The 72089-nt window shown below is 42.7% G+C and overlaps 1 protein-coding gene and 1 long non-coding RNA gene across 6 annotated transcripts; one reads left to right on the top strand and one right to left on the bottom strand.

The window, feature by feature from the left end:
* Positions 1–22557: 22557 nt before the first annotated feature.
* Positions 22558–46715, bottom strand: LOC309337375. Of its 3 annotated transcripts, none has more exons than XR_014154225.1 (5): positions 46645–46715; positions 43231–43323; positions 33049–33151; positions 22883–22995; positions 22558–22689 (listed from the first exon to the last, which is right to left on the bottom strand). It is a non-coding gene; the product is annotated as an uncharacterized lncRNA (long non-coding RNA). The 3 variants fall into 3 exon arrangements; XR_014154226.1 differs by lacking the exon at positions 46645–46715 and adding an exon at positions 46144–46299; XR_014154227.1 differs by lacking the exon at positions 46645–46715 and adding an exon at positions 43746–43810.
* On the top strand, positions 46416–65592 carry KBTBD8 (kelch repeat and BTB domain containing 8). Of its 3 annotated transcripts, XM_081852959.1 has the most exons (5): positions 47021–47098; positions 47750–47795; positions 53399–53609; positions 56248–57362; positions 63899–65592. In XM_081852959.1, exons 1-5 carry the CDS (start codon positions 47036–47038, stop codon positions 64360–64362), a joined length of 1899 nt encoding a protein of 632 aa, XP_081709085.1. In that variant the 5' UTR covers positions 47021–47035; the 3' UTR covers positions 64363–65592. The 3 variants fall into 3 exon arrangements, with proteins under 3 accessions (XP_081709086.1, XP_081709087.1, XP_081709085.1); XM_081852960.1 differs by lacking the exons at positions 47021–47098; positions 47750–47795 and adding an exon at positions 46416–46554; XM_081852961.1 differs by lacking the exons at positions 47021–47098; positions 47750–47795 and adding an exon at positions 46765–46818.
* Positions 65593–72089: the final 6497 nt, after the last annotated feature.

Genomic DNA, 72089 nt, shown 5'->3' with positions numbered 1-72089 from the left:
CTCCTTTTGGCCAAAGTCAATGACATTTTACAGGCACAGGAACTCTTTCAGGCACTTACCCAGGATTCATCTTTCCTTTTGGAATGAGGCACAGCGGAGACTGCTGAGTCTTTATAATATATGGTTTATTTACTCATATAGACAGCCTGAGCCTATGATGGAGGGGTTCACAGTTTTAACAACCTAAAGGGGTCTTGCTTCTCCCATATCCGCAGCCTATGGAATCAAAAAGAAATCAAACACCGTGTTCTGACTCTCACTCCAGTTTGCTGCTTTTCCTCTAGGTCACATCACTTCTAACTCTAAACTCTGGCTTTGTCTTTCTAACTATCTGCAAGCTGGGGGAGAGGACCCACACATCTGGCATCTCACACAGAGCTCTTTTCCTTTGTTCCCCTTAATGGCCTATCACTCAGGCTATCACCTCAACACAGGAAGCTAGCCTGAATTATATTTTAACACTTGCTGGATCCAAGAGTTAGAAGGATCTCACATATAGCCTACTTCTCCCCACCTCATAACAGTGCATTACGGTTAGGACCCATTGCCTCAAAATGAGGCATGCTTAGTTATGCAGCAATCAATTCTTCTGCCTGCAAATAATCATGTGAATATTCCTTAGATTATCCACATAAAGGGGGGAAATGTTCCCCTTTATACAGATCTATCTGGAACAGGAGATTGACTGAAATTTGATTGATTGATTGATTGATTGATTGATAGATAAAATAGATGATTAGATAGATAGATAAACTATTGTTATGACACTGTATTCACAGAATATTCTGCTCTTTCCTAGCTTCAGATAAAAGACAGATCTGTCAAACAACACTCTTCCAATTAAGTAAATGAGTCAGGAAAGTGAATGACTCTTGGGTGCTAGCAAGAGGCACAAGGCAATTGGTGCCAGTTTGGTATGTGTATGCCCAGTTCTGTCTCCATTTGGTGTCTATAACTCCACAGCTGTTTGTACTCTCAGGGCAAAATGACAACCCAAGTCCAGAGGTTGCTGTGGCTTCCAGAAAGATGACAGTTTTAAACAATTTGTTCCTAATTGAAAAAGGTCACATGAGGCAAGCTTTACAGAAGTTTACATAACAAAGCACAATTCTGTTCAATAAAATGATTAATTTCTGTCATTACACATCAAACAAAAAGCACTTACAAAACATTATTGTCTCTGCTCACATTGCGTGGCAAGAGGGCTTCCCGAGTTTCATTTTCAGTCACTGCCTCTTTTGACAGAGACTTAATTCTCTGGCATTAATTCAGGCTCAGGAATTTGTGAATGAGAAGCGAGTAGGCTGGCTTCTAAAGCGCGAGATATGTTGCACAAGCATTGTGGCAGGAAAAAGACAACAGCTCTTTAGAAGGCTCGGAGGGCTTTCGGAAGGACCAAGGCTGCAGAGAGAAAAATGCCTGAGGCGGACAAAGAGGCTATTGTCTGCCCTTTCATGAGATAACAGGCCATTGTGAAAATGATGGATTGCGGTTCTCGGGCCCTGTGGCCATATCCAGAATAGTAGGTTGTGAATGTACTTGCAGGATTGCCCAGGCTGTGGTGGGATAAACCATCTCAGCCTAAAATGTGTCTTGTCTCCACCTGAACAGCATGGCTGTGGCTGGCCCAGTGGCATGGACACATCTTGGCTTCTTGTGCTGCAGGCGAAGAAGCACTTAGTATGGACTACGTATCTGGAAAACCAGATAATGATCTGCTGTCATGCATAAATCAGGAAGGCATCCCTGCATGCTAGCAGAGTGTGCTAGCAGAGTTAGATGTGCTGAATGGCACATCCAGACCCGGCCGAGCTTTCTCGTTGCCAAATGTGGAAAAGCTAAGTTCCTAACTCCATTGAATAGCCCCTTCTTTCTAGAAACTCCTGAATTTCCCCCCTTTCCCCATTGCTTTTCCCCTGGCATGCCTTCTCAGGGCAGGGAAGTTTGCACACAAACCAAGCTATAGAAGGGAAGAGTGGCAATAAGTATTTTGAAAAAGTAAATGTGGGATTATAAAAAAAAAAAATTAAATTTGTCCAGTAGCACCTTAGAGACCGATTAAGTTTGTTCTGGGTATAAGCTTTCGTGTGCATGCACACTTCAGATACAGTGAATCAGAAGTCACCAGACCCTTATATATAGTGGGAGGGTGGGGGTGGGGTTTTTCTCAGGAGAGTAGTAGGAGATGGGTGATTGACTCAATGGGTGTGGTAAACCTGTTGACAAATGTTAACGACTGCAATTAGTCCTACAGGAAAAAGCAAAGGATAGTATGCAGATGATTAGCACATGTAATGAGACAGGAATCCAATATATCTATTAAGACCAGGTCTCTCCATAGTTTTCAGTTTAGTGATTAGTTGTAATTCAGCAACTTCTCTTTCAAGTCTCTTTCTGAAATTCTTTTGTATTAAGACAGCTGCTTTGAGATCCTGTATTGAATATCCTGGGAGACTGAAGTGTTCTCCTACTGGCTTCTCTGTCTTGTGATTCCTGATGTCAGATTTATATCCATTTATCCTTTGGCGTAGGGTTTGGCCTGTTTATCCAATATAGAGAGCTGAAGGGCCCTGCTGGTATTTGATGGCATACACAATGTTAGAAGACGAGCAATTAAATAGGCCTGAGATGGTATGTTTGATGTTGTTGGGGCCAGTGATGGGTGTATGTGGCAGCAAAGTTGGCATGTGGGTTTATTGCAGGCTCTGGTACCAGTGTCACTGGACAATTTTTTTATTTTTTTATATATTTCGACTCCTTCAGACCAACACTGCTACCTACCTGAATCTAAATGTGTGATTGTGACTATTTGAACCATACAGTTGGAAGAGAACTCTTCCAACCCTCTGATCAAAGCCACATCCCTGACAGATGGACAACTTGAATACCTCCAGAGAAGGAATGCTGACCACCCCTGAGATAGTCCGATCTGCCTAGTTAGGGAGCTTCTCCTGATGCTAATTGAAAAGCTGCTTCCCTGAAATGTCCACCCATTGTTTCTAGCCCTGCCCTCTGGAGCAACAGAGAACAAGCCTGTTCCATCTTCTGCATGATGGCCCTTCAGCTATCTGAAGGGCAGCTCTCATACCTCCTCTTAATCTTAATGTAACATTTAAAATGTGACTTCCAAGGTGCAGCCTAAAATTCAAGACAGGTCAGGGTCTCCGCCCTGTGATTTCTCAGCTCATAGATTTCACAGAATTGTAGAGTAGGAAGGGACCCATCTAGGGGGCATCTAGTCCAACCCCTGCAACATCATAGCTCATGTTTCAGTGCACTTTTTCTCTGGCTGCTCTCTTCTCCCTTTCCTCTCCCAACTGTCCCCTTGGCACTTTTCCTTTGAGAATTCTACCTGCAGTTCTCTTCCCTGGACTGTGGCACCTTTGGCTTCAGTGATGGCAGAAGGTGCATTTGGATGAAGGTGGCCAATAGTTGATTAGAGAGCAGAAAGCAGATTGAGGAGCAGGCCTATCACGGGCATCTATCGATCTATCATCTACGTTTCCACCCAGCACAGATGGACAGATAGATCATTTGTGTTGCAGTTATGAAACCCTAAAAAAACACCAATGTTCCATTCTGCTCCAGAATCCTCAGGCTGTTTACAGTATCTCTCTTCTTAATGGCTTGGCTGGGAAGCCGTCAAAACAAGTCATTAAACTGTTGGATTTAATGCCATTGCAGTGCTTGTATTTGAAAGCCACATCATGGTTAAAGAGAGTGAGAGAGAGAGATTGTATACAAGTGTATTGTGATAAGAAAAACACTCAACTGTGCCACATTATCAAAATGGGCAACACAATACATTTTGGCTCATTAAAATGAAGTAGGTGTGCATTGCCTTTGAAGTTCCTGAAGAGCAACTATTCTCGATAAGAGAGGCTCATTAAACTTTCGGGAAGCTGTTTGCGAACACAGGGTGCTAATCTACAGAAGATAAGGAGTGTAACCTTTCACTAAGGGCCTTTAAAAAAACCACACACAACCCACCTTGTCTCAAGCTTTCTCCTGTATTTCATCAAAGGCTTGATGAGGTGGGGTGTGTGTGTGCTGTCTAATCTGTTAAAGAGACCAATCTAATCTGTCATTATTAAACACTTTTATGGAGGAAAATGCTTGCAACACTATCCATCTCGCTATCTCAGAACATGGAAGCAGACAGAAAAAAATCTCCCCTGAAATGGCTAACAGTAAGCAATCTGTTTTCCTAACTACACAGTTTAGCTTGTGGTGCAAGAGGACGCAAGTAGAATAAATACAATTAATACCGCTCAGATTTCTTGCTGGAGGTGTGGAAGTTGTCAAGGAAATGTTGACGTGAATATTGTGTGGGGAGAATGGAGCTGAATGATAATGTGGCCAGCTTCCTTTGCTTTTGTAACTTTCAAAGTCAGTCTTTGGAATGTGGCTGTTCCTCACCAGGTGGAGGTGCATGCTGAACGTGTAGTTGACATTGGGTGCCATGGGAATCCTAGACTGAAGAAGCTCCCCTGGCTCCCAGTTGTGAGCAACTGGGCTTTTTTTTTTTAGGGGCCCCAGTGCAGCTCCACCAGCTGGAGCAGCTGGCAAAGCTGTGCTTGTGGAAGACTTCCATCTGTCCCTAGGCATGTTTCTAAGGCCATATCTGCCTAATATCAGTTTTATACTGCTTTGCTGTTATGGATTCTTCCCCCAAAGAATCTTGAGAAACTGCAATTTGAAGAGGCACTGTGAGTTCTGTTAAAGATCATTCCTTTCCCTTACCTGCCCAGACAAGGATCCTTGCTGGGCTCCCAGGGAAAAAGAGAACGACTATTAGATCATTGTAAGCCTGTAGGGTAGACATCCAACAGGGACATTTCTTCAGCATGAGAAAGGGCAAGTGTTCAGGTTTAGGGACAGAGTCATGTAACAGATGTGTGCTTTATACTGGAGGAGTAGCAATTGGCTGGGGTCCTCCTGTTATTTATGAAGCAGCCTATGGTTGTCATTAGTGTATGTGTACTATACAAATTAATACACGGAACATTCAATAAAGCTGTCCATACACTGGAAGCTGGGGACTGCATAAGCATTCTGCTAAACTCAAAAGGGCAAAAAGGTAGGTCATATGGAATTGAGATAGCGCAGTTTCAGATAATGAAGGTGAAAATAAACACCAGAGATTGTGCTGCACATTACAATGGAATAAAGGTGCCGGAATGCTTATTTATTCATTTCGGGTCGGGGGGAGGAACCCTGTTTAATACCGTTCCAAATAACCTTAACCTGAAATGAATTAACATACAGATTGTGGTTAGGTTACATATATATCATGTCCTATCAGCACCCCCAGTGGATGGAAGGACTTTAAGAAAACGAGGCTTAAAGAAAGATTTGTGGGCTCCCCTCTTCCCAAAGCATTCCCACATAAATTCCAAATGAGACCATATTTTCTGAATGCAGTAATTTCACTGCCGTTTCAACCAACCAATTAATTTTAGAAATAGAGGTATTTAGCCTTAGGGAATTCTTATCAGTGCTGCTATATTTATTAACTGTTCAACTGACATCCTGAGGGGATTTGTGGAGCGGGGGAAGCAGCGGTTCTCCTAAGATTATTACAAGGCACTGTTTTTATTTATTTATTTATTAAAAGCGGAGCGAAAATTGCGCAGGATATGAAAGATTTTACTAATCTGCAGTCAGTCGACTAGCTGCTGTTTATATTCTGGGGAAATCACACCCAGGGCCTTTTTATGCTTGCGTTACCGTGTGTTATCTATGGCAAGGACTCTACATCTTGTTTTTGAAACGAGGAAATATTTGAATTGTATTATCACGCAGAAGAGTCCTTGGGAGGCTGTTACCATGAAAAGTGCAGCAAAGGAACGTAAACCAAAGCAGGAATCATTAGTATTATCACTATTACATCTAAGCCACCCATCATCAGAGCCAGGGCAGGATACAACAATATAGAAACAGAATATATCTATCTATCATCTATCGATTGATCGATCTCGGTTGGTTAGAACATGATAACACCAAGGTTGCAGGTTCGATCCCTGTATGAGACAGTTGCTGGGGGTTGGACTAGATTAGGCACCCCAAACTCAGCCCTCCAGATGATTTGGGACTACAGTTCCCATCATCCCTGACCACGGGTCCTGTTAGCTAGGGATGATGGGAGTTGGAGTCCCAAAACATCTGGAGGACCAAGTTTGGGGGTGCCTGGACTAGATGATCCTCAGGATCCCTTCCAATTCTATGATTCTATTATTTCTAGGATACACACATACACACACCTATACCTAAGGTCAAACACCAGGGTAAGGAGGTGCACCTTCAACACACAACAGAAACTGAAAACGCCAGACACACCTCTGTGGGTAGGGAACTCCACAACTCAGGGGGCTACCACAGAAAATGACCTCTGCAGGGCCACAGTGACCCACAGACCCCAAACCCCAGACTTTGCCTTCTATTCCCTTTGTGCTTTCCAGGGCAGGGCTCTGAATTACGTGCAAGACAGGCAAGATCCACACATGGAAATCAGGGAGAGACATTGTCAGGGAACTGCCATCGGAGCCAGAGGGAGAGAGCGGGCTCCAGAGGGATTCCGGAGAGCATCCCGGGATGGGGAGAAGCAGCCCATCTTCTGGGGAAGGAAATCAGCGTAGCACCAGTGGAGAAGGGGGGCAGATGGGGGAATCGGCGAGGCGGTCCCATGACTCCTCGCCGGGGACCAGCAGGGAGAGCACGGGTCCTCCGCTGCCCACACCCTCCTTGCGCAGAAGGCTTCCGCGCAGGGAGAGTAGGCGGAGACTAGGCGTCAAAGAGCTTCTTTGCTGGAAGAAGTTCAAGAAACGCCCACTGATGGATTCTGCCAGCGATTGAGACAGCCACGGGCGAGTGGCTGTCTGGACAGAAAAGGTTCACTCAGGCAACCCAGCCAGGTGTGGCACCAGTTTACGCACGAGCAACCCCTAGAACCATCACAGACATCATTATTATTGCTCCTTTGCTCCATATCTATTGAGACTACCTGGTGAGAACACCAGCTGGAAAAGATTTAGAGCAGAGGTGGCGAACCATCAGCATGCAATGCATAACTTGGGGAATAGAATATCACTCACATAGTGATATATCTATTCACTGTGTAAGTGACATATCTATTCCCCAAGGAAATAGATATTTCCCACCCACAAACCTGTCCCCACTGTGGAAGGACGTGTGGATCCAGAATTGCCCTCCACTTACGGATACACCTTTAAGACCGTGTTCATGGGAAACAATCTTACATGGCCACGAGTGATCACCAAAGAAGAAGAAATATCACTTATGCAGAGGTGTTCTCTCTATTAGCTAAGGACAGAACTTCCACCTTCTGTTCCAATGCATTATGAATTTCTTCCCTAGAGGCATATAATACACCTGCGGATATCCTGGAAGACATGACTTTGGTGCCACTGGAGACAAAGTGCTGGACCAGACAGACCTTTGGTCTAATCCGGTACGTTGGCAATTCTTATGCTTCACTCAAACTTGAATGCAGGAACATAGGGAGATGTCAGACCAATGATCCCTCTATTGTCTACACTGACTGGCAGTAGCTGTTTTGCATTTCAAGCAGGGGCCATTCCCAGCCCTACCTGAAGATGCTGTGGATTGAACCCAGGAGTCTGTGCGTGCAAAGCAAGTGCTGTATCACTAAACCCTTCCCTTCCTGAGCTCCCTTCACCTGCACTTCTCCAAGCACAGCACTCTATTAACTATATAAAGCACAATCATACTGTCTGTTTAGAACAGGGGTGGGGGACCATTTTTCAGCCTGAGAGCAAGACAGAGGAGTGGCCCAGCCTCCATGGACTAGTTTTGGCAAGCGGGCATCGGATGTGGGGTTAGTGAGCATGGGTTTGGGGGAAATGGCCTTGTTGCTAGCCCTAATCATGCCTGTAGCTAGAAGTTCTCCACCTCTGGTTTAGATCATACTTACATATGCACATGTGTGTGTACATGTGGCATTTACTGATACAGCAACAAGAGCGTAACTCGACATTTATAAATATTCCTTTCGTAATGTGAGAGCATTGCCCTCTAGTGTTTAGTTGGAGCTGTAACAGGCCTGTTGAGTTTAAACTCTCCAGAAAAGGTGACTAGGATAATAATTGTCTTTTCCCCTAGTTCCTTTCTAAACTGCCAGCATCACACACAAAGATACACCTTACCAGCTTCCCATGCATTCATATGAACTTAGAGCAATCCCAGCTGCCCTTTCAGGTTCTTCTGTGAAATTGCCATCGCTTTATCCCATCTAGGCTACCACTGCACACAAGCACTTGTGTGTGTTGATGAAACAAAACAAAAAACAATATCAAGGCAATGTTGTGCATTGGTATTCTGGAGATAGAGGAAAAAAGAGGGAGAAGAGAGAGGAGAGAGGAGAGAGAGAAAAATATGTGACTAGAAGAAAGGTACTGAAAGCTGCAAAACACACACCAATTCCAGAATTAATTTCAGAAACTTCCCACACTGGAGTTGTCCTGATCCATGCTGATATCCACCACCAAGGAAAGCAAGGTAGGCCCAGGGTTCTGCAGCAGATACAAAGGCCAGGCCCTTGTACAAGAACCAAGGTGCTGATTCAGGACCACAGTCAGCAACCAAGTAGGTGAGACAGAAAAGCAAGTTGTCATCTCAAGCGGATCTTGGGAGTAACTTGGAATAAGTTTTATCCGCCAGGCTAGGTGGTCAAAGCAAAAGACCGACCTGCTGAGTACTGTGCCTGGCTATTTAAAGGGCTGGTGCCCGCCCTGCCCCAGCTGTTGGCTTCTTCTAAGCAGCATAGTTTTAAGTTTCATGGGCTTGTTTGGCAAAAACTCCTCCAGTCTTTTTCTGATCCTCCAAGGTGGGTGTGTGATCTACTTGTTGGAGTCTGGTTGCAGGAACTCTTAGGGGTGCCAGCTGATTCACATGGGATGCATCAAGGAGTAGAGCCATCTCTTCCTTCTCAAACCTGCTGTTGTAGAAGGATCCTTTCCAGGTTGGGGCCATGGCAGAAGCTGATCTGCCCACTGGGTGACCTTGGGTCAGCCACTTTCTGTATCTGCTAGCTTAAAATGCTGAGAAGAACTATGGACACTTCTCCAAATTCCTTAGAGGAAGGGCAATATTTATATTTGTGTATGTAATGAAGGGGTGTATGGGCTGTTAGAACCTCTCGTGGGGGACACGTTTTTCTTCTTCTGGGGTAGCTTGCCTGCTTTTGGTCATTACTCTGCCCTCACCTGTAGCTGCTAGAAGCTGTCAGCATGAGACAGCGGCCACACCCCAGCAAAAAGCCTTTGATTGGCTAAACCAGGTGAGGGTATCCGATAGGTCTCAGTCCCTCAGGACTTCCCCTGCATGCGAAGACAGACTCTGGAGGATTAAGCAGACGAGACCAATAGTGGGTCCAATGGTCAAGAAGGCAGTTTTTGCATGTGCTGTAGAGGGAAGTGAGGGGCAGGTGGGGCTCCTCAACTTGGGAAGGTAGCTTATCTAGAAGAAGAAAAATTCTGACCCTAAACCTTCTCTGCCTTGCAGGATATCTTTGGGAGAAGAAAAGCCTCCCAAATCCAAAGTGGAGTGCCCAAGACAGCTGGATGGCATTTGGTATGTCTCCTTCCGGCAACTCCTGCAGCCAAGCTGGTGCCAAATGTATCGCTTGGTTTTCTTTTGGACCACAACTGTGAAGCCGAGAGGGGCTGTCGGCTGAACGGCCCAGAACCTCCATACACACTGCCCAGGCTTGCATTCCAGAGAGGTCGCTTCAGTGCTGCTAATGCATCAAAACAACAGTTGTTGTTGTTTAGTCGTTTAGTCGTGTCCGACTCTTCATGACCCCATGGACCAGAGCATGCCAGGCACTCCTGTCTTCCACTGCCTCCCCCAGTTTGGTCAAACTCATGCTGGTAGCTTCGAGAACACTATCCAACCATCTTGTCCTCTGTCGTCCCCTTCTTCTTGTGCCCTCCATCTTTCCCAGCATCAGGGTCTTTTCCAAGGTGTCTTCTCTTCTCATGAGGTGGCCAAAGTATTGGAGCCTCAGCTTCATGATCTGTCCTTCCAGTGAGCGCTCAGGGCTGATTTCCTTAAGAATGGATACGTTTGATCTTCTTGCAGTCCATGGGACTCTCAAGAGTCTTCTCCAGCACCATAATTCAAAAGCATCAATTCTTCGGTGATCAGCCTTCTTTATGGTCCAGCTCTCACTTCCATACATCACTACTGGGAAAACCATGGCTTTAACTATACGGACCTTTGTTGGCAAGGTGATGTCTCTGCTTTTTAAGATGCTGTCTAGGTTTGTCATTGCTTTTCTCTCAAGAAGCAGGCGTCTTTTAATTTTGCGACTCTCCAGAGGTTTTGCTTCTCCCTTGGTGGTGCCCTTCACTGTCTCTTGAGACAGGCGGATGCCAACAATATGTAATGAGATAATGGTATGGCATAGTGCCAATGGGGGAGGGAAACTGTTCTTGTGGGAACGAAATAACAAATGAATGATTCGTTCTGCAAGGAAACCTGGAATCATATTGTTCCAAGGGAACAACATTTTTCCAGCAGTGTCTTACTTAGTCGTCTTAATGGATGCTGGCATTGTGAGCACCGGAGGCAGGGCCTTGCCGCTGCTATTATCTTAACATCTGGACTCTTGATTTGCTCTGCAGTCTAGATTTACAAAGGGCTGCATCCAAATTGGCATCAGGCCCTGATCTGTTTTGTGACTTTCAATTGCCATTGTTCAGGTTGGTTGGGATCTGTGGCCGAAATAAAATGGAATCAAATATCTGCAGCAGCTAATCACATTCAATTCAGTTGTATGACGGCAGCTTAGAAAAGGAATGTGTGCCCGAAGCAATAAGATATTGAAACAGATGAACAAACCTATTGTAGGCAAACCATAAATGGCCTGCAAAATAGTAGCCTGCAATGTTTACCTATTTTCCTCTATTTGATCTTGGCAATTGTGTCTCCTGATTTGCCTGCTTTTCAGGGGCAGGCAGCGTGACTGAACTGAATAAATTTATTGCAAGTGTCAGAATAAAGTTGGGGTTCTGTAAAATAAAGCTTCAACTGCAAAACGGCAATTGCCTCTTAACTGAAGGGTTGGTGTTTCTGGGAAATGGATAACAATGAGATACAAGGCTGCCAACAAACAACAACCTCAGAACCATCTGCTCCAAGTTTTTGGCCTGTTCAGGTATTCGCTAGTCACTTACAATATTTAGGCCACAAAGTGCCACAAGGGAAACTATGTGTGTGTGTGTAGGACCATAGCTCAGTGGCAGAGCACCTGCCTTGCACCCAAAAAGTCCCAGGTTCAATCCCTAGTGTCTCCAGGTAGGGCTGGCAAATGCTCCTGCCTAAATTCCTGGAAAACCATGGCTGGGCAGCCTGTAGACAATAATAAGCAGGATGGACCAATCATTTGACTCTGTAGTTGTGTGCAAGTGTGTGTGCATGTCTGCCTGCATGTGTGCATGCCCAAAATTCTATATTTTGGCAGTGGTTACTGATGTTCAAGAGGAAGAGTATTAACTCTATCTTGGACCCAGTTCCCAGAACTATCCTATTTTGTATTTCATCACACTGTACTCCCCAGTATCATCAACATTTTACCAACACAAGTTGGCATTTGGTTGTTTGTTTGTTAAACGTGTGCCGCTCCCTCTAGTTGAAAAAACCAAACAAATCTTGGGTGAAAGTACAAACTGGATGTACAACTGTATCTTTTTATATTTGAATTCACACAAACCACAGTCCAGGCTGACCTTCTGTATCAAGAGGCTTCTGTAGCCTGGAGCTAGGAGTGAATGTCTGACAGCCAAGGCTGAGCACTGGGTAGATGGAGAATGAGATCAGGCAAATAGCAGCTCTGAACCAAGGTTTGCCTGTTCTATGACTGGAAGCTCAAACCATGGTGTAGGATGCTTTATTTGGTTAGCACAAACCATGGTTTTGCATTATACCTAAACTGAGCCATTGCTTGACTCTCTGCCTTGGGGGGAAAACCACCCTCTTGTTCTGAAGCACTGGATGTGCTTTGCTTAGACCTGCTCCCTCCCTCCCTCCCTCCCTGAACGATTATCAATTTCTCGCCTCAGTGTAAAGAAGGTCAGGTGTGAGCGAATAATAGTCTTTGAATTCAGCCTTGCTACAGGCACCATGCAGAAATGATTTATTGTCTCCTACGCCCCTTAAAAAGGATGTCTGACAATTGATAATGTAATGGAACAGTAATTAAGCATAAAGGAGGCTACTAAACAATTGATTGCCACTGTCAGGAAAGCATGATTAAATTAGATGCTTGGAGAGCTAAATCTGCCCACCTACAAATTAATGATTAGTAATTAAAGTTACAGGCCATGGCCGGTCTCCTGCTGGTTCTTCAGTTAGGAAACAAACACAGGGAGTTGCTTAGGCTGATTGTTTTCAATAGCATGTCTGTGCCCAATTTTTGCTGAGCAGTACTGGGGTGACCAAGTGCTTTGAGGATTTGGCTCTGCAAAAACTGTCTGTGCTCCCAGCTCAGCAATTTTTCATAAAACCACCATATAAGCAACTCTGAGCAACCTAGGGGAAGGATGCATAGCAGTACAATAAAGTACATTGAGATAATCTTCTGGGGCCCTTCTCCGTGTGCCTCCTCCTCGAGAGGTCTGGAGCATCGCAACACGAGAACAGACCTTCTCTGCAGTGGCTCCCCATCTGTGGAATGCTCTCCCCAGGGAAGATGGCCTGGCATCTTCATTATACACCTTTAGGCCCCAGGCAAAAATGTTCCCTTTTAACCAGGCCTTTGGTTGATTTGATTGACATCCTATCAGGGCCGTCTTTAGCATATGCACCACCAGGATGCAAATTTAGTTTAGCCACCCTGGGAGGGGGAAGCCAAACTTTCTTTAGGGAGAGCGAACTCAAAGGTTTTTTTGGGGGGTGGGAATCGCTCACCTGTAATGACAACACAGCAGAAAAAACTGCTTTTGTTTCCTGACTCGTTGGGAATATTTGATGCTACGGAGTTGTTGTTTTCATTTTGATTATGTATTTTGTGGTTTTATATTCTGGCTTTATTCTGTGAACCACCCTGAGACCTGAGGGGAATAGGGTGGTATATAAATAATAACAGTTCTTTCCCCCCCTAAATAAATGTTATGGGGTACTCTCATTTGACTCAAGAAAAATCACCATTTTATAGTTCAAATTGGGGAAAATAAATACAGTAAATGGACAAATGGACAAAGATTCACAAAATGTTTAGGGGTATGTGTCCCCCTGCATCCCCCAGAAAAAGGCACTGAATAATAATAAAATAATAATAGTAAATAGTCATGAATTTGCCATCTTTAAAGAAAGTACGAAGTTGTGAAGGAAGTTGCATATAGACTGTACCAACCCAGGATGACTCTGTGATTTGATTGTGGTTTTTCCTCCACCTGGTTGCATAAGGATGCTGTCAGCAGTGGCCAGTGTTCATTGGCACTGGTAGGGCAGAAGGCCAGGGAGACGGCCAGCAAGCGATGACATTGCCTGTCAGATTCTTCCTCCTTAGAGCCAGTGTTGCCCTTCTAGCACTCAGCAGGGAGGAGGATGGGGACAAAACTTGAATTAGTTGGCTCCATTTATCATTGGCTCCACCTGTTGTTGGGTCTCCCTGCCTTCCTCCCTGGCACTCCCAATGGGCATCAGCCATCACAGTGTATTGAGCATTCATTCTGATTTGTTTGTTGGGAAGTTAGGCAATGTTTTATTAAGCACAATTTACAGTGCATTTTCCTTGCCCTTTGCTTATCACAGAAAGTCTCCTTGTGTGTGTTTATTTTTATTGTGTATTTTGTGTTTTCATTTTTTACTTTTATGTTGTGAACCGCCTTGTGATCTTCAGATGAAGGGTGGTATACAAATTTAATAAATTAATAAAATATAATAAATTAATTGATTCCGAATAGTTTGAAGGAGTGTGTTCTTTTTTCCCCTGTCCTGGACCTGTGTGTCCTAGAGGAGTTAAATCATTCAAAGATGACAGAGAGAATCTGTGATTTAAATTCGACCTAAGAAATGTCAGGATTCTAATCATTAATGAGCAAAGGAATGCAATTAAGGGATGAATTATGTACCCAAGTGATATATTAAGTTTGATGACAATCAATTGGGGAGGGTCATATATTGGAATGGCTGAGAATTATGTTAATATTAGATTAAAGATCTAATGAGGAAATTAAAACAAGAATGGCTGTTGAAGAGCAACTGTGGAAGCCATCTTATCAGAATGTCCTTTCCACACAACGTAAGAATTGGGCCTTTTGTATTGCGGCACCTGCCCTTTGGAATTTCTTTCCCTTTAATATTTAGACAGGTGCCACCTTCATTGTTTTTGGCAAGTACCAAAAACCTTCCTTTTTCAACAAGACTTTAAAGTTACCATCTTTCCCAATCTGCATCAGTACTGGAATTGTTGTTCAGATGTCATTTAGATGTTTTAAAGATGTTTTTATTGCTTCATCAGTTTTTTGGCTGCTCTGCCCTCCTTTAGAAGGGCAAGGTATCAAATAAAGAAAGCAAGCAGGTAAGTAAGTTAATCTCCTTTCTCCAGTGGCACCTTAGAGACAATCTTCCCTTTACATTTCGTCCATTTCCAATGGGCCATGAATGTGTCGTGAAGAACCGACAGAGAGAACAAGCAGTGATTACTACTCAATTCCCCACTTTTGTGCATTTCTCTAATGGAAACCCGTGAACACAAGGGCACCATTCTCAACTGATGCCAGGAACATTATTTTGTACTCACAGCATACGATGTCCTGTCAGAAACAACGAATCAAAGAGGCAATGCCTTAATCAGCAGATGGATTTTGAATACACAACAAGAGATGTTTCTAAAGGTTGATATGCACACACCCAATAAGAAAGTGGGTGTGGGTGGGAATGTATTTTATGATGATGCTCCAAGAAATATGAATCGCATCAAAAATGAGAAGCCACAATAGTTGTCTTTTGAGTAGATCCAAAACATGCCGTAGTGATTAAATGGCAGTGTGACTTTTCGGGCCAAATTTATTTAAACCCAGTCAGTGTGGGAAGTCAGCAACAAAACGTAATAGCCATGGATTAATAAAGATGCTAGATCAATTTAAATCCTCAAAGGCGAGCTGTCTGACAGAATTATTTGCTGTTTTCATTGTAGCAAATGTTTCCCAAATAATCTGGCTGGCAGGGGTTCATGTGAAGATCACCCACTTCAAGCACCCCAACCCGTTTTGCACAGTGAAACTAGTACAGACAGCTCTTCGCTAGCAAACATACAAAGAACGCCTTTCTGAACATGTGGTTGACTCTTAATTTCCCCCAGTCCTCTGGCAGATCAACATGTTCATTGGAAACACTGACACAGCCCTGAGCATTTAAATGTTTAAAGCTGCCGCAGGATCCTTGGTTGCTTTTTCCTGCGATAGACCAACATGGCTACCCCTTCAGCATTCGCAAGATGGTAAGTGCCGGCGTTGTCGTTTGTCAGGATGTCACAGGAGCCCTCCCCGGCATACGTTCAGAGCAGACAGTGCCGTAATTACCCCCATACTTTCTCTAAACTAGCATCTGGCACAGGCCACTTTCGCTGACAAAATACAGGATTGGACAGGATCACGGAGACATTGGTCTGACCCCTCCAGATCTGGTCAATGTGAGCAGCTGGAACAGAACAGCCCAACAGCTTTAAGAGAGACCCATGCCAGAGAGAAGCCTACTCAATGTGCTATAAATACATTTGCCATCTCCCAGGAGCTTGACGTGAGCCATTTGTCAGCGGAAAAGTCACATGGGCTTCCTGTTGTCGCACTTCATCCTCCCCCCTTTTGTCAAAGCGATAATTCCTTCTTGTTTGAGACTGCAGCTCGGCATTCGCCAGGTGTAGGGTCTTTCTGCAATAAACATTGGTACTGACAGCTGCTGCGCCAGGTTTCTAATTTCCAGCCAAGCTGGCTTGGGGTATAAGATGCCAGATGAAATTAAGCATCTTTTTCTGATGATGAGGCTCTGCATCACCATTGCAATGCCCGCTCCGCAATGACCTATCTCAGGAAGGGTAATATTGGAGGCTGCTTTCGCTCCAAGGAATTAGCACGAGAAAAGAGCAAGCCAACACATCTATTGACTGGCGAGGACGGGTTGGCTTGATTGGTAGAAGTGCGATGCAACATCGCTGTCAAAAAGCAGCATAGCCTGTGATTAAAGAGTGGCCGCAAGAGGATTAACCATATGTGATTTATTTAATAGAGAAGCCACTGTTGTTTTCTAGGGGACACAGTTAGATCTGTCCCTGACTACTTCTGACATAATTTCAATTTACTACACCCATCCACTTTCCATCCCTGTTGAAAGGAACAGCAACAATAATAATTACATACAAAATTTGTATTTCATCATTCCTGTGAAGATCTCGGGATGGCGTACATAGGATTGCTCCATTCCATTTTCATGACTATCCTGCCTTGTAGCTTAAAGTTGAGAGGTGGGGCCTGGCTCAAGGTCTAGTGACCTGGCTAGTGAGCTTCATGCAGAGCAGGGATTTGATCCCTCTTTGATTCACTGTTCACTATACCAGACTGGCTTTCCAGAAGCATCTGTTGGACATTGTGGGATTAAGTCTGGTAAATCACATGATCTAGGTATCTGCTAGCCACATTTTTTTTTTTTTACTTAACTTATACGGCTGTCCTTACAATAGTTTACTCATACAGTGGTACCTCGGGTTACATACGCTTCAGGTTACATACGCTTCAGGTTACAGACTCCGCTAACCCAGAAATAGTACTTCAGTTTAAGAACTTTGCTTCAGGATGAGAACGGAAATCGTACTCCGGTGGCGCAGCAGCAGCAGGAGACCCCATTAGCTAAAGTGGTGCTTCAGGTTAAGAACAGTTTCAGGTTAAGAACAGACCTGCAGAACGAATTAAGTACTTAACCCGAGGTACCACTGTACATCCACACAGAAATGCTATGGAGTGCAGTCTAAATCTAAATCTTTTCCTCATATGGGAGTTGCTCCAGCGCCTTGATCATTTTATTTGCCTTTCTCTTCATAGTTTCTAGTTCTACAATATCCTTTTTGAGAGACATCCACCAGAAATATACACAGTACTCCAAGTATGGCTGCACTATAGATCTGCATGAGGGCACTGCAGTATTATCGGGACATAAAGATGTCTCTCTTGGCTGGATCCTGCAATCACTGTTCACCTTAGAGCTTTTCCTCCGAGTATGAGACGACCCAACCCCATTTCCTGCATCGCTCTTCTCTGGAATAGACACCCCCCCCAATCAGCTTTTCTGCCATATTTGGAGCACAAGAGGGCACCCTCTCACCTTCACTATCTTTCTGTCATTGAAAACCCAAACACGAGCATTGTTTAAGGAATATTGCTTCCCGTTTTGAACCAAATATCACTGACGTGGATTTTGCATTAGATCATGCTTGAATTTCCAGTGCCTTGGGCTTAAGCTACTGCACATGTGGCTGAGTTATGTGAACATCTGGATATTTATGAGATTGGCAGGCAGTCTATTCTACTATTAACACCTGCATAATATATTCGGTTCTGGAGCTTTGGTAAAATGTTTATGCTTGACACAATTGCCACTAACCCCTAATGCTTCTGACATTGAAGGCTACAGATGGTGTCCTCTAACGCACGCCAGGCTGAAACCTGCTCCCTAGAACTCCATTTATCTGCGGAGACAAAATGCTTGCTGTTTGCCCTACATTTTGCTTGATGTCACGTTCCGAATCACTTTGTTTTGTTAGCCTGCATGTCATTGTTTGAAAGGAACCTGGAATAAATCCAAGCAGTTTTTATGTCACCCAATTTCCTGCTCCTGGTATTTTAGCTTTTTTTATTATTTTAAAAAAGGACCAAATTCTTATGGTCACAGGACTTAGCAAACAATAGTGAATGACTGGTTTGTGTACGGCCTCTAGTACACCACAAGCCTTAAAACCTGAGTTGCTAGGCTTCTGGGGATTAAGATACTTGTGTGTGAAGCATTCATTGGTCAGGGACTGTAGCAACGCAATGTGTTTCAGCTTTGTCCTCGAGTACGTCTGATTGAGTTGGCTTGTACGCTGCAAAGGCACAATTTCAGTTACATAGCTTAACAGCAAACTTTTCCTCTTACCAAGATTGTCCCCTCGAGCTATTGGTTGAGCCGCTCTGACATCATGGAATGTGTGTATGTGCCCTTCTTGGGTTTGACAAGGCTCCATTTCATAACTTTCTTGCATTTTGGCAAGGAAACCAGCAACCTAAACAGGTTTGCCCCCTTCACAACTGGCTTTAGGGGCATGGATTTTGTACTCGTCTATTTGTGCCCGAGTATCAACAGTATCTCAATATGTTTTGAAAAGGGCCCTGTGGTGGTTTTCTGCAGATTGCAGACCAGATAATTTGGTGCACTGGCAACCAATTCCAATTCCAACCCCCCTCCTCCCCCCTCCCCAAATCTCTTCTATGGAAGCTTTGGCTTGGAGATAGTTGGGCAAAACAGGTGACTGAAAAACAGTTCCAGGGCATGAGAAAAGCCCTTCCCCAAAGAAATCTCAACAGCTTGAAAATGAGCCTCAGGAACATGGCTTTCATCTGCCAGGCTATTTAAAAAAAGCCAACCTCATCCTTCCTTTAACTTTCCTTGTCATTGTCCGGCATAAACTGCAAATCTCTGGATGCAAATCTCCCTGTCAAAGGTACAGGCAGACACCTGATCAAAGGTCATCCTCTCTTTTGTGTTTCTATTTGATACTGACATTTCTTATTTCATTTTTAAAGTGCCATGGTCAGTTAGAGGAACTGCATTTTGATGGAGAATTACTGATGTGCTTCATGTCTTCTCCAGGAAGAGGTGTGTGTGTGTGTGTGTGTGTGTGTGTGTGTGTGTGTTTTTCTACTCATCTTCTCCCATCTCCCTGCCTCTTTTCATATCTTATGGGTGTTTTAAATTGAATGTGTTTTCATTTTTAATGGAGTAGTTAAATTAGCTTTGAAAGTGCAGCAGCTCAGTGCTTCTGAAGATTGCCTGCTTATTAACTGAAGCTCGGTTTACTACGAGACGATACCCTGGGAACTGATAAAATAATTATCATTATTTTATTTGTGGCTTCATTTCATTCTTAACTCTCAGGCAGCTTGCGGGATGTGAAAGGGCCAGAGAGACAGGATATTCAGTAAAACGGGATGGGGGCGTGCAGGGGGAAGGTTGGAATACAATGCGCTGCTAAGTGAACGTTCTGTCAATGCCAGGGTTTTTTTCTTGCACAATGGAAACTTCCTCTTGCACAAAGAGGAGAGATGAAACATTAAAGCAGGGATGGAGGGCCTTTGGCCCCTGCTGGGGACGATGGGAGTTGCACCTCTGGGTATAGGACGGTATATAAATTCAATTAAAAATAACCACCACCACCTCTGGAGAGCCCAAGACCTCCCACTCTAACATTAAATCGTGGGGTGTTATGTTTGACAACCTGAGAGGACACTTTTCATTGTGAGTGATACATATTAGCCCTATTCAGGTTATTGCCAGAGGGAAGAAGCAACACAAGTACAATGGGGTCCTGTGTATATAAAGTCACAGGATATTTGTTTTGAAAATGAAGGGAAGCCTCAATGGCCTGTGATCAGCTTCATGGATGATTTCAACAAAACTGACCTTCCAATGTGACAGAAAAGCACGTCTGGGAAGAAAAGGCTAGAAGAATATTTGTTCCTGCAGCAGCAAAGAGCCTGCATGCTTTGTGATTTTGCTCATCTATCGATCAGCTGGGATTAAATTCACATGTAGGCAGGTGGGATTGTAGCATTTGTTAAGATTTACATTTAAAAAAAGATGGGAAGGAAATAACAGCTTGCAGTAGCCAACACATGGCAGTTCTAAAGCTACCCTGTGGGGAAAACACATCAGGAACATGCTTTCATCTGGTCAGGAAAAAACAGTAAGTGATGCATGCCGGTTTTCATTCATTTTGTGCCTGAGAATGCCTCTGTTTTGAAGCTGGAGGAGAAGATGGAGAAACACTTTCTCATCCAACTGCCAACACTTTGGGCTCTTTTGAACACAAGCTCCCAGAAGATGGCAGCAGAGCACTTTTCATTCAAACTCACCTTGATGCGTATGGAATAGGATATTACAAATGCTGGAATGTTTTCCTTCTAAAACCATCAAGGTTTCCCCAAACAACTTCCAACACATCTCTGATTTCTCACTTTAAAAATATAATTATGCAAAGTCATTGTGGCATCTAAAAAAAAGCGCTGATACTTTTTCTTTTGCAAACTGCCCAGAGAAATAAAATACAAATACAACAAAAGAAACAAACAAATGTGAAAGAAACAAACCTTAAATCTCGAATTATGCCTATTACTGAGATTTAAACAAAATAAACAAACTTTCATCATTTTTAATTGATTTGCCTAATTTATTTCAAGTCCAGAAACTTGAGCTTCTTGGCTGAGGAGTCAAGATCTCTCACTGTAGAACTGACCTAGAGATGAGGGAAGATAGCCAATTCAGTTTGCATTTAAAGGAACACCTTCCTAATTTGCCCTTTTCAAAAAAACGAGAGAGCTGAAATGCAGCCATCCTTTGACATTCACACATCTCTGAAATTTGCAAAGCAGTTGTCCTGGGCATCAGGGGTGGGGATCCATTAGAACTCCAGGTGTTGCTGAACAACAACTCCCATCAGCCCCAACAAGCATGGCCAATGGCAAGGGATGAAGGGAGTTGCAGTTCAGCAACATCTGGAAGGCCAAAGGATCCTCACGCGATGTGGTTAATAGTGTAGATAACACTGAACTAGATGGACCAATGGTCTATCTCAGTATAAGGCAACTTCCTATGTTTCTATGGAAGAGACAGTGTGTTTTACAATTGCCTTCTATGGCTCTCTATCTTCTTTCAAGCATGGGTGTCGTTCTGAGGGAGGAAGGGGCACCCCCTCCCCTGCATTTCAGACCACAGTTATTTCATCAGGAGCACATCTATCACTAGTTAGATCATTGGTTCTACAGGCAGAGGTCCACTTTTCATATAACTTTTTTTTTTAGGTGTACACCTGAAACATTTTATGCACGCAGCTAGAAATCTTAACATGTAAATGTGAAAAACTCGTGAGAACATACAGATTCTACAGGGATGCTGAGCTTGTCAGGCATCCCAAACTGGCCAAGCTCTATGTTCAGGTTTGCTGCTGTGTAACGTGCGAAATGGGCCTGAACAGCTATGGACATTGACAGGTAAATTGGCCCAGGTGAACGCACATTCCTTTGCTTTCCTGTGCTTGTCTTCCTGTGCTGATAACGTTGCTGTAGTTACAGTAAGGTGTAAGAAGAAGAAAAATGATCACAATAAACATATGCTCTTAAAATATGCTTTCCCACAACACATATTTAAATATATAGTCAAGTAGCAAGGCTTTGGACCTTGCAAAATGTTACATTCTACCCTCCCAAGGTTTGGACGATATTTTCTGTGTCAGTCACCCCAATCCTATTTTAAGGCTGGTCACCTCTAAGACTAGAGGTGATCTTGCCAATGTTTGTCATACTCAGAAGAGATCCACTGATGTTAATGAACTTCAGTGACTTACCCATTCATTTCAATAGGTCTCCTCTGAATATGACTTAAGTTGGCTATCACCTTATATGTCTCTGGCCTGTCTGACACCTTACATACTGTTAGTAGCAAACAATGCTATGGGGGGGGGAGGGGAAACAATAATGGCGGTGGTAAAATCTATTGTCTTACTGTTCCAGCAAGGATGGTCTCAAGGGGGAGCAATTTAAAGATAAAATCCAATCCAGGGAATTCCCATAAAGGATATTTAATTTGGCTGGCAATGTTATGAAAGATTGGCAGGCCGGTATGTTATGTGCTGGTGGATAAAATATTGCTCCATTGTATTCCTTTCAAACCAAATCAGCAGGAGAAACTTACCTTCAGTCTCTTGTCAGCAATTCATTGACTTGCTTCTATTACCATTTTGATTCTGCTTTTCATTGCGTTTATGACACTCCCTAAATATTTATTAGCTTTCACACTGATTATAGGAGTCAGTCAATTTTACCTGTTACTTACTGGGCCAGTTCAAAAACCATTAGCATTGGAGGCATGAGCAAAATGCAATAAAGATTCTCATGGTAGATTGCAAAGACAGCCTAACCCTAACACTTAAAAATGCAATTGATTACAAAGAGCACCAAATGGGTAATTCTGCACTTTAAATAAATAGGGGTGTGTGTGTGTTTAAGTGTAGGCCCCTGCAGGAGCTGGAAGCCTGTGTGATGGGGACCGCACCTTGCGTGGAAGCAAAGATGGGTTATTGGTTTGTTTTCGTTCTTGTATTCTGTGTACTCATTTTGGGGTTTTTTGGGTGAACCACCCTTTGAACTCTGGATGAAGGGTGGTATACAAATTTACAGAAGGAGGAGGAGGAGGAGGAGGAGGAGGAGGAGGAGGAGGAGGAGGAGGAGGAGAAGAAGAAGAAGAAGAAGAAGAAGAAGAAGAAGAAGAAGAAGAAGAAGAAATGCTTACACGCTCCGTGCAGAGGCATTGGAAGGCAGGACAATGAAGCTGGGAGCAGACCCAGCAGGTCCTTTCTATACATAGCAGGGTTCATAATAGAAAGGCCCCTGATTTCACAACCTATGGAAAATGAAGAATGGCATGATATAATCTGCGTGTGTGCTTGATGGGAACCATCAACCATTACTTTCGCTGCTGGCCACATATCCAGGGCACAGGTTCTGATGACCTGTCTCTATTGTATGTACCAGCAGAGGCACTATTGTGTTGCACAGGTAGTCTGCATGACTTGGAAAGAGCTGAGTGGACATACCCATTCTGGTGCACATCTAGGGCTAGTCCACATGCCACACATTTCCTATGGGGGTCATTCCACGCCAAATCATCTGGTTTAATACTCAACCATGCTCTCATGTCTCAGATTTTCTTTAAAAAAAAAAAAAAAGTGTAGATACTTATGAGATAACCTCAAATTAAATTTTAAAGATTTTTTTTTTGGTCCAAAATTGGGTGCAGGAGAATTTTTTTAAAATTTCAATTTTTGCACAATTTAGGCTAATGCAATTTCTGCGTCTGTTTAGAGAAAACCTCCTGTTCTGCTTATTCTTCAACCAATTGGGCTTATTTTGGTATCAAAATAAAGCTAATTTTGGTCTCTTTCAAAATAAGGTATAAAAATGGTATGAAGTGCCACAGAAAAGGGTCACTGACTATTCAAAGTGAATTTTAGTCATGTTCTACCTTGGTATGTTCAATAGGCCATAGCGCGCAAACCACAACTAACACATGTATCATACTTTTTTTGCAGAATGGGCAAACCATGTACTTGTTATGTTTTAAAAACAAGAAGGGTGTTTTTTGTAGTTATAAAATATTTTTTAAAATTAAGTTTTGTTAATTATTTAATAAAAACAAAAGAAAGACAAAAGAAATTTTGCAAATTTGCAGTGCAAATTTCTTGCTATATGGCCTCTGTGAGCAGAGAAAAAAAAAATTAGAAAGCACAAATAAAATACTGGAGTTTCAAGCCATTTGAACATAAAAATGAGTGCTCTTCCCATATGTGAAACTGTACACACCATCTCCTACATGGAAGCAATATCCATATAGGAAATTCACTTGAGGACATTAGCTACCATCTCTCTCTATTTGATCTCACTGGCCAGCAAAACTGCCCTGTCGCTTATGCACTAACACAGGTCTGCTTCTCACATGACAATTCTGTTGATGATACCAATCCTTACATATGAGTTTGCTGGATATTCTCTGGGCGTGTGAGAATCATTTGTTCCAGAAACAAAGAAGTTTCAAGAAGCAGCAGAAGGCTGAGATTGTTTTGTCTACGCAAGGACATTTTCTGTGGGAACTCATCTTTGGACATGTGCAGTATGACAGGAAGTGCTGATAACAATAGTTCTGTGTAACTTGTTGTGAGTCTCTTGCTTGAGCCATGCAGTGAGAGAAGTAGAGAGAGAGTCTTGGACTCTTGTTGACTCTAAGCATGCTTTGACCATGGCAGTGGTGAATGTCTGTACATATTTGCTACCCATATGCTTTTATGCCTGTCAAGTAAACCTCTACACTTGACTGAATCTTTACAGCATCCATGAGTGTTTCTTGCCTTACACACGGGGTTGTGTGTACCTTCAACCCCGAAGAAGCTTCCAAGGAAGGAGCTGCGCTGAGATGTAACTCTGCTGAGTATGGATACTAGGACACACATGCAGCAAATGTGATCCAGGACCCAATCCTTTTAAATCACCCATTAGACGTTGATGGATTGATCCAACAGAGTTTAACATGTTATCAGTAATGTACAGATGGACACATGCTACAAGTGCCTGGAAGCCAATCCCAACTGCTGAGAGAAATGATACAAGCCTAGACACACGTGTTGCAAAGCACATGTGCCTCTGTGCATGACTCACAAAATTGTGGCATTTGCCACAGTTCCCAGTGGTGGCGGTGGGATGGCATTTTGCCACCGAGTCACATGGAGCAAACAGCCCAGCAAAGCCACTCAAAAAACCAATGAGACTGATTAAACACGTCCTAGCCGACTGGGTTATCTATAAAATTTTCATTAAAATCTCAAGTGTTAAATTTATTTCCTTGCTTTGTCACAGTTTTCTTTAGTCGGTAGCGATAATTACGACATTAGAGATTAAATGAACCTCATATGCTACATCTTTGGGGCCTCCTAGGAGACTCGGAAAAGTGATTTAGGGAAAGTGCAGTTGCTGTTGCTCCTAATCGAGTTACAGTAATTGTCACCTATAATTTTGGCTTGACTGTTGTGTGTTTAATCAGAAGCTTTACCAAGGGATCCTTTGCCACAGAGCTCCCCCTTATCACCACACACACGCACATTCCCTTTTTCAAGAACGAGCCCCGTTCAAAAGAAGCAAATCCTCACTTGCTGTCCTGCTGATAAGCTGGCTTTCCCTCCAATTTAAAGACAGGGAAGTAAGATGTGGACAGTCCAAAGGCTAAACTCACTTAGTGGTTTCCAGCAGATCATAATCTAGAGTGACAGTGGAGGGTTTTCAGTGCCCAAATATCATCTCAGAATTGACAGGCAAAATGCGGAAGGGCAGCACAGATTGTTTAAAGAGCCATACAATGAGCATAACTTTGTGCCTTGCTGGGGTGCTTGTCACAAGACAATCATATTCTGATAACCGCTTTTCTGTGTATGAGAACAACCTGCTTTAATTGCAGAAATGGAGATTTTGGCCTGCTCAGACCAAGAAGCTGATTTAGCTGTGAGGGCTTTTATAAGGCTTGGTGTGTCCCGTGAGGTCAACTGACTGCATTCATGCCAGAAGAACAGTAGCCTAGAGGGTATACTTGTTCCAGAGATCCTGAACTGCCTGGCTTGTGGGGATCCAAGCGCTGGTGGTGCCAGCAGTATGGTTAATGTGCTGCTGTTCATATGTTGCTGAAGCTCCCATCATCCTTGACCAGAGGCCATGCTGGCTGGCACTGATGCGAGTTGGAGTCCCACAACAACTGGAAGGCCACAGGTTAGGCACCTCTGTGCTAAGGACCAGGCTGGGAGGCTCTGCTCCTTGGTGCCTTATGCAACCCTATAACTGAGCGTGGTGGGGATAGTGAGTCTTGAAGTTGGCATTCGGTTCTATCCCCCATTATCAACTTTTACCGCTCCTTGCTTTCTTCATCTGAAACACAAAGAGCATCTTCAGTGCTGAACTTGTGCTACAACTGTATGAATCAAAGCAAGTGCCAATTAGAGCAGGATTGGAGCTGCTTGTAGGAGGCCAAGCGATCCTAGGTTTTCAGGAGTAAAGAGAATTGAAAATCCATGTGGGGGGACCCTTGCATGTCTCTCTTCCCACTTCAGCTCTAACTGGAATCTGTGTATTTGCACCAGGTTTGAAGCTTCAATCATATGCAAAATAACCGAAAAGAAACAATAACCTGCCCTTGAATAATTCATGCTATTTGTGAGACACTTTAAAAGCTTCCCTCTTAAATCGCAGATTAGCATTTTTGTTGCTTTCCTAATCAAAGGGTGTTTTTTAAAACAATTCCCAGTGCTTCTAAGATGTATTTCCACTATTTTGACTCTGGGTTCGGTTTTTGTCTCTTTTTTCTCCCCCTTTGTGGTTTGATTTGGCCTTTGGAAAAAGCCTCATCGCTTGTTCTGAAGCCCACAAAGTTCAAGAGCTTTCTGCTAAATGGTGAGTGCTTAAAAACACACACACAAAAAAAAACACCCACCAAGGAAGATATTCCCCAATTTGTAGAGAGTCCTTTTAAACTATGTGATTGAGTTTCCGTTATAGGATTTAGGCAGCAATCCAAGGCACACTTATTTCGGTGTATGTTTCAGTGAACTCAGCAGGGCCTACTTCTGAGTAGAACATAAGAAGTGGTTACTGGATCAGGCCAGTGGCCCATCTAGGACAGCATCCGCTCCTCTCTGATGCCTATGGGAATTGCACAAACAGGATCTGAGCAGAAGAGAGCCTCCCTGCCTCCTGTGTGTTCCAGCAACTGCTATGCAGAAGCATTGCTGCCTCCAATGGTGGCAGCAGAGAACAGCCATCATGGCTAGTAGCCATAGATAGCCATGAATAAGTGAATAAGTCTGATCCTCTTTCAAACCCATCCAAAGGCAGATCTACACTCATGGTTTATAACGTTAGAAATGTAGTTAAAATGTGACATTAGAGGGCACTGCAGAGCAGCGAGCCACTGGCAAAGGGAAACTGCAGTAAACATTATAGAACATTATATCTAAGTAAAAGGTAAAGGACCCCCAGTCAAAGGCAACTATGGATTTGTGGCGCTCATCTTGCTTTCAGGCCGAGAGAGCCGGCATTTGTCCACAGACAGCTTCCCGGGTCATGTGGCCAGCATGACTAAACCGCTTCTGGCACAACAGAACACCATGATGGAAACCAGACAGAAACACGGTTTACCTTCCCACCACAGTGCTACCTATTTATCTACTTGCCCTGGCATGCTTTCAAACTGCTAGGTTGGCAGGAGCTGGGGCAGAGCAACGGGAGCTCACCCCGTCACAAGGATTCGAACCGCCGACCTTCTGATCGGCAAGCCCAAGAGGCTCAGTGGTTTAGACCACAGTGCCACCTGCTAATAATGTTATCTAAGAACTAATAACGTTTAAAAATCAATGTGGATCCAGCCAAAGTTGGTGGGCATCAATGTCCCTTCTGGGAGCGAATGCCATAGTTCAACTATGCACTGTTTGAAGAAGTACTTTGTCCTGAATCTTCATTGTTCAGCTTCATTGGACGGCCCTAAGTTTTAGTGTTATTAGATGCAGATGGAGGGCACTTTTCTTAATCCATTATCTTCATACCATGTGTGGGTATATACATCTAGCCAATTGCTTCCAGGAAAAAAAATCTGTTTGTGACCTTGCTAACCCAGAAAATCGTAAGAGTAAAGTGACCAAATTTGGGGTGGTATACCAGCACACAGTTATTTCCGGCCATTTTCATGGTAGAATCATGGGGGAATAGAAGCACCATTGTCCAATGATGTTCGTTGTTGACATTTGCTATTGTGTCACACCATGCCTGCCACTGTGAATGAAATTTAGCCTGATGTGCTGGTATCATCAGTCAAAAAGCCACATGATGCAATAGGTACTGCAGCGTGAAAGGAAATGAATGCAATATTCCCCATGTCTGAATGCACCCTCAGGCACTGAAAAAGTGTACTTTCAGTGACTATATTGCTGCTCATCATATCTCATAGCTAAGACTATACAAAATGTCAGAATAATGTTTTTCCCCCAGTCCAACAGTTTCTTTAGGCCAAAACATCAGACACAGCCAAAGAGCTTTCTAGCTCAGGGCATGATCCGAACAGAGGTTTCGTCTTCTGGGGCATGTGGTGGACAGTGAGCTGAATCTGCAGGTGTTTGGTCAACCAAGTCTGAGCCACTGCTGCACTAAGGCCATGATGACAACTGAGCCGGGAGATTACAGACAGAATAATTTTTTTACATTACAACCCTATGCTAGAAACTTTGAAGCAAGTCCCACTGTTTTCAACCGGGGTTTACTTTGTGAGAAGCATGCTTCTCAGCCTTAAAATCTTAATAGCTGAAAAATTACAAGGTGAAAGATCCTTAACGAAAACCACAATTTTTTAAAAAGTTGTTCAAGATTTTGGTTCTCCTTTCTAAAAAAGGAAAACACAGAAAACACAGCCTGTTGGCTGTCAACATTTAGTGGGAGGGATTCAAAACAAAATAAAAAAATTCCTTCCAGTAGCACCTTAAAGACCAACTGAGTTAGTTCTAGGTATGAGCTTTCGTGTGCATGTGCATGCACACGAAAGCTCATACCTAGAACTAACTCAGTTGGTCTTTAAGGTGCTACTGGAAGGAATTTTTTTATTTTGTTTTGACCATGGCAGACCAACACGGCTACCTATCTGTAACTGGGAGGGATTCAGTTGCATATGATTAAAATGAATTAATATACTCTGTTGCTCTGGCACAACAAATCCTCCCCCCCCCTCCAATTACAGTTGTTTTAGGATTACTGGGAGCATCCTTTCTACATAATGCCAATGATTCATTCTACAACTATATGCCTTTATGACGACACTGAAAAATACATTTAACGTGCTTTAATCCTCCCTTCTTGCTTTTCTACATTCTGTTTCGGGAGTTTTCTGTTCTTCTTTTAAATTCTCTGTTGACTCATTTGAAAAGCAGTAAAAATTATTTGAAAAGAAATTACATTTTGCCAGGCCTCGCAATCAAACTCAAGCCGTTTCTTCCAGGGCTACAGAGCCTGGAGCTCTCCACATGTTGCTGGAGAACTTCCATTATTCCTGATCACTGGCCGTCTGGGTTGGGAATGATGGATGGGCTACAGGTTTCTCACCCCTGATATCTACTCTCAGTGGCTAGCATGATTGCCTTAACACTGCCCTGAAACACTATTTACCACAAAAGATCACGACCTGCACAGAGGGCCCTTTTCAGTAATTTCAAGAATGGCGAAAAGGCCAGATGTAATGGACCTGCTTTGTTCTCTTCCCACAGAATGAGGATTTGATTGAAAATGAAAGTACGGCATGCCTGTCAGTATAATCCTATATAGCAAGCAAGGGTTGTTGACGATAAGAGGGTACCAACACCAGTGCCATGAACAACATGACAGCATCACATTAAGGATGGGGGAATCTGTCATTAGGGAGGGGGAAGGGCCAGGGCCATAGCTCAGCGGTAGAGCATCTGTCTTGCAAGCAGGAGGTCCCAGGTTCCCAGGTTCAATCCCCAGCATCTCCAGTAGGGTTGGGAGAAACTCCTGCCTGAAATCCTGCAGAGCTGCTGCCAATCAGAGTAGACAATACTGAGCTAGATGGACTGGAGGTCTGACTCAATATAAAGTAGCTTCCTACGTTGCTATGGGATGCAGGTGGCACTGTGGGTTAAACCACAGAGGCTAGGACTAGGGGTGAGCTCCCGTTGCTCGGTCCCTGCTCCTGCCAACCTAGCAGTTCGAAAGCACGTCAACGTGCAAGTAGATAAATAGGTACCACTCCGGTGGGAAGGGAAACGGCATTTCTGTGTGCTGCTCTGGTTTGCCAGAAGCGGCTTAGACATGCTGGCCACATGACCCAGAAGCTGTACGCTGGCTCCCTCGGCCAATAAAGCGAGATGAGCGCCGCAACCCCAGAGTCAGCCATGACAGGACCGAATGGTCAGGGGTCCCTTTACCTTTATGTTGCTATATTGATTTCAGTTTCTCTCAGTTTTGTGTTTTCATAGTTTCAAGTTCAGTTTTCCACATCCCATTTTATGCTTTATTTATTTTTAAAGTCCCCATGAAGGTTCATCAGCATTTTTGCATGAATTTCTCCCAATACACACATTTTTGCAAAGCAATTTCCCGTAAGACAATGCATTTTTAAACATGATTCTCATGAATATATGCGCACACTGCCCTAGCATATGCATTTTTGTACACATTACTTGACTGGAGAGCTGCATTGCAACATTCAGAGAATTGCCCAGAATGCACTGTTTCAGAAATTGCAAATTAGGTAGGTTTGTCTTTAGATGCAAACTGAGCTGAATTTGCCCCCCACCTCTGTGTCACATACAACTCAGCTATTATCTCTTTAGGCTATAAAATAAAGATCAGACGGAAAGGGTTGTGTGCCGAGCAGACTGTGTAGTCCTCTGTCTTGCTCCATCTCTCTGCTAAGGCTGTGGTAAAACCTTCCCCTTTGGCTCTTCCTCCAAAAGATGAAAACCCAGCTGTGAGTAGTTGTCCTTGCTGAGACAAGCATTCTTATCAAGGATGACTAGCCTGTGATCTTCCATTAACTCAACGAGGGCAAATTCTGCTGACCTCATTAGGAAGAAGAAGAAGAAGAAGAGTTTGGATTTGATATCCCACCTTTCACTCCCTTTAAGGAGTCTCAAAGCGGCTAACATTCTCCTTTCCCTTCCTCCCCCACAACAAACACTCTGTGAGGTGAGTGGGGCTGAGAGACTTCAAAGAAGTGTGACTGGCCCAAGGTCACCCAGCAGCTGCATGTGGAGGAGTGGAGACTCGAACCCGGTTCCCCAGATTACGAGACTACCGCTCTTAACCACTACACCACACTGGCTCTGGACCCAACCCAACCTTGTTGCATTAGGGATTTCTCCTGCATGAGAAGACCGGCCCTGGCAGACTGAGCAGACGAGACCAACAGTGGGTCCAATGGTCAAGAAGGTGGTTTCTGCATGTGCTGTAGAGCAGTGTTTCCCAACCTTGTGCCTCCAGCTGTTTTTGAACTACAACTCCCATAATCCCTGACTAGCAAGACCAGTGGCAAGGGATGATGGGAATTGTAGTCCAAAAACAGCTGGAGGCACAAGGTTGGGAAACACTGCTGTAGAGGGAAGTGAGGGGCAGATGGGGCTTGTCAGCCTGGGAAGGTAGCCCATCTAGGAGAAGGAAAACTCTGGTCCAAAACTCTGCTGCCTTGCATGATATCTTGGGGAGAAGAAAAGGCTAAAGAGTAAACCTCACACAAATCCAGAGTGGAGTCTCAAAGAGAGTTGGATGGTGCCTTGTATGCCTCCCTCTGGCAACCCCTGCAACCAAGCTGATGCCAAACATATGGTTCTGCTGTCCTTTGGAACACATCACCTAGGCTGTCTGGGAAGCCCAGGACCTCCACACACACTGCCCAGGCTTGCACTTTGGTGCTGCTAAGGCAGCAATTTGACTTCACTGCCAGAGGCTGACTTCATTGTCTCTTGAGACAGACAGATGCCAACAACATTGGAAGGACCGTAGTTCAGTGCAGGAGCACACAGAAGATGCCTGGTTCAACTCCATAGGTAGTGCTGGGAAAGACTCTTGCTTGAAATGCTGGACAGCTGCTTTCAGTCAGGGCAGACTAGATGGGCCAGTGGAGGCTGGTTCTTGGGGGCGCAGTGGGTGCTGCCCCACCACCCTCTGTCTGCCCTTAGCCAGCCCCCATCCGCCTGCCTTCCTACAACCCGTCAGCAAGAAGCTCTGCCTACCTTTGACTCTCCACCTACTGCTGGCCTCCCTGCCTTCTGCCCTACCAGTCTCAATAGGCACCAGCCCCCACTGAGCATAAGGCAGCTTACCCAGCAGGGTGGGGGAATTACTGACTGGCAATTCCAGCCAGCGACAGCATTGTTCAAAACTCTTCTGTTAGAACTGCAGCTCATTCTTCCTTCGCAGCTCGCCCAATGACAATCTGCTGCTCACACACTGACAGGCTGCTGAAATGACAGCTCAGGATTTCACACGCGGGTGCACCGTAGTCACAGGGGAGTTCCTTTTTTTATTCCCGTTCCACTATTAGGTTTCAAACTTCCCCACTGAGTGGATATCCTCAAGCCATGCTAGGTATGCTTAGTTATGCATTGAACTTACAGAGTGGAACTAATCCAGCAATTCGGCTTTAAATACAGAACAAAGGGAAATAAGCCCAGTATCAGGTGAATGTTCCAGGCTTTGCAAAGCAAAGGCGAAACAGAGTTCTAACCACACACACTTTGCCTATCTGCAAGCAGCTCAGCTAACAGGGTAGGTGATGGTGATCAGGACTGTGCCACAACGGTCCTATGTTCAGTTTGGTGCCCTTTCTAAATGTTAGGAACCTTTCCCTCTGTAGCTACTATATATTTTGGAAATAGGTTTGTCTGTCTGTCAGTCTGTTCTCCATTGGCTTCTCCACCTCTTGAGATATTGTCATCTAGCTTGGCAAAACACCTCCCAAGGTTGCAGCAGCAGATGTTGACTTTTGGATGCCGGGCGCCATTTTGAATCAATATGGTGGACCAAAACATGACTTTGATTTGACATTGCCTGGCTTTTGGCACAATAGGTCCAAACTGGTACATCACACTATATATATATATTTAAAATCACAATATTTTATGGTTTCTGCAAATGCCCAGGCAGAGCTGCGGACTCCCTGCTGATTTAATAATACAACAGAATTGCCTAAAAGATGAGGAGATGGAAACCTTCTCCAGGCATTATCAATACAGGGAAAGAAACACATGTGGGGGACAGCAGCAAGGGTGACTGTGGTAACTCTACCTCATGCCTTTTTATTATTATTTACTGAAATTATTTATATGCCGCCTAACTACAATAGCCTCTGAGCAGTCTATTAAGATATGATACAAAAAATAAAGATAAGTTAAAACTTTAAAATCAAACTCCCTGGAATAATAATTTTATGTCTTTTGTAGGCACCAGAAGTGCAACCAGAAGGGGGCCTGTCTGAGCTCAGCTAGAAGGGAGATCCCTTAAATTGAGCCCCCAAATCTAAACACATGGCTCCTGGTGGATCCAAACCATCAATCCCAACCATGACTGCCTTGAAGACTTCAGTGATTGGGCAGGGATATTTCTGTTTGCTAGGGGCTCCCCGTGTGGTTTGGAACCCTGCTAAGAAAGACTGCCTGCTTCACCCACTCACCTGCCCTAAGTTGGAAGGCAATGGAAGCACCTCCCTCTCACTCCAGCTCACATGTTGCCTTCCTCACACCTTGAAGAGAGTATGCTTGTTGTGGAGGATGAATCTGCACATGTATATAAAAGTGTTAAGGTCAGTTTATTTATATGCCACTTTTGCACAGCGAACTCTGCCCAAAGCAGGTCACATCAGGAGAACAGGAAGATGCCTTACAGCAATGTCCAGGGGTCCCTCCCATCTATTCCCAATCCATATCTCTTTCATCTGCCTTACCCGTAAATCCTTTTTTCCCTGTTTCCCCATTAATCTGCATGAAAATTGCACACAATAGTCCATATTTAATACAATTTTAAAACACGCTTTTCTAAGTGTTTTCACTCTCTCATTATTATTATTATTATTATTTTACACATTGTATTTTTTTTGTGGGAGGCTGAAAAATCCACTTGAACATCTGGGAAGTGTGACAGTCATGGAAAATTAGACATTAATCTGGGAGGTGCGGATCAGATCAGCTGGAATTCGCCAAGATAAAGTTCTTCTAACATCAAGGTGCTGGTGTCTTTGGAGGACACCTGAAAGCTGTGCTACTTTTTGCCTGTCCAGGAGTACCCCGTGGAAAGTTCCATAATACAAGCATAAATCCTTGCACTGATATTATTTTGATAATGCCCTGAGTTTCTATTCCCCATAGCTTCAGTGGGAGAAAAAAAAAATATACTTTAAACCTTAAAATATATGCAGCTTTTAGAGAACCTGCGCTTGTAGCATCCCTGCCCGTTCCCCCTAATTAAAGATAAATATACAATTGTTTTCTCATTGTACAATCTGCAGTGCCTTTGAAGCAGCAGAACCAGTCTGACTGCACGCACAAGTCAAGGAGGCTTTCTACAGAAGAAAGCACACCCATATTTAGTCTCCTTTCAAATCAAGTCTGAAATCCATTTTGAAGATAATCCTTTCCAGATTGTACAAAACCTGGGTTTTATTCTTAGCGCTAAAATAGCACGGTTTCAGAGGTCACATTTGCTCATTTGGGTGGCTCCTTCTTTAAACTAGTGGTGGAAATGCATAAAACCAATGAAAGTCGACTGTGCACATAAAGGAAATGTAGACCCTATAAAATAAACAATGCCTCTTCTACTTCATCACCACAGCATCATTAGAAGGATATGGGCACCGTGTTAAAAAATTGCGTGCTGAATGCAATCCCTATGACATAATCAATAATCACATAAAATGTCTTGGCAAAAACTATTTCAATAACTTCATCAGCTGGCTTTTTGATGCCCTACTGATCCAAATTCAACCCCTGTGGGAAACCCTAGGAGTTGAGCCAGACATGGATTTGGCTAGAGGCACTGGAATAAAATGGAATGTGGAAATAAAGTAATTTAATTGCTTTGGCTTTCCAGCTCAGGAGATCTGTATTTAAGCCACAACTAAGGCACTCATTTATTCCCTTGTGGATTCCCCACTGCAAATGCAGAGCAAATATCTTGTCGGTCTGTACTGCAGTCTATGGTGCTGCTATTTTTAGAAAATGTTGCCTGGCTTGACTTATGGCTAGTAGTGACTGGTGTGTAAAATTGGCTCTTTCAGATCAGCTTGCCCCAGCATGTCACTGGATCCTAGGGCTTGTCCAAATGACCTGTTTATTGAGCAGTCATCCTGACTTGCTTGCACAAAGCTTATGCGGATGTTAGATGATAGATATCCAGTTTTTTATTGAGCGTTCATTCTGATTTGTTTGTGGGAGTTATATAGCCATGAGCATTGATCTTGATATGTTTGCAGGGTGTTTATGCATCTTCCCATAAAATATTCATTCATCCCACACTCTTCAGTGCCTTTCCTAACTGCAAAAAGTCCTTTTAAAAAGTGGATTTGTTCTAGGATGACAGAGCACTTTAATCCACTTTAATTGTGCAATGCTAAATTTCCAGCATGCCCTTGAATATCCTCCTGAAAATAGTGACAGCCTGGAAACACACCTAATTTTCTAGAATTGGAAAGTCATTTTTTCACAGGTTCATTGTGGACCACAGATCTGCGTCAGAGAATATCCACCTCTGATGCAATTCAATAAAACCTAGAAACATCTCTCTGTAAAGCTAGCTTATTTCCAGATGCTTCAATTTTCCCTAGGATATGTTGGCATGGGTTGGTTTTCGTCATTTTCACAGGTCTGCAAAAAAACACACCAAAAAAAAAACAACCAAAAACAAATGTGTGTGAGAAAATGATGGCAAAAACAATTTTGCTGAATTCTAACAACTCCTGCAGATAAATCAGTGAGAATTACAATGCAATCCTGGGCACATTCACTTGGAAGTAAGGCCCACTGTTGTTCAGTGTTAAGTATGCACTGTTCATTTCCTTCCTTTCCTCTGTCTTCTGAATGGTCTTCCAATTATGTGTCTCAAAAGCTTCTGCTTTGGAATCAGTGACTTCATTTTGCATTTAAGTCTCAAGTGGCAGATTTGTGAAGGCGCTCAGTTGTGTGAAGCATCAGAAAGAGGTGGTGATACAATGAAAGCTGCTTATCTTCTCCTTTGATCCAAGGGAAAGGGGGGGAAACGGCAGAGATGGGAGCAGGCCAGGCCACTCAGCTAAAGGCTACAATTACTATAGCAACCTATGATGGGTGATGAGGGGTTGTGGTAGTGGAATGTAGGATCGTCTTGTTAGAGGCGTGTGGTGGGAAGGATATCTGCCAAATAAGAAATGAATTTTTGATTCCAGCACAACGCAACTACTGAGAATTTCTAACCATGCTTGATCAGCCACCACCCACTCTGACAGCAAAGTGCATCAGCAAATGGAAATGAAATTCCTTGATTCAGCATCTGACCTCTTAGCACCAACGTGCCACTTTAAAAATTCATCAATGCACTCCTTGGAGATCCTTCTTGAAAGGAAGATTGCCAAACATGAGATTTGCACTTCTTCACACTTGTCAGATCCACCTTGCTGGGTCATTGGCTGTGAGCTTATATGTCAGACTTGTCCATTTGCCCTCTTTTTTAAAAATTAATATCAGTGGAAAAGGTCTGATCTCTTGGGCAGACCTTGTCATGTGAAGCTAGCAAGGCAGGAGTGCTGTTGTGCCCTTCACTTTCTTATCAGTCATACCTAGCTAGGATGTGTCCGTAATGCAGCATTAATGCGCATGTGGGTCCCACAGATTCCATTTTTTCTGTGTGCGCTTTTGTCCATGTGAAAGCACTTTTCATTCTACACCTCCAAAATCTATTTCACTGCTTCCCATCCACTAGTGGGCAGTGCTTGATGGGATGGATGGATCGGCGCTGCACAGTCTTGCCCCCTTCCCTCTGTGATTCCTTCCCTGCCTTTCAATCAATGTCAACCAGACAATGATGATCACCGGAAACCAAAATAGTTAAGAGTGATCAATTAAACAAGGCAGGGTTGGTGGTAGGTAGCACAAGCATCCTGGCATTGGCAAGATGACACATGTAAGAGAATACGATTAAAAGTGAAAATTTTATTTAAGCCACAATTGTCCGATAAATTGAAATTCAAGGAGAAACTCCAGCAGGAAGTGAACAAATTACCATTTATGGGGCAATTCAGTAATGTTACCTGCAGGTTGAATCGAGATTACAGTTTTAACAAAATAAAAATAAAAAATAGCACATGTTAATTAGTGTATCAGTGCCAGGATTTGTCATCACCAATGCTGTGGCCCTTGCTAACTGATCACTGTAATTATTTAGTATCGCTGCCTGGTTGTTTTGCACTTCATTTCCTTCTGAACTTGCTCCTCTGTGTTGCCACCCACCAGAACACCATATGTGTGTCTTCTTGCACATTCAGGATTACTTCATGGATGAAATGGACTGTGGTTCATGAAAGCTTATGCCATAATAAATCTGCTTGTCTTGAGGGTGCCACATGAATATTTGTTTTTGCTGCAACAGACTAACATGGCTAACCTTTTGGAAACTGTTCTTTTTAAACAAGCGTTTGATGTTTAATTGATTCTCTGTGTGGGCTGGTTGATGGTTCTTAGATGTAGCCAGCTTATTACGAATGTTACATCACTTTTAAAAAGTCCATCTATTTGATGTACTTACGGCTTTTATTAAGTTACTTTTTATGACTGCAAGCAGCTTTGAAGACAGGGGGACAGAAAAGTTGTCATATACACAGCCAAATCCAAATATATTTCCAAGTCAGGCTGCTTCTATGGGAAATGAGGAGAGATGTAAAAAAAGCAAACCACGGCCACGTCCATGTCAGCAGTATTATACCACTTTAAACAGCCATGGCTTCCTCCAAAGGAATCTGGGAGCTGTAGTGTGTTAAGGATGCTGAGATTTGTTAGGTGATCCCTATTCCCAGCACAGAACTACACAGGGCTAGCCCACCCATGAGGTTTAACAATCACACTCTCTTCCTAAGGAACTCTGGGAACTGTAGCTCCGTGAGAAGAATAGGGGACTCTAAACAACTCTCAGCACCCCTAAGAAACTATACTTCCCAGGATCCTTTGGGACTGTCTACTGCCTTAAATGTATGGTGTGGGTATGGCCCATCACTTATAATAATAATAATAATAATAATAATAATAATAATAATAATAATAATTTTTTATTTATACCCCGCCCTCCCCAGAGCGGCTTACAAGCAATAATAAAAACAAGATGAATGATTACAACTTAAAAACAAAAATAAAATACAACATTAAAATAATGGAACATTAAAATATTAAAATGTAGCCTCATCGCAGGAGGAGAAGGAAAAGAAAAAAGAAAGAGAGGGAGGGAGGGAATCAAATTGGCTCCAAGCCAAAGGCCAGGCGGAACAACTCTGTCTTACAGGCCCTGCGGAAAGAAATCAGATCCTGCAGGGCCCTGGTCTCATGAGGCAGAGCATTCCACCAGGCCGGAGCCAGAGTTGAAAAGGCCCTGGCTCTGGTTGAAGCAAATCTAACTTCCTTAGGGTGTTGCTATTTATGGACCTTGAGGCTCTCCGTGGGGCATACCAGGAGAGGCGGTCCCGTAGGTACGAGGGTCCTAGGCCGTGAAGGGCTTTAAAGTTCAAAAGCAGCACCTTTAAATCTGACCTTGTACTCCACCGGGAGCCAGTGCAGCTTGAAAAGCACTGGGTGAATATGCTCCCATGGCAGAGACCCCGTGAGGAGCCTCGCTGCAGCACCCGCTGGAGTTTCTGGGACAGCTTCAAGGGCAGCCCCGCGTAGAGCGAATTACAGTAGTCAAGCCTGGAGATGACCATCACATGGATCACTGTGGCCAGGTCGGGGCGGGAAAGGTAAGGGACCAACTGCTTGATGCGGCGAAGGTGGAAAAATGTCGCCTTGGCTGTTGCTGTAACTTGCGCCTCCATGGAAAGGGAAGCGTCAAGGATTACACCCAAACTCTTAACGGAAGGCAATGGCACTAATTGGGCCCCCGCAAGAGAAGGGAGTTGGTCCCTCATCCCCATGCCATCCCGACCTAGCCAGAGGACCTCTGTCTTTGAAGGATTTAGTTTCAATCGGCTCCCACGAAACCAGCCAGCCACAGCTTCCAAGCATCTGGTCAGTGTGTTCGGGGCCGAGTCAGTGTGGCCATCCATCAGCAGATAGAGCTGAGTGTCATCAGCATATTGGTGACAGCCCAGCCCAAAGCTCCAGATAATCTGGGCAAGGGGGCGCATAAAGATGTTAAAAAGCATTGGGGAGAGAGAATTGCGCCCTGCGGCACTCCACACACCAAGGAGTGGCGCGACAACATTTCCCTCCCTAGTGTATCAGTGCCAGGATTTGTCATCACCAATGCTGTGGCCTTTGCTAACTGATCACTGTAATTATTTAGCATTGCTGCCTGTTTTTTTTGCACTTCATTTCCTTCTGAACTTGCTCCTCTGTGTTCCCACCCACCAGAACACCATATGTGTGTCTTCTTGTCCCCGACCAGAGATAAAAGAGCACAACCAGTTACGGGCTATGCCCTGTATCCCCACGTCTGCAAGGCGGGGTCCAGAAGATCATGATCGACCATGTCAAAGGCTGCTGACAAATCTAAAAGGATCAGCAGTCCTGACCCGCCTCGATCCAGTTGTCTACAGAGATCATCTGTTAGGGCAACCAGAGCCGTCTCCGTCCCAAAACCAGGACGGAAACTGGACTGAAATGGATCTAATGCCGATGTTTCCTCCAGAAACCTACCAAGCTGTTCAGCAACCGCTCTCTCAGTTACCTTACCCAGGTATGGAAGATTTGAAACTGGGCGGTAATTGGATAGGTCTAAGGGATCTTAAGAGTGGATACACCACTGCTTCCTTCAGTTCCCCTGGAAATGTCCCCGTGTCAAGGGACAAATTGATAATTTCAACCAGGGGGGTCCGCGCAACATCTGGACACTCCCTAATCAGCCAAGACGGGCACGGATCAAGGAGGCAGGTGGTGGGCCTACCAACTTGGAGGAATCTATCCACAACAGTAGGGAGTATCCGATCGAAATGGTCCAACACTGGACCTGAAGTCAGTCGAGGGGCCTCCAGTTCAGTCACTGTATCTAAATTGGCAGGGAGGTCACGGCAGAGCAACAGGACTTTTCTCCTGCCTTATGGGGCAGGGATGCAGCCAAATCAATTCTGTTGCATTGAACATTACATTACACATTGAAATACATTACATTAGACAAAAGAGTATGTCTCACCTAATTCAATACAAGGATCCAACCATGAGTCTGGAATCAGATTATAAAAACATAAGAGGATTCCTGCTGTATCAGACCAAAGGCTCCAAGGATTTCTGCACCCTGTTCTTATGGATGCTCGTGGGAAGTCTGAAAGGAGGATATAACGGAATGCCAAATGGCATATTTTAACCTGTTTGGAATTCAGTGAGAATGTGAACTTGCTGAAGCAGGAGATTCCAGCAACAAAGATTAAGGCCACCAAGGTTTATTATCATTAAAAAGCTTGTCCTTCTATTTGATGGTATTTTCTGAATGTTTTTCCCCTGCATCTGTGCTGAAAACAGGAGTATGTATATAAAATTTGGATCATGTCTTTCTTTTCTTTTCTTTTCTTTTCTTTTCTTTTCTTTTCTTTTCTTTTCAAAAAGCACGACACTGGCCTCTTAATATTTAAAAAGGACATGCAAAATATGATCCAGATGTCACTGGCTTATGGCCATTTTATCCTGCCATTTTAGATTTGGAAAACTTTATTTGACTAGGAACAAAAGCTAAATCCCACTGCTCATTTCCATAAAACGCCTGAGCTTAGAGGATATGAAAGGATTCCACCCAAAAGGATTTGAAAGAATTCTGCCCAAAGAGGAGTTCAAGAGCCTTGGTATAAAGAACTACTCACAGGGTTTAAGGTAAAGGGATGTGCCAGGATTTTGATAAGAGGGGACTCATACGAAGTGGGTTGATTTTTCAAATTGCTAATTATCATCTATGCAGAGGACTGCGGCCCTGGATAAAGGCATAGTATTTGAAACATGATGTGTCTAGCTTCACAACATGCTGCTTTTTATTTTTATTTTGGTGGGGGTGGAATGGCACTGAAGGGTTGGAAAACAACCCTGCTCTGCAGGAATATTTTCAAATAATCACCAAATTATTCTTTCACAGTAGAATCATAGAATTGTAGAGTTGGGAGGGACCCCGAGGGTCATCTAGTCCAACCCCCTGCAATGAAGGAATCAAAAGCATCCATGACAGATGGCCATGGAAACTCTGATAAAACCTCCAATGGAGAGTCTACTACCTCCCAAGGGAGTCCATTCCACTGTTGAACAGCTCTTTACTGTCTGAAAGTTCTTCCTGATGTTTAGTCAGAACCTCCTTTCTTGTGACTGAACCCATTGGTTTGAATCCTACCCTCCGGAGCAGGAGGAAACAAGCTTGTTCCATCTTCCATGTGACAGCCCTTTGGATATTTGAAAATGGCTATCATATCTCCCCTCAGTTTCCTCTTTTCCAGGCTAAACATACCCAGCTCTCTTGACTGCAAATGGTATTAGTTATGCAGATGTGGTGGTGTGGTCTTAAGAGAACAAAATTTACACATCTTGAGGTCACGCGCATGTGTGCGAGTGTGAGTTGGAACGTGTGGTTGGGGGTGGGCTGTCTTCCCAAAACAACAAATGGTTCCAATAAAAAATGCCCCTCCTGTTAAGGACGGGGCTTCTTTTCCTTGACATTAGCAGCACTGTTGCCCATCAGGGGTTCTTGTTTCCAACAGCTTGCCTCAGCGAGATCAAATCCAGTGGGCAGCATGTGGTAATCAGAAATGGCAACTTGGCTATCTGCCCCATTAATTACCCCCTGCCATTCTTTGGTCGATTCTGATGTGACATGCTTTGCGCTCAGTGTGAAAAGATTAATTTGCTTTCAAGGGCAACTGCCCCCCAGTGATCTCTCTTCTTTGCTTTTCCCTGATCAAGTTAACAGCCAATAATGAACAGCATCAACTCAAGGATTCTTCAAGAAACACACACACACACACACACACACAAAACACCCTCACCAAAGTGTTGTACAGAGCGAGTCCTTAAATATGAAGCTGGCTAATTAAATCTATGTATCAGTGTATTTAATTACCATAGTGCTACTTAATGGACACGTCTCCTAAAGATAGCATTGCTGCAGTAAATGACACACTTCATCTGCTTTTGAAAGATTGAACAATGGCAAATTATTCAAGGCTTCTTTCTGCTGTTCTTCTTCTCGACAGCGTAAAGGGTGAGGCATATCAGGCTTTGGGGCTGGCTGAGATCTGTCAAATATTGCTATTGAGGTTGCAGTTCAGCCACATTCACTCTTAGAATGAGCAGTGATGTGGTGTCCTATACTGGCTGGGAGGGTGGTGTTCTGCGTGGAGGTGATGTTGTGAGGACTCCCATGTCACAGAACACCTCCTGGTGAAAGCAGCTGTCACTGTGATGATTAGACCCTGCAGAGCTGGTGAGCCAGTTACGACAGTCTGCCTTAAAGATCCACAAATAAATGTGGATCTTGCAAATAAATAATATTTGATGTACACTTCTGTTAAGGCCACCATTCTGTGCGCTAGAGCAGGATTGGAGCCGTTCTCTGTCAAATGTAAACTGTCACTAACAATGTATTTTATTTATGCTTATGTTTTTAAATATGCTGCAAGTCACTTGGAGACCTGTATGGAACAAGCAACTAACAAGCCTAAATAACAACAGGAATAATAATAATGAAATAAACTTCTTGAAACCAAGTTCTTCCACCTGTTGATATCTGAGAGGCTCAATGAATGCAGGAGTGAATTATGTGCTTTGTGCTGACTTCCCTTGACTGGCCTCAGGGCATGATCTTGGAAAGATTCCAATTCAATTTTAGCTTGTCCTGGATCCTTACAGTGCCAGAAAGGTAAGGTGCTAGTAAATATTAGCATCTAGCACATCATGGCTATGTTTCCTGAGGCAGCAGCTGAGGACCCCTGAAAGAACCTCCTTGGCAGAAATAGTTCTCTGCTTCTGCCAGCAGTAAAGATATCCCAAGCTTAGCAAACCAACAAACAAAGCATTTGACCATATCATCATGATTGTTGGCTTATGACCGTAATAGTAAGTCTTGGGTATCAAAGCAGTGCCAAGGTTAGTTTTGTTTGACCATCTAAAAAAGATCCCACCTCCTCCTAGGCTAGAGATGAAATAAGGAGACACTTGTCTAAGGTAAGATTACCAGTTTTTTTTTTCAAAGAATCTATGGACACTTTTTTTTAAGAGAGACAAAAAAAGTTATTTAAAAAGTTATTTTTTTTTAAAAAAATAAGAAATTTGCATTAGGACAGCAGCCTCAACAAGCACACAGGTCATCTGGCCAGTCTTCCCCACTATGATAAGCTGCATTTTATTTATGTTTATAGTATTTATTTCTTAATTTGCATCCTTCCTCTAAATTAGCACATGCATTTTCAATGCAAGTCTCTGCCCTTCTTTGTCCACTTTTATTTTGCAGCCATGTAAAGAGGCTACGCTAGCCATTGATGATAGATGGCCCTACAGAGTGAGGTGGAGACAAAAATCTAGTTGGTGGTTATAATTCCCCGCCCCATCCCCTTGCATCCAAGTCAGAAGCGTTACAAAGGAAATCTACCGTGAGAAGAAAAGTTTCCTTTCTGAAAGACAAGATTAAATTATCCATATCTGTATTAGACAACACTCACCATTTCATTGCTTCATTTTGCACACTAATCCAGCCAGCCTCTGCAGCAGGAGATAGGAAACAGTGAGGGCTTCAGGGAAGCAGGACCCGCCGGCTGAGAAGGACAAATATCCAAAAATGTCATTTGCTACAAGGTAGGAGTTGTAGGTATTCTTCCTCCACTTTCATTTTTATACAGCGCTGGTCAATTTCACAGCCCATAGCAATGCTGAATGGGGAAATTGGAAACCAGCAGAATCGATTTGCAGAAGTGAGGTTCTATTTTCTTTTACAGCTCTCTCATCAGAGTTGCTATCATTCCCGTGTTATGTGGTATTATTATCGAAAAGAAGCCTGGGCATTGCTGATAATTGCTAAGAGAGGCTGAAGCCGTCCTCTTAAAGTAAAAATGGGACCACATTGCCACACTCCCCAAAGGTGCTGGTTCTGAATGTTTCTTTAGGTTGTCAATAATACATTGGAAGGGTCAGTGTTTAAGGTTCTCACATCAGGAGCCTGTCTGATACTGGCACGCACCTGGAAGCCTCTCCTGCTAAAAATGGAGGTGTGCTAATAATGGAGTTACCCAAGAACTAGGGCAACATCTTTGGCGTTCTTTCATGTGCTAGATTTAAGCATTTATTTTTAAAATGTGTTAGTGATATTTCTGTTGGACATGAACTGAAGGCAATGTACAATTAACAGCAAGTTTTAAAAAAATAGTTTTGAATAAATAAAACAAAAGAGAAACAAAAATATAGCTAAATGAGCATAGAAAGGCACAGCATGCTGCTTTCTCACCAAATGCTTCTTGGAAGCCCATCATCAAGAGCATGAATGCGCCAGACATCTCTCCCACCCCCATGTTGCCGGCTAGCAACCAATCCTCTTTGCGGGGTCAGCAAATCTCCCCCCACCTGCCCCAGTCAAAGTACAGAATACCAGATGAGTTATTCTATTGTTTTTACATGAGTAGAATGTGTGCTTTTATTTAAAACGCATCTCTGGGTTATTTGTGGGGCATAGGAATTTGTTCATTTTTTTCTTCAAAATATAGTCTGGCCTCCCACAAGGTTTAAGGGACAGTGGACAGGCCCCCTGCTGAAAAAGTCTGCTGATCCCTATCCTAAGATGTCGACCCAATGTTAACACAGTAGGGTGTTGGCTCAAAAAGAGGCATTTTCTACTGTTGTTTCTGTACCTGCCATATGTGAAGTAGCAAACACCAATCACTTCAGATATCTTGTGAAGATATACCTTTTTGCCCAGACTTTCCCTAACCCATAAGGCTGTACCCTGCTTTATGTGTTTAAATCTTCTGATTCTGTGTTTTATTTGTATTTATTTGCTTTTATGTGTTATTACGCGGGAGACGCTGTGGGTTAAACCACAGAGCCTAGGGCTTGCCGATCAGAAGGTCGGCAGTTCAAATCCCCACGACGGCGTGAGCTCCCGTTGCTCGGTCCCTGCTCCTGTCCACCTAGCAGTTCAAAAGCACGTCAAAATGCAAGTAAATAGGTACCACTCCAGCGGGAAGGTAAACGGCGTTTCTGTGCGCTGCTCTGGTTCGCCAGGAGCGGCTTAATCATGCTGGCCACATGACCCGGAAGCTGTACGCCGGCTCCCTCGGCCAATAAAGCAAGATGAGCGCCGCAACCCCAGAGTCGTCCGTGACTGGACCTAATGGTCAGGGGTCCCTTTACCTTTTTATATGGCTATTTTAATGGGTTTTGGTTGTGTTTTTGTTCTTTTAATACTGTGATGATATATTGTTTGTTTTTTAGACTGTACACTTAGAGATTTTGGAAACGTTAAGCAGTTTATAAATGCTTTAAAATAACTAAACTTATTTACAGCTGCTATACACAACAAAAGCAGGATGAAAAGAAAAAAAGAAGACCTCGAACATTTGTGGTATGAAAAGCTATAGGATTTCAGCAGGAAGTTACAGGACATGCACCAATTGGAAATGAAATGATTCCGAAGCTTTTGCACACCCAAACAGTATTAAAAGCAGGATCACAAATAACTACCTTCATACCCTCATGAGCACAAATCATCATGGAAGCACAGTAAAAACGATGCCTGAAGGGGCCCTGAGACACACTGTTTATTATTGAAATAAAATTATATTTTATTTACCGGTATATCTGAAACTTTCAAAGCACAGTCAATCCTCACAGCATCCCTGATCTTGTGAAACTGAAATACAGTGGTTATCTCAAGGCCACATGCAGCTGAAACCTATGCATGTTTATCTGGAAGAAAATTCTACTGTGTTGTGTTGAATAGGGCTTATTCTCAGGTAAGCATGCAGGTCAGTCCTGATAATTTTCATACGTGAGCAGAGATCTAGAAAAGGGAGCCTTTTGGACCCAGCTTTATTTTTATGTATTTATTTTACAAAATGTATATTTAACTTGACTGGTTTGTTGTTGTTTTTTAAGAAAGCCTCAAAGCCGTTTACAAAAAGAACAGAACATCTTTTTTTAAAAAAAAAAAAACAGTTAAAAACGGATATTTAAACACACACAAAATTAATTAAAATCAACGGATACGCTAAAAACCAGTTTAAAACACAGGTCAACATCACATATGTCTGGATTGGCTTGCCTAAACCAAAGTGTTTTTAGGATCACAGAATTGTAGAGTTGGAAGGTACCCTGAGGATCATCCAGTCCAACCTGCTGCAATGCAGGAATGTGCCACTGTCCCATGGGGGATTGAACCTGCAACCTTGGCATTACCAGAACTACGCTCTAACTGACTGAGGTGATGGAAAGCATGCAGCGAAGGTGGCTGCCTGATGTCAAACAGAACCAAATCCTCAGGACGAGTAGGATGCAGCATCTGCAGCAGTTATGTAAAACGTTGTGACAAATTAAACCAATAAAATAAAATTAATACGAACGGCGGCAATAATAAACCACCGCACTCTTTGACCTAAAGCACCAGCCCTGGCCAAAGCACATATACCGGTCCACGCTCATCCACCACGACCTCTGCGGATGATCTCCTCAGAGCAGCGAGCCACCCGCTGGGCGAAGAGACGCGCGTTCACTCCAGAACTACGATTCCCGAGGTGCACTGCGCGGGAGTCCCGCGGCTGCGACTGGGAAACACACCCAACCCGGCAGACACCCCGCGCGCGCACACATATTAAGACTACAACTCCCAGCGGCGACCGAGCACTCGCCGGCCACCAATCCGCGCTCGCGAGCGCGCGGCGTGCCTGTGAAGTAGGGCGGGCGGGGGAGCCCGTCATTTGGCGGAGCCGACTGGAGGCCGCGCTGGCGGCGGCGTGACCCGCTCTCGACGGGAGGGTAGCCGAGGAAGGCAATAAAGGGTGTGTGTGTGTGAGAGAGAGAAGCTTCGGAGCCCCCCCTTCTTCTTTCTCCTCCTCCCCCCCAGCCTCGTGGTGGGCCCACCCACTCACCCTTCCCCTCGCCCGCCCCGCAGTATGGCTGCCGTGGGAGGTGGGCGCAGCTGGGCCGGGGCCTGAAGGCGGTTGGCGTGGGGCGGGGCGCGCGGGGGGGGGGGTAGGTGGGCGCGCGAGGGGCTTTCGAGGCCTGGCTGCTGGGAGGGGCCGGGCAGCAGTTCCATTGCAAGGGTATTGTGGGGGGTGGGGGTGGATGCACCAAAGGGGGGCGCGCGTTGGTGTTGTTGGGTATTATTATTATTATTATTATTACTACTACTATTTGCGAAGTCCAAATGTGCTGGGAAGGGTTGTCAACTTAATCAAGACGCACTTCCTTGTGCTGTGTGTGTGGGTGTGTTATTAGCTGGGTATAGACAAGTGTGGGAGGTGTCAGCCAAGAAGCCTTATGCACGCCCCCCCCCCCCACTCAGAAATAGGCCCCACTGTGCTCACTAGGGCTTGCTGGCAGGTAAGTGTTTGTGTGTGTGTGTGTGTAGGTTAGCAGCCCCAGTTAGTTAGGCAGGTTTTTAATTCATTTAAGCATTTGTGTGGGTAGGACAGCGGCAGTTTTGAATCAGATAAGTGGCCCTTGGGTTTTGGGGTGGGCATGGGTGGGGTCTGACTCGCCACAGGTGCCATCTTGGAAGAGGCATCGCTTCCCGTTGTGTAGGAAGGAGGGCTGGGGGTGCTGGGGTGAGGTAAATTGATAATAATTAGAAGGAGCCTCTCCAAACATCTCTTATCTCTGGCGCGCACATGCCAATGTCTGTGAGCAACAGGGTCTGGATTTGGAGGTTGTGTAGCTGAAATGCATAAGACTTTGTCAATATGCAGCATTTCTGTGTCATGAATGTACAGTGGTACCTCGGGTTACATACGCTTCAGGTTACAGACTCTGCTAACCCAGAAATAGTGCTTCAGGTTAAGAACTTTGCTTCAGGATGAGAACAGAAATTGTGCTATGGCGGCAACGGGAGGCCCCATTAGCTAAAGTGGTACCTCAGGTTAAAAACAGTTTCAGGTTAAGAACGGACCTCCAGAATGAATTAAGTACTTAACCCGAGGTACCACTATACATGTAAATTGAGTTAAGTGGCTTGAAGATATCTTTCCTCTGTAGGGTCCTGGGGCATGTGGAAACAGGGAGGACCTGGATGAGGCAATTGGTGAGTGCACTAGATATCATTAAATGACTAGACACTTCTCTGAGACAGTAGATGAATTCACTGTCAAATGCAGAATTGTTCAGTTATTGTCCAGAATCTACAAAATGCAATTGCCATAGTAGCTTGGCAAGCATTATCAACCCCAACCCCCAACTATATCATGAAGATTGGCTGTGATTTCAAGCTGCACTTTCTGGGCACGTAGAACACCTTCCAAACTGTCTCCATTGTAGGATTGCTTTCCAAGAACAGGCAATTGTGGACTCATGTTAAAGTTCTGTCCCACTTTTTGAAGAAAAAGGCTCCCAAAAGGTCAACTACAACAACAACAACATTATTACTTGTACCCCACCCATCTGGCTGAATTTCCTCAGCCACGTGGTATTCAAGCAATACAATATAGCATATAAATTGATACCAGCCATCTCCTTAAAATATTGAATGAAAAATCTGCAAGGCAGAGAGATCTTCCCAAAAACCAGCCCTGACCCACAAATGCTGGAAGAGATCAGGAATAAACTCTTCAGAGGCGCCTTGTAGGGGTCGATAGGGCAGAACTTCAAAGACTGAAAGTTTGTAGGAGTGGTTGTCTCAGCAGACATAAAACTTGGGCAGGATAAGTCAGTTACTGTGCAAGAGATAGGTGAAGTATCATGTAAGAATTCTCAGACTTGATAGTGGAAGCAGAAGTATCCAGATTAAGAGTGTTTTGATAGTAGAATGGGATTTGTAATATGTTTAAATACCCAATCTTCCCCTCTGGGAATTCTGCTTGCTTTGTTGCTTTAACAAAGGGTTGCTTAATTGTTACTTTTCTTGGCACTCCTTGCAAGATTTTTATGCTTGGTTGTCTTTTTTCGTTATGTACTAATGGTTGTGGCATAGATTTTAAAGATAATTAGATTAAATGCAATTTATGTCAGTTTTTTTAGATCTTATCACAGAGGTAAAATGCATAATAGGTCTTCCAGGGCTTTTATTTTATTTTTGTCAGTTGGTTACAAACATTAGCCTATTTCCAATCCATATGAAGTTTTGCTCTAGCCAGCATTGAGTGGTGAAGAATCATAAGCAGGTTTACTTCCCCAATACAGAATTGTTTCTCATAGTACAGAAGTGGCATATGATTAAAGCTTTAATTATGAACCAAAACTGCAAATCACTTACTACAGCGGTACCTCAGGTTACAAACTTAATTCGTTCCTGGGGTCCGTTCTTAACCCGAAACCATTCTTAAACTGAGGTGTTTTTTCGCTAATGGGGCCTCCCGCTGCTGCCGCCACGTGATTTCCGTTCTCATCCTGGGGCAAAGTTTATAACCCAAGGTACTACTTCTGGGTTAGCAGAGTTTGTAACCCAAGGTGTTTGTAACCTGAGGTACCACTGTACAGGTTACAGACTCCGCTAACCCAGAAATATTACCTTGGGTTAAGAGCTTTGCTTCAGGATGAGAACAGAAATCGTGCTCCGGCGGCAGCAGAAGGCCCCATTAGCTAAAGTGGTGCTTCAGGTTAAGAACAGTTAAAGGTTAAGAACGGACCTCTGGAACTAATTAAGTACCTAACCCGAGGTACCGCTGTACTCTTAATGGGTTGGATACTTGTATCTAAGCATTTGGAACCTCTACCAATACACAGAGAGCTCTGACTTGGAGCTAAAGATGACAGAGGAGTAAGGTAAGAAAACCCAACTCTTGCTTCCAACCTTATAATCAGGCTATCTGTTTTCAATAAATATGAGGAAGACAAGCAAACATAATGCCTGGGGAGGTCTTATTATGGCCTGTTGGGGTTTATAAAATTTATTACTTCTGCTGCACTTAATACAAATTCCTGATTTTGGGGATTACAAACTGATACCATTACATCAATTCCCTTGCCCTAGTATTAGTTGCCTCAGTACTAACATCTTATCCCTGTCCTCAACCCCCCCCCCTTTAAAAAAAAAATAGCAGTGTAGGAGCTAGGAACATGGTGTGTTTGGCTTTGACAGAAATGCTTAGTTTGCCATGATGAAGGAATTAGTAGTTCTTTTATGTTTAAGAAAAGTCAAGGCCAAGGTTCTTGTTTCAGCATTCTACTTTTAATAGTGGTTGTTCAGATACTACTGGGAAGTCCAGGGACAGAGCATGAGTACAACAGAGTGCAAGGTTTATGGAGATTAAGCAACTGGCCGCATCCCCCATGAAAATTGATTATTTTCGAGAACAGGCCCCTAAGCATCAGTTGATTTCCAGCTGCTGCCAATCAGTAGACAATACTAAGCTAGGTGGACCATTGTTTTGACTTTGTATAAGGCATCTTCCTGTTTTTATCAGTCAGGTGTTTAATTCTGCTGATCTACTTTGTTAGTTACAATTTCTAATTCTGCTGATCTAATTCTAAGTTCTTCTGCTTATGAAGAAAAAGTTTTTTTTTATGAAAATAGAAAAACATATTCATGACTTGGGCATTGTAAACAGCAAATGAATGAATGGTAGGGCACAGATAAATAATGCAGTCATAGTGAAGTGAATACATCCAGTAGATCTACATTGTTGTGGAGTCTCATAATGTTCTCATTCCCAAGTATATATTGTACAAGCTTCATTTTAGCTGAAGGCATGAGAGGGGTTGAGATTCTTGTTTGACTGCTTTGTGTAAAGTGATTAATAATTATGGAGTGATTTTAAAAAATTGTTTAGAGCTGTAGTTCTCAACCTTTTCAGACCTGAGACCCACCTTTAGCCCAGACATGCATTTGGGGACCTTTTCTATATTAAATTTGTACTGTGGTAGCTCTAATTTTGCACCCACCTTAGGTCAGATGAATGTTACTGGATCCTGTTTCACCAGTAGGGCTGGTTGATATCTTGTTTTCAACATCGCAATATATCACCAGCTAAATTTCATGATATCTCCTGCCAACCTAACAGCTCGGAAGCACGCCAGTGCAAGTAGATATATAGGAACCACTGTGGCGGGAAGGTAAACAGCATTTCCGTGTGCTCTGGTTTCCATCACGGTGTCCCCTTGCACCAGAAGCGGCTTAGTCTAACCACATGACCCGGAAAGCTGTTTGTGGACAAACGCCAGCTCCCTCGGCCTGAAAGCGAGATGAGCGCTGCACCCCATAGTCGCCTTAGTTAAGTCGACTGGACTTAACTATCCAGGGGTCCTTTACCTTTTCACCTATATCATGATATATGCAGTGGTGGAGGGTCTTGTCACGCCTCCCTGAGGTGGCAGAGGGTCTAGCCATACCTCCCTGCATTGGCGGAGGGTGTGTCCTGCTTACCCGCAGCCATAGCGGGCTTTGCTGTGCCTTCCCGTGGCAGCAGAGGGTCCCGCTGTACCTCCTCGCAGAGGGTGCGCCGCACTTCCCTGCAGCAGCTGAGGGCCTTCACGAGGCTCCCTGGATGGTGGAGGGCCTTAAAATGTAAGGAAGTAGTAGATTTAATAAAAAATATTAAATAAACTTCTATATATTATATTTTCAACTAATTTATGAGTAGTTTAAGTGATTTACTAGTCAAGTTGCATCTGTTTCCTCACTCAGAGGTCTAAGTGGAATCTGCATGCATGTCTGAGTTCAACTAAACTTTCCTGGGAGTAAGCCCCATTGAATTCAGTAGGACTTGCTTGTGAGTAGACACACATTTGCTTTCACTGGTTACTGGAAAATACACTCCTCATCATTCTCACACAGTACCCAACCTCCCATTTCATCATAAGGCAGCCAGCTAAATCTTCTTCCCTCCGTTCCCCCCCCCCCGAAGGCACCCCCAAAAGCTCCCATCCCACCAATTCTCCCTTTTTATCAAAGGGAGGGAGAGAGGGAGGGCAAGCAAGCAAGCAAACAAAAAGATAGTCTCCTTTACATTCTAAAAAGCACCCCTCCTCCTTAAGAGGAAACCAACAACATAAACACCTCCAGAAAATAAAAATAAAAACTCTTCCTCTTTTTTTCACTGGTGAGGAAAGAAAGAAGTGCTTTCCAGTTCTTTGGTTACTTTGCCTCTTTGATTGTCTAGCTGTGGAATTGTTTGCAGGCTCTGCATGATTAGCTGAGCTGTAAGTGGAAAGATACTGGTGAAGCTGAAAGAGTTTGCTGGTTTGTGTGAGGGCTTATTGTCATTTTTTATTGGTTAGGAGGGTGAGGGAGAGAACAAAAAATGCTGGGGACAGTGCCTGCAAATTATCTGCAAAGTATGGTTCAGTTGAGCAACCCATGGGAAGCCTTAACTCTTCAGCTTTTGTTCAATGGTATATTGCCTTGTTGAAACACTTACAATGATGTTATTTCAATACAATTCAACATATTGTGATTTATTGCATAGCCCTGTTCACCAGCTGAAGATTACTGGTTCATAGTATCTGAATATATGGGAAGAATGGACCCTGGTTTCATTCAATCTAAATCTGAACCCTAAGAACTCTGGTGTTCTGTGGGGACAGGATGAAGAAAATGTTTGAAGCGTTCCTCTCTGAAATTTTTGTGGATGGTTAAAATTGTAGCTTTCAAAACAAAAATGAGATTTCATTATTATAGAGCACCTTTAATTTTAAAATTTTTTTGCATGGTGTAGTATGTTCTTAACGCCTGTAATGTCGTTCTGTAATAATGGAAGCTTAGCCCTCTTAATTAATCCTATTGTGATGATGCAGATCCTTTGCAGATCCTATGCTGATGTGAGACAACTCTGGCATGTCTTTAAAAAGTTGTAGAAAATTCATCCAGCCCACTCTTCTCGGTTGAGAAGGTGTCACTATGTCCAATATATAAAACAGCTTTCAATTCCAGTTGGTGTGGTTACTGGAAGTCTGTGAGTGCTTCAGTTTTAGATACACTGGGATAAGTACAAAACCAATTGAACCCTCTTAAGTTCATCAGGACCAACTGTTGGGTTGCTGCTGGACCTGAGGTGGGTTGCAAAAGTCGCACTGCTACCATGCAAATATGATTTTAAAAAATTAAAGGATTGCCCAAATTTAAGAAGACATGAAAGTCCACAATGGTTTCAGTTCTTTCAGTACAGGAATTTAATTTTAGAAAATTCACAGAATAGTACTTTGAAGAAACCCTTTGCCAACCTTTGAGTTGCTGCTAAATCAGTGAAGTGCTGATGGGTTAAGAAGCTGGCGTGTTATTAAATTTACCAGAGTTTGCTTTAAAACAAGATCTGTGGTTCGAATGTGGCACTAAGCTGGGATCACTGAAAAGTGAAACTCTTCCAAAAGTTGCAGTTCTTGTTGTATCAGGGATGTGAGTGGGTGGGAGTGTGCAAGGCTGATGCTTTGCTTGGGCTTGTTCATGCTCATCCATGTGATGTTAAACCATGGTTTAATGTGTACTGAATCTCTTGCCTAAGAGATGTATAGAATTCTACCACAAGGTGACAGATGAAAAAAGAAATCTGTAAGGCCTAGTATGTGTTGTAGCTTGTGTGAAGTCTTGGGAAGGCATCTTAATAATCTGCTCCTGTCTCCTTCAAGGTGTAAGAACTGGTGTTCACAACGTATAAAATATGACTTGTTTCTTGATCCATGAAAACAATGCAAGAAGATTGTGAGTCTTCTCTTTTTACTCTGTGCTAAGTTTTATTTGTTTCAATGTTTTACCAGAACCGAGCAAGTTTTCACAAATATTGAATGGAACTCCTGTTTCAAGCACAGCCAGCGTTGGGATGGATCCCTCCCATGCTTGTAGCATTCTCCAGCAGCTCAAAGCAATGTATGATGAAAGACAGCTGACAGATATTGTGGTGGAAGTAGATCATGGGAAAACTTTTTCTTGTCATCGGAATGTTCTTGCTGCAATCAGTCCTTACTTCAGGTACATTTTGAGAGCAATGCATTGTGTTAATGTTCCATGCATTACATTTTAGCTGTTGCATTCAATATTAATGTGCAGACATTCATTTAAGGTTTAGGAATAATGGCAGTAGAAGTTTGTGCATTACAAACTTCTGGATTGATTAATCATGTTTCCGTATCAATATGAAATGTGATTTATTCATTTTCACCAAACTTATTCTCCAGGCAAATGTTCTACTAACCAGTTGAATAAATGAGGTAGACTGTGGTATTATAAATATATGAAGTATTGCTAATTTGCAAGAGTGCTTTACAGCCTTGGACATTCAGCCTTGTATTATGCTCAGAGTGAGGCCGCTATTATTATTATTATTATTATTATTATTATTATTATTATTATTATTAATTGAATTTATATGCTGCCCTATATCTGGAGGTCTAGTTTTGCCACTAGGGAAATGTATAGTGATCACAACTTAAATGTTCAATCTGACAGGTATGGAATTGGCAAAAAAGAGGTGGTATTCAGTACTTGTGTTGGGTTATTTAGTGTTGACTATGTAATGAATACACTGAAAAGAAAAAGAAATAATTGACAGTTTTTGCTTAGAAGTAATGAGTTTCTCAGGCAATTATAATTGGTTGCTGGTGTAATGTGATTTCAGATAGGTTGCAACAGTGAATATAGCCTTATTATTTATTTATTTTGATTTTATATCTTGCCCTTCTTCCCAAAGGCGAAGAAATACACTATTTTAAAAAATACTGCACATGGTTGGAAGAATGGAACTATATTTGCTTGCATTCCAGCAAACTTTGCATGCCACTGTGTTATGCTGAAGAATGGGAAGACAGTTGCCTGGTTGACAGAAATCATGCCTAGGCTTTGTTTATGGTGCTAAGTTGTTAGGTCATAGCACATGAAAAAATAAGGCTTCTGACTGAACAGCAGCAAACAAAAACCAAGAAAAATATGCCAAGGGCTGCTTTCCACTAGGGAAAATAGGGTCTCCTCCTTTGTCCACCAAGCTGTTCTACCACTCTAAAAATCTGGAGAAGGTATATCCGTGTAAAAAAACAAAACAGACCTAAGATCTCTGGCCAGTTTCAGGTTCTGCACCAGTGCTACCACATTTCTCTCTATCCCTTCATGGGTTTGTCACTGAGCGAAACTGCCGACAAAAAAGGAATGCATTATTCCTGTCCAGTCTGAAATTGCTGACGAAAGAAAGGAGATGAAAATGAGGCAACTGAGTAAATGGGGACCATGTAAGTAAAATACAAACTTAGAGCTCTCCCACTGCACCCTAGTTCCTATTTGATATTTGCACCATTGGCTCTTTGTGGCTGGGAAAGTTTGTCTACCCTTAAGTTTACTATACCAATTTTGATTTGAGAGCTTCCCTTTCCCCCTTTCTTCTTTTTGATCCCTAATAAAGAGGTATGTAGCTGGAAGCCTCTTTTCTGTTTCTTCCCCCTTTTGCCCATTATGTTGAAACAGACTAAAGTACAGTGGTGCCCCGCAAGATGAATGCCTCGCAAGACTGAAAACTCGCTAGACGAAAGAGTTTTCCGTTTTGGAGGTGCTTCGCAAAACGAATTTCCTATGGGCTTGCTTCGCAAGACGAAAATGTCTTGCGAGTTCCTGCGGGGTCCCCCCCCTTTTTTCTAAGCCGCTTATCCGCTAAGCCGCTAAAAGCCGCTAAACCACTAATAGCGCTAATCCGCTAAGCCGTCAATGGGCTTGCTTCGCAAGATGAAAAAACCGCTAGACGAAGAGAATCGCGGAACGGATTCTTTTCGTCTTGCGAGGCACCACTGTAAACAGTTTCAAAATAAGATGACTTTAGGCAATTTCAACAAAGCTGAATTATTCCTGTTAGCTCCTCCTACAAGAATATTTGTTACACAGAAAATTAGTTCAGTCCATTTTTACCTCCTTACACTTCCTAGCTCAAGGAAGTTGTGGGTATCCTCAGTGGAAGAAAAATGGCAAAACTGGTTGCTTTCAAGCCCCGTGAGTATTTTATATTGCATCAAAACTAATCCAACTTGGAACAGTAGAAACTGCTTGTACATTTAAGAACTTTATTAACTTAATCGTTTAAATCAGGGGTGGGAGGCTCTTTTTCTGTAGGGTCATTCACTGTGCTGAACCTAGGCTTGGCAGTGTGGATGTGGCTGCTTGTCTATGATAGGCAGTTACTCTGGTCATGTATGTAGTTGTGGTCTGCTAATGCAGCTTCACAAAGTTGCATTGCTGCAATAGGCAACTATACCAGAACATTTAATTCATTACCACAGGAGTCAGACTATTTAGCATGAACTGCTGGGAACAGCAACGTAGGTGGTACATAATATATAGCTATTCACTGCAGTGGTTGCAAAAGAAACCTTGCTTGCCTTGTGTTGCAATCCCTGCCCTGAGCAATAGCATGCATATTTGTATACCATCAGTGGATGGTGGCTCAATAAAAGTCAGAAGTCTGTTCAGTTGTCTGAGTTAATTGTTTGAGCCAGCAATCTAAGATTAGAAATGTGACTGGTATTCTACAAAAACCAAACTCATTAGGTAATTGTTAATACAAAGATTAGCTTACTGTTGGCATGTTAACAGTAGTTCCTTATAAACAACTCTGCATATTTTTCTTTTGTAGATCAATGTTCACTAGTGGCCTTACTGAGAGTACCCAGAAAGAAATTCGGATTGTTGGTGTTGAAGCAGAGTCCATGCATTTAGTACTGAACTATGCATATACCTCCAGAGTAACACTGACAGAGGCCAATGTCCAAGCTTTGTTCACTGCAGCTAGTATCTTCCAGATCCCTTCTATCCAGGACCAGTGTGCTAAATACATGATCAGTCATTTGGATCCTCAGAACTCCATTGGAGTGTTTATCTTTGCTGATCATTATGGGCATCAGGAACTGAAAGTGAGCTCACAAGATTACATTCGTAAAAAGTTCCTGAGTGTCACCAAAGAACAAGAATTTCTCCAACTGAGGAAAGACCAACTCATAAGCATACTGGACAGCAATGATTTAAACGTCGACAAGGAAGAGCATGTCTATGAAAGCATTATAAGATGGTTTGAACATGAACCCAACAAAAGAGAAGTCCACTTGCCGGAAATTTTTGCCAAATGCATCCGCATGCCCCTGTTGGATGAAGCATTCGTAGAGAAAATTCCTCCCATGTTTGCACAGGCTATAGCCCAAAACTGTGTACAGAAAGGAGAAAGTAGTGCCAATGGCTATACCCAACGGCTTGGAATGACCGCTTCAGAAATGATCATCTGCTTTGATGCTGCCCACAAACACTCAGGAAAGAAGCAAACAGTGCCTTGTTTAGATTCCGTCACAGGGAGAGTGTTCAAACTATGCAAACCACCCAATGATTTGCGGGAAGTGGGGATTCTTGTGTCTCCCGACAATGACATTTACATTGCTGGAGGGTACAGACCAAGCAGCAGTGAGGTCTCCATAGACCACAGGGCAGAAAGTGACTTCTGGATGTATGATCATTCAGGCAATAGATGGATCCCTAAGACTCCACTGCTTCGTGCCAGAATAGGCTGCAAACTGGTTCATTGCTGTGGTAAATTGTATGCAATAGGTGGTCGGGTGTATGAAGGAGATGGGCGCAACTCCCTGAAATCTGTGGAGTGTTATGATGGCCGAGAGAACTGCTGGACAGCTGTCTGTCCAATGCCTGTAGCAATGGAGTTTCATAATGCTGTGGAATATAAAGACAATATCTATGTTTTACAGGGTAAGATGCTTTGTGTCCCTGTGGTATATGTGTGGGAGCATCTACAAGTGGAACGTTTCACAGAAAAGTTCTCATTCAGGCCTTTACTTCTGAATAACTTTATTGAGGGTTATAGCTTGTATAAAGGAAAGTTTCTACTTATGTCCACCTAAACTGTAGGCAAAGGGAAGATAATTACTCGGTGACCTATGTATTGCCTGCTTTTTTATCTTGGGTAATACTAGATAATACTAGTTTGTATCCATTGCTTAGCATTGGTTTGACACATACCGTCAGTAGTTATTACTTGATGGGGGAGAAAAATGGTATTGTGTGTAGTTGATGTTATAACATATTCCACTACTTAAGAGTCATGGTAGAATGTACTGGGATTGCTGTCCACAACACAAAGTGAATGATTTCAGGAAACACGAGCAGCATTATTGACTGGGCCATAGCTCAGGGGTTGAGTATATGGCTTGCATGTGGAAAGTCCTAGATTTAGTTCCTAACAATACTAGTGAAAAGGACTTTGGCTAGCAAGGCTGGCAAAGACCTGTCACTGTGTGAGGACCTGGGAAGTTACTGTCATTCAGAAAAGACTAGTCTGATTAGGTATAAGCACTGACGTGGGGTGGAACATTTGCCAAAATGGACAATTTGTCAGAATTCTCTAGTGCTTAATTTTTCCTTGGAAAATATTCCATTTCATAAGTTCATTAGTAACAGTGATCAGATGACAGTTGCAAATAAAATACAGTCATACCTCGGCTCCCGAACACCTTGGGAGTCGAACGTTCCGATCAAAAACCATAAGTGAGTGTTCCGGTTTTCGAATGTTATTTCGGAAGCTGAACATCCAATGGGGCTTCCTGCAGCCAATCGGAAGCTGCGCTTTGGAAGTTGAACGGACTTCCGGAACAGATTCTGTTCGACTTCCGAGGTACAACTGTATTATACAAGTGTGGGAGTACAAAGTTGTTGGCTTTCTTTGTTAAATGCAAGTAAAACACACTAAATTAGGTCACTCTTTAGGGCCTCAGAAAATTATCAGCGCGTATTATCTTGTGCAATTTAGCCTAATTTGCATTGAGATTTCCCCCCCACCCCAGAAACCTTGCATCACTGGGTATAAGGAAATTCTGGATCTTCTATGCAGCACTTGACTCTGAATATGATTCTGTGATTTCTGCTCCCACTCCTAAGTATTCTTCTTTCTAATCTGTGCCACATTTTTCTAAGTTCATATGCACATTCATAAATAAGGGGAGCTAGCAATAACTAGTTATGGATGAGAAGGAATAAACTAGTCATCCTCTTTGCTTGCCTACCTTCTATCCATCCATCCGATCCTTCTTATGCATATATACCCCAGTGCTGCCCCTACCAACAGAGCAACCTTCCTCAAGTCACCAAACCTTGGCTTAAATAGAATTGCTCTGTTTCAAATCACTAGGTAGGCTGCCTCTATAGAAATGGCTTTTAGAGTAGCCTTGTGATGGATATTGAAGCAAACCTAGTTAATCCCGGAAATCCCTGGATTTGGTAGGAGTGTTCTGGAGATTCATGGAGACCTATAATATAACAAGATGAGAGTGTGTGTGGAAATGGGATGGTGAAAATGGCTGAAATTAATAGTAGGATAACATGCATCTGACATTTTTATGGGATTTGATGCTCCTTTCTAAATGGATCCACACTTGGCATCAGCAGTCCCCCCCCCCCTTTCCTCCCTAACTTTATTGTGCTGCTTCAAAGAGAGACAATAGCAGAGCAGGCAAAAAAAGGTCAGGTAGATGTAACGTAGCTTCCTTTCTGTCTTGGAGGATTCATAGCACATAACATTTTAAGTCCTTATTACTGATAAAATCTGGTTCAGTCCCACCTCTTCTGTACTCTAACATTATGCAAAGTGTTTGTAGTGAGGTGGTTCCTGTAGTGAGGTGGAAAGGGTTGAAAAAGAAGCAGAATTCCTGGGAAATTGTGTTTTCCTATTACAATGGGGCTGCTGCCTGGGACTAGGCGAAAGACATTTAGACGAATACTTCTCATTCTTCCTTGACCTAAATAATAATAATAATAATAATAATAATAATAATAATAATAATAATAATAATTTATTTATACCCTGCCCATCTAGCTGGGTTTCCCCAGCCACTCTGGGCGGCTCCCAACAGATTAAAAACAGAATAAAACATCAAATATTAAAAGCTTCCCTAGACAGAGCTGCCTTCATACTTGGTCAGGGGTGGGACACCAGTGGCCCTCTGGATGTTGGTTTAGCACTCCCATCATTATCTGTTCATGGGCCATGATGAAAGTTAAGAGTGCAGACAACCTCCAGCTGAAGGTTTCCTCCAGCTGAAGGTTTTTTAAAACTGGTTTTTAATTTCAAATAATAAAACATATCCATACAAGGAAAACAGAGCTTAGCAGTTGTACAGAAAAGAATGAAATATACCAGCCGATGGTTGCAGTTTTAGACGTTCCGAGAAAGGCAGTAATATGAAAGTGTCTATATGAGGCTCCATGAGTAGATGGAGGGTGAAAACCAAGTTCAATTGTCTTAACAAAGTTAACAAAAGGCTACCATGTTGTGTGGAAGGTGTGAGTCTCAGATCAATATTCCTTTTGTGAAATGGTTAATTTATCCATATGCATGATTCCCCATACTTGTGAAATCGAGGCTTCAAAAAGATTTGCATTTAAAATAATTAGCTGCATTTAATAAATGGAGGATGAGGTCTTTATTGGTTATGTTCTTAATCTAGGGGGTAAAATTAAGAAAGCTAATTTTGGGTCTGGTTGCAGTGTTTGTTGCAACATCTGATTAATTGTTTGAAGAGCAAAAGGGAATAATTTTGGGGCAAAAACCACCACGTGTACTAGAGAGCAGGGTAAATTGCATTCTTGCCAGCAAAGGTTGATGTGTTAAGATTTTGTTGTCGTTTAGTTGTGTCTGACTCTTCGCGACCCCACAGACCAGAGCACGCCAGGCACTTCTGTCTTCCACTGCCTCCCGCAGTTTGGTCAAACTCATGTTGGTAGCTTCGAGAACACTATCCAACCATCTCGTCCTCTGTCATCCCCTTCTCCTTGTGCCTTCAATCTTTCCCAACATCAGGGTCCTTTCCAGGGAGTTTTCTCTTCTCATGAGGTGGCCAAAGTATTGGAGTCCATATAATCTGTCTGGGCACATGTACTAGTGATGTGCTTTTCTCGAGTTCTAATTGAGATGGAGCCAAATAGTAGCTTGATCCAAATTTGTTCCCAGAGTTTTTGCTCTAAGTCTCAAAAATCTCTTTCCCATTTTAGTCTTCATGAAGTAAGAAGAAGGGTGGTCAATTGTGTGAGGATTTTATATAGTTGGAAGTTGATTCCCCTTCCCAGAGGGTTGGTTGAGTTGAGTAGTTGCTCAAAACTACTTAAGCTGTGTAATGCTTGAATCCTTATATTTGGCTGATTTAGAAAATTTATAATGTGTATCTCCAACCAGCCACCTGGTATATCTCCCAATATAAAATTTATTTCTGGAGCTATAAAGGGCTTTTGATAAATGTAGAAGATTCTGAGTTTATATAATCCCACTGTTTCCCACTTTTCAAATGAGCCTGATTTGGCTGCTGTGCACAAGGAAGAATGTTGAGTTCTTGGGACTGAAGGAAATCAAAAGGTAAATGTTTCAGTCTCCCATATGGTCAAATCTGATTTTAGAAATGGGTTAATAATGTCTTTTGATGTCTTCTTGTTCATTTTCTGATAAGGGAGTGAATGCATAAAGTATTGACGTATCATCCTCCTTTTTTAACCATGGGGCCTGGTCTGAGCCTTGTAAAATCAAAAGAATATTGTGTCAGTAAGGGAGCAAAGTCCTTACCTTTTTAGGTTAGGTATTGCTATACCTCCTCCTTTCTTGACTATAAAGGGTTTTATGAGGTCGTTGAGGTCTCTGGTTTGCATGAATAAAATTTAGTATTTTTTGGCTAATTAATTAATGTGAGAAATAAATTGCTAAGCTCTGAATAAAGAAAGATTGTGCAGTAAGAGCATCATTTTTGCTAAAGAAACTCTACCCGGCTACGAGAATGTAAACTTAGACGATTTTTTGAGCATTATTAATTCTTTTATCAAGGCAGTAAAGTACAATTTTTCTAGTTTTGATAGATTAGGTATATTCACTTCTAGGTATTTAAAGTAGATATTACAGAAATGCAGGCCAGTTGTTTGTGCCAGTGCATTTGTAGGTTTGGTGGGGTGTACATATACATAAACGCAGATTTGGTGAAGTTAACAGTGAATCCAGATATCTTGCCATATATAGCAAGTTGGTGCATAACAGACAGTAAAGAGGCTTCATAATCAGAAAGAAATAATACTTTGGCATTTTTTTCCTATACTGAGCAAATTTCACTTCAAACTCCCCCTCCCTACTGCAAAAAAGGGAGTCAAGAGAGTTTATATCAGAGGATGAGCATTGCTAGGGTCCTGAAACTGTTTTTAAACTTAAACCATTTAAAAACTTGATGTGAACTATTTTGAAGAAAGGAACTGTTTATAGGCGGGTGCTGCATTTAAATGTCCTTCCTGTTCAAAATTCTAAATATTTTATTGCTGCAGCTCTGCCTGAGAACATGTCAAGTAATGGTTTAGACTCTAGAGGGCCTCTGAGCCTAAGAAAGGTGTCCTTCCTGCTGAATATTCACACTTATACAAAAAAAGTGCAGAAAATAAAGCCTCTAATCAGACTCTTGAAAACCTACAAGTGAAATAATACTAATCAGTCTCTTTTCTCTACCTGTGCTCTACTTAAATGGCACACAACTTATCCCCATTAGTAGCTGGCTTTGCCAGTGGGGGAACCTCAGGTTACCAGGAGTCAAGAAATTAAATGAGATAAAGGGCTCACTTCAATAGGGAAACATTCAAAGGACGTCTACCAATGGTAGGAAACACTTGGAAATGTGGTTTGCAAAACAAATTGGAAAGTTTCTGACAAAGAAAGTACAGCTAGATCAGGCACAGGCAAACTCCGGCCCTCCAGATGTTTGGGACTACAATTCCCATCATCCGTGACCACTGATGGGAATTGTAGTCCCAAACATCTGGAGGGCCAGAGTTTGCCTATGTCTGAACTAGATAATCTACATGTGTACTGAAAGCTAATTTGCCTGATTTTGATATAAAGAGGTTAGACCTTGCTGGAGAGGTGCTCCAAAATAGAGACTCTGGGTCAGCACCTGTTAACCTGGAGTATTTTGAACTTTCCCAGGCAAGTGGGAAAGTAGCTATTATCAGTCTCTGTTAAATCTGCAGTAAAACAGTACAAAGAGACTTATTTCAACACTGACATTCAAAAGTAGATGTAGAACAGAATAAAAAGTAAAAAGGTTGATGGAGTGCAAAAGGTTGATGTAAATGTCTTTAGAAACCATGGTTTATCTTGTCAATGTATTAGCTTTACCCAAACTGTTATTGTACTGGTATTATTGATTGAAATTGTTTTAAACTGTTTTCAATACTGTACTCGTTGCGATCTGTCCTGGGACTTTAAGGTAAAAGGCATGATTAAGATGATCATAGAATCATAGAACTGTAGAGTTGGAAGGGACCACGAGGGTCATCTAGTCCAACCCCCTGTAATGCAGGAATCTTTTGCCCAACGTGGGGCTTTAACCCATGACCCTGAGATTAAGAGTCTTATGATCTACCGACTAAGATATCCCAAATGATGATGATGATGGTGGTGATGATATTCCTGTGAGTTTCAGCAAAATGTATGCTGTTCCAGGAGTCACATGTCTGAAAGTGAATTAATGTGGGAAATCATAACTGTTTTCTACCTTATTAAGTTCTGCATGGTGAAGTATGGCAGTGCACACCACTCAGATAAGTTTGCTATGTACAGCACTCTCTAGTGGACAAAGCTGATAACTGGTTTTAATGAACAGCAGTGTTCATGGAATTCAGTGGTATTTAGGTAGCCCGTTTAAGATTGCCACCTAAGTTAATGCAACTCACCAATAAAAATTGGGATAAATGAGTTTTCACCAGCATGTTTAATATATAAGGAAAGCATAACAATTACTATTTTAGTTTAAATTTAACTATTTAAATTCAGTTTCATCCAACTTCCTAGATAGTCAGAAAAGCCTATCTAGGAAATTGGATGGGCTTTTTTTTATCACGGTATGAAGCAGTACTGTGGAACCTGTAGCCCTCCAAATGTGGTTAGATTCCAAACTCTCAACAGCCCTTGGCTGGGGATAGTTGGGCATGTTGAAGGTTGTGGCCCTCTGTTGTTGGGTTGCATTAGGTATATATTTGGATATCTAACATAAAAGCAGCATTTCTTGCAGAGTAACCATACACAAGTCCTAGAATAATTGTATTTTAAAAATGCATTAAAAGTTTGAGACTCTTAAGCTCGGGTAACATTGTGATGAGATGTCCTTTGGAAAGCCAGAAAGGGAAATCTCTTATTCTGGACTTTGCCCACTGTCATCTTAGAGCAAACTGAATGTTCTTATGCTTTGGTCTCTCTTCCTTTCTCCCCCTAGGAGAATTTTTTCTCTGCTATGATCCTCGAAAAGATTACTGGGGTTTCCTAACTCCTATGACTGTGCCTAGGATCCAGGGTTTGGCAGCTGTCTACAACAACTCCATCTACTATATTGCTGGAACCTGTGGAAACCATCAGCGTATGTTTACCGTAGAGGCCTATGACATTGAGTTGAACAAGTGGACTCGAAAGAGGGATTTCCCATGTGACCAGTCCATCAATCCATACATTAAACTCGTCGTCCTCAAAAATAAACTTCATTTGTTTGTCCGAGCTACTCAAGTCACTGTTGAAGAACACGTCTTCAGAACCAGCAGGAAGAATTCTCTTTATCAGTACGATGAAGTTACTGACCAGTGGCAGAAGGTGTATGAAACCCCAGATAAGCTTTGGGATCTTGGACGTCATTTTGAATGTGCTGTTGCTAAATTGTATCCACAGTGTCTTCAGAAAGTTATTTGACTTCTTCTGTCCCCAACCCCCTCCTCCTTTCATTGGTAAAAGGCCTTAGTACTTTGGTATTTAATGGTAGCAGAAAAATCTGTTTTTAAAGAAAAAAACCAATTCAATTCTGTCAGTATTTAATGTGAGCTGAAATGGTTGGTGGTTTGTTTTTTTTGGTTTTTTACATGGGGATGGGTGCTCTTTAAAGGTTGCAGTGGGGAGAAGGGAATTAGTAGTTTAGTTTCCTAATGGATGTTTTCCTGCGGTGAAAGGTGTGGGTTACGAAGTGCAATTATCAGCATTTTCTTTGCTAGAGTCATTTGATCATGTTGTTTCAGAGTGACAGTTTGACTAAAAGCAAGAGTAGGTGGATTGGGGTAATGCAGAGAGCAAAAATCTAACATGAATAGCTGAAGTGAAGAGAGCAAGTTTGAAGTGACTTATTTAAAATACGGGTAAAATCTGAGGCAATATCACTAGTTTGCTGTTTTAGATTCAGTGACACTAAATAGACAAGTTCCTGGTCCTTTTACCTCTTCCATATGTATAAAGGTACTGAAATATTTATGTTTATAAATTATGGTAGCTACTGCAGAAATATCAAAATTTGCAGCAGAACATGAGCTACCACCTTGAAAAACGCCTCCATTAGGTGGCTGCATCACTCCTTTTCTGTGAGTTTTAGTGTGTGTGATTGTCTACTCTTGAACTTCCAGTGGCATCAGAAGAACCATTTTCTGCCAATTAAATATATAGCTTCAAAAGCAGTTGAACACATTGGTCACTCCATAAAGGGCTTAAACCCAATGGTGCTAGCACATTTTTAATACTTGTTAAGTTTGAAATGGGTCAAATGGGACTGCTAATTTACAGCACTCCATTAGTATTAATGTCTCTAATCTTAAGCATGTATCTTAGTGCTTTGTATATGAGCCTCTATTTTATTTTGACTTTTTCTTGTGAAATTTGTTCTTGCATAGAATAAGGATAGGCAAAGTATTAATGTCTGTTAGTTTGGGGAGAGTTGTTCCAGCTTTTAGAAGGTTAAGCGCTGAATGCACTTTTTTGTCCACCCTCCAATAAGACTTAACAGTGTAGTTTGTGACCTCTCTTGTCATCCATAGTAAGTTGAGTTAGGCCGCACTTATTTTCCCACTTATCTGGGAGGTAAACTCCATTTAACATGGAATAACTTAATTCCACATAAACATGCATAAGATTGTATTGTGTGAGAGCTGGCTGTTGGGAAAATAATACTGAGCCATCCTTCAAAAATATGGCATATTAACTCATCACCTTATGTTTCCTTTTGTTGCCGTTTTGGCATGTGCTTGTCTTTGCAGCTGACACATTCTCATGAAACAATGGTTTCCCCCAGTCAGCTTAATGTAGAAACAGTTCTGGCTTTTGCCAGTACCGTTGGATCCTTCTATCTGTTGCCTGATTTTAAGCACTCCAGTTACTTGTGGAATAATGTGAAAGTTTGCACTACTGAGCTTTCTTTGTGCTCCAAGGGTAGCCACTTTAGGAAGTCCAGACATAAAAGCTTTTGGAACAGAGTAAGAATCCAGTACATTGGGACAAAGCCTTGGTGTTTTAAACCGTGGTTAAAAATAAACTCTGGCTTAATTGGAATGAGCACTGTGCCATTTCACTTGGTGAGCTCCTGCGGTGCTATTGGGAGGCAAGTTTGTCATGATGTCTAAACCTGGGCTGGTGGTCGGTTTCTCTCTAAACAAACAATAATTGGAAGCCTGTGTTATTTTGGAGGAAAGAAAACAAGGAGCCTGTGTTCAGTTGTTATAATAACTCTAGCTTGCTTACCAGCAGCACCGTGGAAATGGGGGGAGAATAAAAGAAGCACTGCATTAGTTCCATGTACAAGCATGCTGCTCATTTATGTTAAGCCATAGTTGATTTTTTTTTTTACTGGCTTAGTGTCAAGTACAGACCAGGTCTAAGAAGACTTTCTAGCTTTTCATTTGGAGTGACTAAGGATTTGTTAACATCTCTTTAGGATCTAAGCATTAATAGTAGGCCTCTTACTGGCGATACCTTGCCAGGCAGAACAGGTTGAGGAGCATGGTTGCTCAAGAATGAAACATGCCCTGCTTTCATCTTGATTCAATTTAAGTTCCACTTTGAAAGATGGTGACTGGCCTTATACCCAAGGATGATAACTATTTCTGACTTTATAGATACGCATGTCAGTGAAACTGTGGTTTAAAGAGATTACGTTTAGAATATTCAGTAAGTATCAACTTGTAATCCCCAACTCGTTTGTGCTAACATGATCCCACTTGAGTTTGTACGTTTTAAATCTTGCACAATACATTGAACACAACTGTGAAACTGAAAGGACAATAAAGCCTCATTCTGTTACATACCTCATCTTCCAGAGATTCAGCAAGAAGCCTTTTGTCTTTGGGTTTCTTTATGTACCATGCTCGAGGTACGGTGACCTGAACATAAGAGACAAAATGTGTGCATCTGTCATGATGCGTTTATATATTTTTTCCTCATTGTTGTCTCTCTTAACAGCATTGAGATGTCAGGCTAGTAAATGATATAGGCTGGGCAACTAAAAAACTAATGCTTTTCTTCACTTTTCTTTGCAAAAGTTCATAACTCTACATTGCCACAATGATGCTTAATCCGTGGAGTAGCAGTGCTGCAGAATTGCATGCAAAATAGTCTGTATGCCTACAGCATCTAATCTGCACCTTAGTCTCTCTGTAGCCAACTGGAGATGTGAATTGGTGCTGCAGTGTGTCTGAACGGCTCAGCAGTTTCCTTTCAGCGTGACAAGGCTGTCTTGTGTGCCCATGCTATTAAGAAATAGCAATGGAAAAAGAATGAAGGACAGTGAAGTGTTCCTTTGATAGTTGAACATGAACCCAATGCTTCAAATGGTAAGGTGCAGTCAGTCTAATGCCTTAGATGCGAGTTCAAGTGCTTCTCTAAAAGGCTATGGCTTCGATGTCTAAAGCATAGTTGCTGTGACTAAATTCTGAAATAAGTTAATGGTGGGGATACTGTTCACACATATCCAGTTGCTTTCACATATTTAACTTTTCTTAGTCCTTAGTTGGCTATATTTGTGCTGTTGTAAGCCTCTTAGCTGCAAACTTTCTGAAGCACCCTCCCATAAAAGTTGTTAGTATTTTACTTTTTACAAAGAAGGTGTTCTGTGTCTTTCAAAAAAAAAAAAAAAGTTCTGTTGAAAATCTTTACAAGACTTGTTGCTGCTTTTTGACAATCTCCTGTATTTATTTAGTAGAAATGTCAATCTGACTTGAAATTTTAAAAAAATAGTTTAAGTTAGCAAATGACCCTGTCATGTGATGTATAGAATATGCTGTGGTTAATTCTACAGTAGGTTTGTTCTTAATTTTCATTTTTATCTGCACTAAATACAAAGATCTTTTTTGTCTAACCATTCACACTGGGGGGTTGGGGGGTTGGTCGTAGCGTGCTTGAAAGCTAACTCTTGAATTTTTTGCCATGGGGGTGAAATACACTGAGTCTTATGCATGAATAATTTAAGCAGTTAATATTAACCAAGACATTTTAGTTGTTTACATGCTTCTAAATTATCTAGTGAAAATTGCCAGTATAAAACTTGCTTTTTAAAAATCTGATTTTAAAACGAACCCTGCACAGCATGAGAACAGACGGCAAAACTGTAATTGTGCTAAACTCTGCAGGGCTATGTTTGATCTACCTGCCCTTTTTATTGTTCATCTAGCTTAGCTTCTTGAGACATTACTTTTCCATTTTAAATGCTTTTTTTTTGGGGGGGGGGGGAAACAGGCTGGAAAAACTATCCAAGTTTTATTCCAAAACTTTTTGATTTGAAGAAACACTCCGCCAAGTGCATTCTCCACTGCTTTGCCTCACAGAAATAAAAGCGGTGTTGTGTGGTGGTAGTGCCTGATGGGCTGCCCCTCTACCCAACTACAGCTGGCTTTGTTGTGTGTGCAGTGCATGTAGTTTGCATAATATCAAAACTCCTTGTGTTCCAAAACCTGTTTAGAATTGACATCAGAAGTTCAGTGCTCAGGTATGTTAGTAAGAAGTACTGTAGTCCTCTGAGGGCAAATGTGTGGATTTTTTAAACATTTTGCCATAATTGCACAATTTTTGCATTTTTACTTAATGTCATGTTAATTTTTCTTATAATAAACCTGTTCAAATATGACCGGTTCCGGTGTTTTGTTTTTTTATTGTTTTGCATGAATATTGTCTTAAGTTCATAGCACATTTCTGGAAGGCTGTGGTCTGGTATTAAAACTGAGCATTCACATGTGGGTGGTACTCAACAAAGTTCTGTTAGCACAGGTATGTCCAAAGTCCGTTTCGGGGGGCCTAATCTGGCCCACTGGTTGATTTAATCTGGCCCCCGTGGCAGTATATGTCCTGGGGTAAAATCCTTAAAAAAGCTCAGTTTGGTTGGCCCTCACACATGTTCACTTCATCAAATCTGGAGCTCTTTGAAAAAAGTTTGGGCACCCCTGTGTTGGCACAATGACTGTGCAACACAGATTCCCTGTGCCCCCTAAATTTGTTCTGGGGTTTCCCCAACACTCTGGAGCCAAGGGTGGAGGGCAAGGAGAGGTACCTAATTCCATTTTGCAGCCAGGTATCCTAGCACCAGTGTAACTGCTTTGTGGCATCCCATAGTTTGGTTCCTGCAAGCTACATTGTGCCCTTCCCCACCCTCTTTCCATTCTAATCATCTTCACAAGCCTAATAATGACAGCACCCCTAAGTTATATTAGTTATATAAAGGATTGCCACTGCTGCGCTAAGCAGAAAGATTTAGATAACTTGCTTGATGCCAGCACAGCTCTGCTCAGGAGTAATCACTCGTGAACCAGCCTGTGTACTTCAGGGTCAAACTGCTTGGTTTTCTGTAATCTCTTCCCCACCCCACCCCATCCCACTCCATCCTCCTAGGTTCAGAAAGCTGTATTTGCTCCAGGCTGCTGATACCAGCTTCAATGGGTAAAATATACCATACAGAATTCACCCCTGAAAAAACAGCCCTGAGCTCCACGTTAAAGCTTCCCATAGCTTCTTTCTTATAAATAAAATAACATATCCATCTGACTTTGGGTCATATGCAGTTTGACTCTAAATACTTGCCCAAATAGGAACATTCTGCATTACTTCTAGGAAGTCAAATCCTTTCTTCTTATTCTCAAGCAGCAATGTTCTATATACTCATGATATGTCTTTACAAGCCTTAGCGCCCTGAGCCCCAGTTTGGGAAAAGTCAGGGTCTAATAAGTATAATAATAATAATAATAATAATAATAATAATAATAATAATAATAATAATAATTATAGCTTAAGCAGCATCGGGAGATGGTTAGCACTAGACTGATGGAAGAAAGGATAAGGGTTGGTATCTGCATGTTATTGTTGAAAAGAGCTCTGCATGTCCCAGCCTCTGAATAGTATTAAAGATAACACTAGGGTAAAGCAAAATAATTTTTTTCCCCTTCCAGTAGCACCTTAAAGACCAACTAAGTTAGTTCTTGGTATGAGCTTTCGTGTGCATGCACACTTCTTCAGATACACTTCTTCAGATTTTTTTATTTTGTTTTGACTATGGCAGACCAACACGGGTACCTATCTGTAACTGGAACTAGGGTAAAGGTAAAGGAACCCCTGACCGTTAAGTCCAGTCGCGGACGACTGGGGTTGCGGCACTCATCTCGCTTTACTGGCCAAGGGAGCCGACATTGGTCTGCAGACAGCTTCTGGGTCATGTGGCCAGCATGACTAAGCCGCTTCTGGCGAGCCAAAGCATCACACAGAAACGCCGTTTACCTTCCTGCCGGAGTGGTACCTATTTATCTACTTGCACTTTGATGTGCTTTCAAACTGCTGGCCACTGAGAACAGGATGCTGGACTAGACGGGCCACTGGCCTCAGTAGCAGCCAGTGGGGTGGAGGCAGGGCACCATTGCTCTCAAGCGTCCAGACACAGTGTGTCATTGGCGCTTACTGGAGGAAGAGGGGAAAGCTGTGGGGTGCATGGCTCTGTGCACAATGCCAAGTTCTCCATGCCTTGCCCCCCTCCTTGCAGTAAGTACCAGCAACAAACTGTGTATGGAAGCTGGGAGAGCAGCAGTGTCCCATCTCTGCTGCCCCACCAGCCGCTTCTGATTGGCTTGATTGATAACAGCAGGCTGATCTTATGTTCACCTTGGGCAGGTTTGGGGATGTGGCGTCCATCTGCTGATTGTCATTTACCAGGCTCAATGATGATGTATTCAGCATGTTTATGAGGTGCACACCTGTGCTTTACTCCATAGTTTTCAAAATCCGCAAAAAAGCCCCCTCCCTTCTTAACATTTCAGATGCTTGCTCAAGCTTTCCTCAATTGATCTTATACCAACTTACCATAAGAAGAAGAAGAGGAGGAGTTTGGACTTGATATTCCACCCTTCACTCTCCTTAAGGAGTCTCAAAGCGGCTAACAATCTCCTTTCCCTTCCTCCCCCACAACAAACACTCTGTGAGGTGAGTGAGGCTGAGAGACGTCAGAGAAGGGTAACTAGCCCAAGGTGACCCAGCAGCTGCATGTGGAGGAGCAGGGAATTGAACCTGGTTCACCAGATTACAAGACTACTGCTCTTAACCACTACATCACACTGGCTCCTGTAGGCTCCACAAGCAGGCTCCTGTAGATTTACTCAGCTGTGCTACTTGTTTCCAGAACAATAAGTGCCCCCTGCAGAGGCTGCATTGAAAACCGTGGAGGGAAATCTTTTAAATCCCTCTTGATAGCTTTCAATCCAAATGTGTGTCATATGGAAATGGCCCTATTAAGCTAAATTTTGGGGAAGGTGTATTTAACATAAACAGATCCATTACCCAATATTATTCACAAAATAGTCAAAGTTGGTTTGTGATTTAATCCAGGATAAAACCTCTCTTACTGGCTTCAAAATAAAAAGGGACAACTTATTTGTGTTTTCTGACTGCTCCCATTGAGCATAAGGATGAGGCAGAGGTTCCAGAGAGCGAGACAAGAGTTTGGGTTTAATGAAGAATGGCAAGCCCACTTACTTTGAGTTGAGCTTTCTTGGTTCATACCAGGGGTGGGGAATCTTTTGCCTCCACATTCCCTTCTTGGCAACCTTTTCAGAGCTGTAACGTCACTGTGGCAAAAGCAGGCACAGCAATCACTGCCGCCGTTACCTTTGTTCTATAGGCTAGTTTCTACGTATCCTCATACGGTCTTGTCTATTCTCCATTAAGGCAAGCAAGAAGCTTAATCAGAATCCAAGGACACATTCCACATTTACTCACTCATCTCTCCAAGGTACAACAAATAAAACACAGCATTATGTTTAAAACAACATACAAACACAGAAATACATTTTTATTTATGTCTGCTCAGAAGTAAACCCACTGAGTTTAATGGGGCTTACTCCCACTAAGAGTTGATAGCATTACAACATCAGTTGGGTTGAATGTTTGGGAAACAATGATATGGTTGTTAGGCTTGCATATGTTTTATAGCTGTATAATTCTGCTAGGTGACTGAACTAGCAGCAGTAAAATCTAATTTCGGTTTAACAGTGCAGTTAGGTCTAAAGTAACTGCATTTTTATGAGAGGGTCAGACAGAAAGAGTGTGAATATAATTACTGTGGGAAAACTCCTATTCACTTGTTTGCCTTTTTTAATAGAAAAAGATAGAAGGTAACTTAAAAGTACAAAACCCAA

Source organism: Podarcis erhardii (genome assembly GCF_964252035.2).
Source record: "Podarcis erhardii genome assembly, chromosome: 2".
In the NCBI taxonomy this organism is placed as follows: Eukaryota; Metazoa; Chordata; class Lepidosauria; order Squamata; family Lacertidae; genus Podarcis; species Podarcis erhardii.
The sequence above is the reverse complement of the archived record's forward strand: the minus strand, read 5'-3'. Positions and strand labels throughout refer to the sequence as shown.

Bases quoted from the DNA above. Each gene is read 5' to 3' on its own strand.
- KBTBD8 (XM_081852959.1), top strand. From the start codon at position 47,036: ATGCACGCCCCCCCCCCCCACTCAGAAATAGGCCCCACTGTGCTCACT. The intron at 47,099-47,749 runs GTAAGTGTTTGT...TTTCCTCTGTAG, and splicing joins TCACTAGGGCTTGCTGGCAG to GGTCCTGGGGCATGTGGAAA. The intron at 47,796-53,398 runs GTGAGTGCACTA...ATGTTTTACCAG, and splicing joins GGACCTGGATGAGGCAATTG to AACCGAGCAAGTTTTCACAA.